Source organism: Diceros bicornis, chromosome 19 (assembly GCF_020826845.1).
Source record: "Diceros bicornis minor isolate mBicDic1 chromosome 19, mDicBic1.mat.cur, whole genome shotgun sequence".
Classification (NCBI taxonomy): Eukaryota; Metazoa; Chordata; class Mammalia; order Perissodactyla; family Rhinocerotidae; genus Diceros; species Diceros bicornis.
The window spans coordinates 26,679,964-26,748,886 of NC_080758.1; the positions used below are offsets into that span (position 1 = coordinate 26,679,964).

At 55.7% G+C, this 68,923-nt stretch overlaps 4 protein-coding genes across 4 annotated transcripts in view; 1 reads left to right on the forward strand and 3 right to left on the reverse strand.

Moving 5' to 3' along the window:
- Window positions 1-1,000: 1,000 nt before the first annotated feature.
- On the reverse strand, window positions 1,001-19,221 carry BPIFB3 (BPI fold containing family B member 3). Its single transcript, XM_058562136.1, has 15 exons — window positions 19,110-19,221; window positions 18,228-18,384; window positions 15,993-16,097; window positions 15,349-15,489; window positions 13,830-13,893; window positions 10,513-10,573; window positions 9,647-9,738; window positions 9,330-9,509; window positions 7,534-7,587; window positions 5,397-5,567; window positions 4,519-4,586; window positions 3,268-3,310; window positions 2,454-2,517; window positions 1,842-1,918; window positions 1,001-1,030 (listed from the first exon to the last, which is right to left on the reverse strand). The coding sequence occupies exons 1-15, from the start codon at window positions 19,219-19,221 to the stop codon at window positions 1,001-1,003; spliced, it is 1,419 nt and encodes a 472-aa protein (XP_058418119.1).
- A 7,686-nt stretch (window positions 19,222-26,907) lies between these two features.
- On the reverse strand, window positions 26,908-39,088 carry BPIFB6 (BPI fold containing family B member 6). The gene is made up of 15 exons (XM_058562933.1): window positions 38,992-39,088; window positions 37,576-37,675; window positions 36,401-36,505; window positions 35,790-35,939; window positions 35,568-35,631; window positions 35,053-35,113; window positions 34,192-34,283; window positions 33,180-33,356; window positions 32,011-32,064; window positions 31,458-31,631; window positions 30,610-30,677; window positions 29,097-29,142; window positions 28,253-28,316; window positions 27,763-27,839; window positions 26,908-27,106 (listed from the first exon to the last, which is right to left on the reverse strand). Exons 1-15 carry the CDS (start codon window positions 39,086-39,088, stop codon window positions 27,074-27,076), a joined length of 1,362 nt encoding a protein of 453 aa, XP_058418916.1. The 3' UTR covers window positions 26,908-27,073.
- Window positions 39,089-45,619: 6,531 nt separating this feature from the next.
- BPIFB2 (BPI fold containing family B member 2) lies at window positions 45,620-62,899 on the reverse strand. Its single transcript, XM_058562934.1, has 15 exons — window positions 62,791-62,899; window positions 60,423-60,516; window positions 58,620-58,724; window positions 57,585-57,731; window positions 56,115-56,175; window positions 54,717-54,777; window positions 50,508-50,599; window positions 50,058-50,243; window positions 49,774-49,827; window positions 49,038-49,208; window positions 48,697-48,764; window positions 48,500-48,545; window positions 47,703-47,766; window positions 47,263-47,339; window positions 45,620-45,661 (listed from the first exon to the last, which is right to left on the reverse strand). Exons 1-15 carry the CDS (start codon window positions 62,897-62,899, stop codon window positions 45,620-45,622), a joined length of 1,377 nt encoding a protein of 458 aa, XP_058418917.1.
- A 3,854-nt stretch (window positions 62,900-66,753) lies between these two features.
- Window positions 66,754-68,923, forward strand: part of SUN5 (Sad1 and UNC84 domain containing 5) — a 16,896-nt gene continuing 14,726 nt past the window's right edge. The window contains exons 1-3 of the mRNA XM_058562939.1: window positions 66,754-66,839; window positions 68,197-68,255; window positions 68,465-68,539. Coding sequence (XP_058418922.1) covers window positions 66,754-66,839; window positions 68,197-68,255; window positions 68,465-68,539 — 220 coding nt within the window. The remainder of the gene's footprint in view (window positions 66,840-68,196; window positions 68,256-68,464; window positions 68,540-68,923) is intronic.

The window sequence follows — 68,923 nt, forward strand, 5'->3', positions numbered from 1 at the left end:
TCCTCTGAGCCGGTTCTCAAAACTTTGTTGGCACCTCTTCACTCAGGTCCACACATAAGTGCCAACTTGGGGCCTTTCCCCAGAACCAAGGAGGCCCATCCTGAGCAGCGGGGAGGAACTCAGGGCTAAGAGGCAGGACCCTCGGCTTCCCATCCCAACTCTGCCCCCGTGTGGCCTTGGACCAGCCAGGTCCCTCTCTGGCTCCAGCTTCTGCATTGGCACTACTATCGATCGGCGATCGGCGTAGCTTTGTTCTGAGGCCCATCCTGAGGTGTGTCCGTGGCTGACCAGCAGCCAGCAGGGACTCCTCCAGGGCAGGGCGGGGTCTCACTCATCCTTGCTTCCCTGGCTCCTTCTCTCCCTGGAAAACTCCTATTCACCCTTCACAATTCAGCCCGGACATCACTTCTGAGAAGATCCAAAGTCAGAGAGACAGAGACAGCCACAGACTCAGAGAGACAGAGTGAAAGATAGAAGCATTTAGAAAAATAGAGAGAGAAGAGGGGAGGGAGGGGGACCCAGGGACCTCGAGGCAGAGACGGAGGAAGGCAGGACAGGACAGGACACAGAGGCTGCCCAGGCCAACCAGGTAAGTTTGGGATGCAGAGCTACAATGACTAGGGCCCAAGTCCCTTCACCTCCCAGAAGCCCCTGCCTGGAGCTGGGGAGGGCACCGGGGGCAGAGGTCAAGGCAGCGCCTGTGACTGGGAAGCAAACGAGCTGGGAGGTGCTGAGATAGACAGTGGTTTATTGAAAGCGCAGGACTTGCACTGAGGCCCGGAGCGCTCTCCGAAGCAGAGGCCTGTGGCTGGCCCTGCAGTCCCCACCCCAGACAGGGGCAGAGCTGCAGGGCCGGAGCACCTGAGTGGGCCTGGGGGGATAAGGGACCCTTATACTGTCACTGATACAGGCTAGAGACCGGGAGGGAAATTGAGGCAGCGTGGGCAGGCGGGCAGGACGCTGGCAGTCGACAGGGAGGGAGGGCGGCCACCTCTCAGCCTCAGGATGGCACGGTCAGCACAACGGCATTCTGCAAGGAGCAACGGCTCTCGGTTACGCCCTCTGAGTCCTGTGCCCGACGCCCCTGGCACGCCCCCATCCCCGCAGCCCTCTCTGTCCCCCTGTGCCCTGGAGCCAGCACTGTACCCAGAATGCAGCAGGCACTCAGTAACTGAATGAACAAGCAAATGAATGAGTGATGAATAAATGACATCCAGTGTGGGACAGGTCACTGACTTTGGGACTCAAGAGACCCAAGTCAAGGGCCATTTCTGCTGCTAATTTACTGTGTGACCTTGGGCCAGAAATCGGACCTCCTTCAGCCTCGGTCCTCATCTGAGAAATGGGTCCAGAACTGCCTGCTCTGCCCACCTCCCAGAGCTCTTCCAAGACTCAGAGTTGTGCTGGATTGAAAAGGACTGTGAAGCCATGTTGATCTTTAGCCAGAAAAAGTGTCACGATCTATTAGCCAGGCCTGCCACAGGCACAGGATGAGGAGAGACCCCACATGTGTTTGCCACCCCTGACCAGGGGAACTGTGATTCTGTGAGTGAATCTGAGATTCCATCCTCTAGGCCAGACATGTGTCTGGATTTAATAGGAAAGAACTCTGTGATTGATTGGCAATGTCTGTCACAGGCAGCTAAGCAAGGAGTGGTAGCACACATGTCATGTATTTGCCATTCCTGAGTTAAGCAACTTGTAATTCTCTGAGCAATTTAGAATACGGTGTAGGGACAGACCAGATGATGAGGCAGAGTGTTCCCCTCATCAGTTTCAAGCAGGGCTCTCCAGAGATAAGCTTAAGGCCCACCTAGGCCACACCAGCATGGGACACTCACCTCTATGATCTCCAGGGCCGCATTGGCAAAACTGACATTGAGAACTTTAGGTAGGGGAATTCCAACATCCAGGTCCACTGTGAAGAGGGAACGGTTGAAAGCAAAGATATGTGGGGGGCCAAGGTGGGACCTGCTGACCCTATGTCACCACTTTCCTTGAGCCAGCAATTTCTCTTCTTGTGGACTCACTTTCCCTTATTGGAAGACTCCTACTCATCCTACTAAACCCAAATGAAAATGCCCCTTTTCTGTGTTGTCATAAGTGGCTCTCCTCAGGTTCTGTCTGTGCGAGGTTGTGTCAGTCCCTTGCACACTCTGGGCCACCTATATCCTAATCACTTGTTTATATGACTATTTCCCTCCGGATTGTGAGCTTGAGGACAGGATCCAGGTCAGATAGCTCTTGGGGCCCAGAGTCTGGCGTGATGTAGGTGCTAATGAACATTGTTTGAATGGAAACATTGGTGCCTTGGTTTCCGCATCTTAGAAATGGGAATCAACCCCTCTCCAGTCTCAGCGTCTCTAACAGAACAATGGAGAGAGGCAACAGATTCGACAATCCCAAGTTCAGACACTCCACGAGTCCAAGAAGACAGCACAGGCTGCCCATACCGTTGAGCTTCGGCACATACGCCAACCGGACCACATGGCTGAGCCATTCTTCTAAATGGGATGCCTGCAACAGAGCACAGGAGGGCAGGAGGTGTGGCTTCGCAGGGGGCGGCGCACCCCTTCCCAGGAGGAAATTCAGGGGGCCAGCTGTCCCAGCCTCCCCCAAGCCTGAGGACACAGCTCCTGGTGGGCACAGGGGCCTCTGGGGTGGCTGTCCCCAGTGACCCCAAATGGGACTCTGTGATTCATGCCGGCTTCACCCTGGGCCCCATGAGCTTGGAAGAGCTGCCTTCCCAGAGGAAGGATCTGTGGGGTCTGGAGGGAGGCAGTGCCTGAGCAAGAGGGAGAAAAATGTGCCCAGCTCCAGTAGAACTCCATGTGGTCTGAGCTTAGATTCCTATCAGTTTAGAAACTCTTAGAATGTTCTAGAATGTTCTAGAACCTAAGACCATCATGAGATCCCAGAACCTCAGAACTCTGTGAGAAGCAGGAAACTAAAGGCTCTGTGGGGCTCTGAAATGTTAGAAGTTTCTGAGTTCAGGAAACTTATTACTTGTGTGAGGTTCTGGAATTTTGACCCCTTGTGAGAGTCTAGACGTTTACAACTTTGTGAGGTTCCAAGACTTTGGAAGATCATGAGATTCACATTCCTAAGGTGATGACTATTTTACACACACACACACACACCCACCCCTGCCCTGATTTTGCCCACTCTGGCTTGTTGGGGCAGAGCCATGACTCATCCCGCCCCCTTTCCACCCTCCACCTGAAGACCCTCACCACTGCCAAGCTGCTCACCCTCCCAGGAACTTACGTCAAAGGCGTGGGCAAAGGACGAGGCCAACTTGACACTGAAGCTGGCAGAGAGAAGACACATGTTGAGGGGCCCCAGCTCCCACCACACCACCTGCTGAGCGGTGCTCTGCCCGACCCCCAGCTCTCCAGGATCAGTAAAGGGTTACAGGCTCAACCCCGCCTCTATCCTCAATCAGAGACTCAGTTTTCCCACCTATAAAATGGACCTGGAGGGATCTAACCTCCTTCTGAGATACGACCACCACCTCTGACTCCCTGGCCCTGGAGCCTCGGTCTGCCTCCCAGCTGTTGGACTCCAGGCACCTGGCTGAACCTCTCTAAGAAGTGGCCCTCCATAGACTGAGCACTGGACACAGGGTGCCCTGCATCCAGCAGGTGCTTGTTAAAGGCAGCAACGCTCCGATGGATCACAGCTGGCCCCAATGCACGTGCAGGGCCAGCACCTGGACACATATCTCTGTCTCCCGAAGGGCTGAGGCGTGAACTGCCGCCAGGAAGGGGAGACGGACCCAGGCGCTGGGCGAGGCCTTTTGTCAAGGACAGAAAGGGGTAGAGCCTTGCAGGGGACAGTGGTAGCCTGAGGGGCCTGAGGGGGCACTAAAATGGGGTCAGGTGAGCACTGGGTGCCCACGGCTCAGGACAGGCAGATCCCAGAGGCTCTTGGGAAAGCCCCCGCATCCAGGGCAGGGTCACACAGGCCCCAGGCCACGGTGAGAGCACTGGGCCCAGAGAGCGGAGGCCCAGACTGCAGACCTGCTTCCAGAGACAACCCACTGTTCGAGCCTGGGCTTTGCAAACTGCTAAGTGCCATGCATGCGCAAGGAAGGACTGTCATCAACATCACCACCTCGGTTACTACGACTATCATGAGGCCTCATCACCACAGGGATGGAGAAGCTAGAGAAATAACCAGTCCACATGAATACACGGCATTTTACAACACTCAGGGACAGTTGTCTGCGGGGCTGATAACTCAGGAGTGTGGACTCCATCTCCGGCGTACGGATTCGTCTGCAGAGCCAGGCTCTGAGCAGGCGCAGTGGAAGAGGCCCGCTCTGGAGCCTGCTTCTCTGAGCCCCAGTTGCCTCATCTGTAAAATGGACCAACACCCTCCCCTCTGCGCAGGTCCTGGAGGCCAGGAAGATGTTGGTAAAACACCTGCCACTTAGTGGATGCTCGGTAAATGGGAGGTGGTTCCAGCCGGTCCCTGACTCTGGTTCCTAAAGACAGGCCCGAGACCCCACGTTACCGTTCCAGCGACAGGGAGAGGTGCAGCTTGGTAGCCGAGGGAGCCAGCTGGGCATTTAAAGTCATCACCTGCGTGGGAAAAGCAGACGGAGGAGGCGCCTGAACTCGCAGAAGGAGCTGGAGAACAGGTCTGCCTGGGCTGACAGGTGAACTGCCCCCATTGTGCCCCCCACTAACCCACTGCGGCCCTGCCCGGTGTCAGCATCCAGGCTGGGCTCTGAGGAGGTGACTTGAAGGTTCTGGTGTTCAAGAACCAGAATATTGAGGGCGATCAGTGTTGTATGAGAGGAAGCTCGGGGGCGGAGGGAGCTTGGAGAGACCCTCAGTCCTGCCTGCACTGGGGCGAGGAAAGGCGTCCCCGAGAGGTGACACCTGAGCCAAATCCTGAGTGAGGAGGAGTTAGCCATGGGAAGGGGAGAACCACATTCCAGGGGGTGGACCGTGCACAGGCAAAGGAGGGCAGGCGGGGCTGGTCGGCCGCAGGGACTGAGGCTCAGGGCGCAAGGACGGGACAGGCGGAGGATGGGCAGAGGGCACTGCACGGAGCTTGGTCCTGGGGAGCCAGGCAGAGAGGGAGCAGGGGAGGGCCTCCGCCCAGACGTGGGTTTGGGAAAACTAGTAGAGGTGGGGTGGGGGGAGCAGACTGAGGTGGGGGACCAGGAGGAAGCTGGAGGGTCACCCAGGAGATATGGGAGCAACTCCCGAGATGCTGAGGAGGCGGAGTGCACAGGGTCTAAGCCTGCACTTGGGTCTCAGCTCAGGTGGTGACAATGGGGGACGGGACTTCCTGTGCTGGGCCACGTGGGGCCTCCCACTCACAACCCCCCAGTCAGCCCCACTCAGAACCCCAGTGCCAGGCTCCCACCATCGGCCACTCACCCCGTTCAGCTCGAAGAGGGCTTCAGGGGCCCGTTTAGGGGGGTAGGACAGCACGTGGATGTTGGCCGCGATGGAGACTGTGGCCTTCTTTTTCTGGAGCGTGACTGTGGGTGCTTCTTTCACTCGCAGCGAGAGTAGGAGCGGCTGGCCTGCGGGCAACCTCCCCAGGGCCTGAGAGAGGCAGGGGCAGAGCAGGGGGCACGAGGGCAGCTTAGATGCCCCACTAACAAGATCAGGCAGTCAGTCAACAAACACTCACTGAGCACCTAACGTGCACCAGGCACCAAGCTGGGCGCTGAGGTTACAGGTCACAACCAGACAGACCTGGTCTAGGCCCCCATGCGGCTGACATTCAGGTGGGGAGACACCAATCCATGGAACAACCTAACCAGACTCTTGTCTCCCTCAGAGTCAAAGTGCCCCCGAGGACACACTTTATTACACAATATAACAAAACAAAAAATCCACAGGCTCTGTGCGATCCATCCTTTGCCCTCCTCTCCACCTCATCTCCCACCACTGGCCCCTCATTCTCTCCTCCCCAGACTCACTGGACACTTCGCTGTTCCTCCAACCTGCCAGGCATACCCCCACCTCAGGGCCTTTGCACTTGCTGTTCCCTCTGCCTGGAAATGTCTCCCCAGGTGCCTGCATGGTTCCCTCCCTCCCCTCCTTCAGCCGTCTGCTCAGACATCACCTCCTCGGCGAGGCCTTTGCAGAGCACCCTGTTTAAGGCACGCCCCTGTGCTCCTATCCGCCTTCACCACACCATTCTCTTCCACCTTCCGACACTGTTCATATCCTACTTATTTATTTGTTCCATGTCTGTCACTTCCACCAGAATGGCGGCTCCTTGAACACAGAGACTGCTGTCTACTCGTCACCTTCTGCCTTTCCTGCACACCCAGCACCCAGCACAGGGCCTGGTACGCAGTAGAGGCTCAGTAGATATTAGTTGACTGACTGAATGAATCACACAGCCAGGAAACTGAGTCTCATACTCATGACGTCAGGGAATTACAGAAGTGCTGGAAACCACGGAGTTATGGAAGCTCAGAATTGCCTGAATGCTGGATTTGGGGGCCAATTCCCCAAGCCTAGCCTCCCAGAGCTGCAGGATAACAAAGACAGGGAACCATCAGATCCCACCCTCACATGTCCACAGATTCTGAAACCACGGAACAGCCTCGGAACTGAGGCCACTGGGCTCTGACGCTGCGAGAACAAAGGCTTCGGGCTCCAGAGACGAGACACACCCAACCTCCCGGAGATGGAGGGACACGGCCCAGCTTGCCGCATCCGTGGCCCCTGCTCGGCCACTTCTGCCTCCCCCAAGTCTCTCTCCCCCATCTTACAACTCCTCAGAAGAAGGAGGTTCTTCTGAACATCTAGCTCCAATCTCACCCCTTGCCTGAGACTCCTGTTCCTTTAGCCCAGGACTCCAAGCAGCAGAGGTCCCAACCAGGGCCCCTAAAGTGGCACTGAGTCACCACCTTCAAGGACTCACAGACTTTGTGCCCCCAACCCAGCTGCGCTTTCCATCCCCTCTGGTGGAAACCCAGACTCTGGGCTTCTTCCCAACCTCCGTCACAATCTGCTACTCCACAAGGACCTTGTTGTGGTCATTTCAACTTCTGTATGAATTCGGATTCTCATAGCTGGAAAGCAGCTGGTCCAGCCCCAGTTGAACGGATGGGACAGCTGAGGCCAGGCCCTGCGGTCACATGCTGATTGATGCCCACTAGTCAAACCCTCCTGAATCTTTTCCCTTCTCTTCCCTCCCCAAGGCCACTGCCCTGAGTCTTCTCTCTGGGGACAGAGAAGTCCAAGACCAGGATGAAGTAAGGCAGTTGGAGGGAGGGGGCTCAGTGACCCAGAAGGAAACTCCTGTGGTTTTCAGCCATAGGATCAAATGCTGCGCTGACTTCTGGGGCGGTTAATCCCTGGTCCTTCCCTCTCTAAGCAAAATCTGCTACCAGGAAAGGAGAGCGTGTTAGTCATTCACACTTCAGTGTGAATTTGGACTCAACATTCAGTCACAGCTGTCTGGAGGGCTGGATTGAGAAAGATTCTGGGATCTATTCAGGCTCATTGGGAAAGAACTACAGTGATCAAAGTCCAGGAGAGGGTCACTCACCTCAGGGACCAAAGCTGCCAGGTCTGTAGTTGTCAATGAGACGTTTCTGGGAACCTGGAATCAAGACCAAATGGATCGGGGCGTGGGGAGTGAACACAGAGACAGGACAGGGATCCCTCAGCCCACACAACGCAGTTTTGTCCACACCCCTCCCCCCACATACACACATCTCTACAGACATTCATGTTCCTTCCACTGGCCAACAATTACTGAGCGCTTACTACCTGCCAGGCACACACTAAGGGCTCTGCCTGCCTTCACTCATTTCACCCTTACAAGAGCTCAGAGGTGGGTGCTATGATTACCCCCATTTCACAGATGGAGAACCTGAGGCCCTGCCTGGGGTCATAAGCTGGTAAGTGGTGCCCCCAGGATTTGACCCGGGCAGGCTAACTCCAGGACTTTTAAACCTTTCTGCCAGAGCTCACAATCTGAAGGCCCAGCGATCTGACCCCAGACATTTTGGTCTTTCACTCAAACAGTATTTTCAAAAACTATAAATGTGTTTCCAGTATTTATCCATCAGGAAATTTCATATAAATTTGCCAGTTTGGGGCTAAAATACTGGAAAATCGGGTCACACTGGGCCTGTACCCGCCCCCTTTGGAGAAGTTGAGTGGCTGGCCTGAGAAACGGGGCACAGGCTTCCCAGTTCGCCACAGTCCCTCCAGGCCTGCTTCTCTCATTCTGCTCGTCAATAGCAGCCCAGCCCCGCAAGGGGGCCGTGAGGCTCTGATGCTCCAAGGCCAGCAAATGGAGAAGACAGGCTTCAGCCACCGGAGGAGCACGGCCTCCCCGAGCTCGTGTTTGAGACCCCTGAACCGCGCACATCCACTTCTCCGAACAGGCCTGCGCACGCTGCAGAAACACACGGACACTCTCTCCTGGTCAGAAGGATCCCCACACACCCACCCAGCACACAGCTATCGCCCCATGCGGGTGGACAGCACAGGACGGGGCACCCTCTCTCCACTATACTCACACACACACACACACACACACACACACACACACACACGTCCACAAGCTGCTGAGACACACACATTCCCACACTCAGAGCCTCTGCCTGGCTATGACGCCCCCAGCTACAAGACACCTCCTCCCAGCTCAGAGCCCTGCTCCAACCTCCCAGAGGCCTTCAGAGTGCTCTCTGGGCCACCTACAGGAAGACAGTGACCAAGCCCTGCTCCCTTGGGCCTGAGCTGCAGGTGGGGAGCCCAGGTGGCTCAGACCTCACTGCCTTTGGAGAGGGCTAAGACCAAGGAAATGCCTCTGGGTGAGGCTGTTGGGGGTTGGGCCTTCCAGACATCTGTGAGGGTGAGAGAGGGACCAGAATGGAAACAGAGGTCTCAGAAGCTTCAGAACAAATGTCCAAGCGACCTTTGGTATAGTCCAACTCTAGTTTTCTTCTCTCCAACTCAAATCTGCTCTTGAGAAAGCAGTAGAAAAGTTAGCCATTCATACTTTAGTGTAAAACTGGGCACTGACTCTAGAAAGGCTCATCTAGTGCAGGAATGGAAAGTTGCCTCCATTTCATACACCATTTCTGACCAGTTAAAAGTAGCTTCCTGGAGTGTCATGTTAAGAGGGATTCAGAAGCCCCTTTAGAGTTTGGCCAAGTAGAGGGTCATTATCGGTTAGCAATGTCCACCACAGGACAGGAGTGCACACGTACATGCTGTAAACCTGCCCAGCTCTCTCCGATTATACAGAAGAGGGCTCATCAAGGCTGATCAGTGATGATGTGACTAGGTCACCAGCATTGCCAAGGCCCAGCAGGGCAGGTCCACACTCACCAGCACAGAGGTGATGTCCATGTCGAGGGCACCATTGGTCTGCAGGAGCCCAAATATGGTGTTGAAGAGGTACAGAGGCACGGTCACCTGGGATGTGTGGTCCTCCTTGGGGGGCACTTTGATGGGGTGGCGGGGCTTGGGGAAGTCAATGATGTCACCAGCTACGCTCTTCACAATGGGCTGCAGGGGCAGGAGACAGGGTGTGGCAGGGTCTCGGGGCTGCTCACCCAACTGGCTCAGACCCAGCGTCTCCTACTTGGCCCCCAGTGGTACCCTACCCCACCCTTGCTGTGGGCAGGGCCTCGGTGGGCACTCACGTTGATGTCCAGCTCTATGTACTGGTTAGAGATGAGAGGCAGCGTGGCCAGAGAGAATTCCACAGACCCAAGAGCCCCAAGGGGCACCAGGCCTGCATGGGGAGGGAAGGAGGGAGCAAGACCCCATGAGGCCAGGCCCCTGTAACAAGAGCCCCTACTTCCATTTATAGATAGCCTGCTGAATGCCTAGCGCTGTACTAAGTATTCACTCGGGCACTACTGCCATCCCCATTTTACAGATAAGAAAACTGAGGTTCAGACAGAGGAGGTCACCAGCCTAAGGCCACACAAGCTACAGAGTGGCAGAGCCAGGATTCCTGTTTCCCATAGCTGGTGCCACTAACCGTGTTGTGGTCCTGCCTCCCTCACATGATGCCACACGTAGAGACGTTTCTGCCCCAAGGTTTCTATTCTATCCTTATCCTGCTTATGCCTTTTTACACTTTTCAAAGCCCTTTTTTGGACATAAAAGGCATCCATGTCTCCATAAGACTCAGAGAGACTGGGGGCTGCTGCGGCCGTGGTGTCTTGGGTTCCTTATCTAAGCTCCGGGCCTCAGTCATCTTGTCTGTCCAGAAAATAATAATATCTGACAGTGCCGGACACACCACAGGTGTTCACTAAATGGCCGAAAGCCCCCAGCAGATGGAAACCTAGATGCTCTGAGTCTCCACGTCCTGCTGAACTGGCCTCAGCCCAGGACTCCACCGTTAGGCCTCCTCAGAGTGGCGGCCTTGTCAGTCCGAGGAAGAAGTGAATGGTCCCAGGATTCTGCCCCGCCTTCTCCCCTTGGTAGCCCACCTGCTGGGGTAATGGGAGGGAGGGGCAGGAGAAGGGGCACGCGGCGGGGTTGGGCCCCCACTTACCCAGCACAGTGCCCAGGAGCTCATTCACCACGCCCAGCGCAGTGTCCACCACGGGGCACAGCTGTGTCGGAGGAGACGGGTGTTACAGGAGGAAAGGGCAGCCTCAGCCTGGCACGGGGAACGGCTGCATTTTCTTCAAATGATTTGCTGCGTGGTCTCGGGAACTGAAGCAAGGCAGACTATGGAGACGGACGGGGGCACACGGTGACAGGTAGGGGAGGGACTGGAGCCTGAAGTGTCAGAGGGGTAGCGGGGGGGGGACGGAGGGCCAGTTTCTGAGCCCCCTCAGAAAATCTCGAAGGATGCTGGGAGAATGGGCGAGACACATTTCAGAGGCCAGTCGGGGCGTGGGGACAAGGCCCTCCCCCCGAGGAGACAAAGGCAGCTGTCCCTCCGAGGTCTCAGGCCCCTCCTGCCATCCAGATGGGCACTGGGAGACCTAGAATCCAGACCCTGAAGAGGGGCGCCTCCTCCCCGCCACCCAGACAGTCAGGCCTGGGCCCGGGGCGTCCACTACCCACCCCACTGTGTGTTTACTGAGAACCGTGTGCTGCGGGAACAGGGAGCAAGTGGTTCGGCTTCCAGAACTCCGAGTCTGGGAATCACAGACTCTGAGCCCACCAGAGGAACCTCAGAGGTGACCCAGTGCAGCCCCTTCATTCTACAGTGGCTGGAGAAGAAAGGTGACCTGCCCAAGGTCCCAGCTGTTCTCAGAGAGACAAGAGAGGGCTGCCTTTTCTTTCTTTCTTTTTTTTTTTGTGAGGAAGATCAGCCCTGAGCTAACATCTATTGCCAATCCTCCTCCTTTTTTTTTTCTCCCCCAAAGCCCCAGTAGATAGTTGTGTGTCATAGTTGCACACCCTTCTAGTTGCTGTATGTGGGACGCGGCCTCAGCATGGCCGGAGAAGCGGTGCGTTGGTGTGTGCCCGGGATCCGAACCCTGGCCGCCAGTAGCAGAGCGTGTGCACTTAACCGCCAAGCCACCGGGGCCGGCCCCTGAGGGCTGCCTTTTCATTTCAACTTCAGGGCCCAAACTCCAGGGCTTCTGGGGTCAGGCATGTCACAGAAGTGAGAGGAGACCAGAGGGGCTGTGATGGGAGGGAGCAGCCCCCTCGGAGCCGGCCATGTAGGACCTGCTGGAAGGAGATACCGGGCGGCTGGGGTGGCTGATTGCACAAGAGAAGCCAGAAATTGGATTGTTAGGGGAAATCTCCGATCTCTAAATGCCAGTAATTCACTCTTTTTTTTTTTTTTTGGTGAGGAAGATCAGCCCTGAGCTAACGTCCCTTGCCAATCCTCCTCTTTTTGCTGAGGAAGGTTGGCCCTGGGCTAACATCTGTGCCCATCTTCCTCTACTTTACATGGGACCCCGCCACAGCATGGCTTGACAAGCGGTGCGTCGGTCTGCTCCTGGGGTCTGAACCCACGACCCCGGGGCCGCCGAAGCGGAGTGCGCGCACTTAACCGCTTGCGCCATTCACTCTTATTTTTAAAACCTCTTTGAGTTACACATCCTGTCTTGCAGCCAAGTGTGCCCGAGACCCCACTTAGGGTCCGGGATTCAAATGCACCTACACCCCCTTGTTGAAATCCGCCTGAGATGGGCAGGGTGGGGTTCTTGCTGCTGGGAGCTTCCCTTCTCCCCAGAGCTTCTCTTCTGATTGGCTTCTTCAAGCCCAGGGCAGTTTTGCCAACCTCAGGCTCCGGGCCCTGGCTACGTCCACAGGTGTCCTCCACAAGGACCCACCAGAGGTCCTGCCAGGACTGCGGGTCAGGAGGCCGACTGCCCTTTACTGGCTGTGTGACCCCAGTGAGCCCCTCCCGTCTCCGGCCTCGATGAAATGGGGCTTTGGTGAGACCAGCTTTTCTCAAGTATGGTTCATGTCCCCTGGTGGAAGCCAGGACAGCTGGGGTGGGCTGTGGACAGGCTCCTGGATGTGTTTAACTTATGATGTACTAATACACACGTACGTGCTTTTCTGGACGTGTCTGCCAAGCACAGGGCTCAGTTTAAAATCCCCAAGGGACCCGACTTTAATTCAAAGCTAGTTTGAAGCAAAGCTTTGTTTAAAAAAAAGCTTTGTTCAAAGCTAGTTTAAAGAAAAGTCAACAATCTCAACAACAAAAAAACTACCAACCCAATTAAAAAATGGGCAAAAGACCTGAACAGACATTTCTCCAAAGAAGATATACAGATGGCCAACAGACACATGAAAAGATGTTCAAAATCACTAACTATCAGGGAAATGCAAATCAAAACTACAATGAGATATCACCTCACGCCCATCAGAATGGCTATTTAAATTAACAAGACAGGAAACAACATGTGTTGGAGAGGATGTGGAGAGAAGGGAACTCTCATACACTGCTGGTGGGAGTGCAAACTGGTGCAGCCACTATGAAAAACAGTATGGAGATTCCTCAAAAAATCAAGGATAGAACTACCATATGATCCAGCCATCCCACTGCTGGGTATTTATCCAAAGAACTTGAAAACACCAATTTGCAAAGGTACATGCACCCCTGTGTTCATTGCAGCGTTATGCACAATAGCCAAGACTTGGAAGCAACCTAAGTGCCCATCAAGGGACGAATGGATAAAGAAGCTGTGGTATATATACACAATGGAATACTACTCAGCCATAAGAAACGATGAAATCCAGCCATTTGTGACAACATGGATGGACATTGAGGGTATAATGCAAAGTGAAATAAGTCAGAGGGAGAAAGTCAAATACCGTATGATTTCCTTCATTAAGTAGTAGATAATAACAACAATAAACAAACACATAGGGACAGAGAGTGGATTGGTGGTTACCAGAGGGGAAGGGGGGAGGGAGGAGGGTGAAAGGGATAATTCGGCACATGTGTGTGGTGATGGGTTGTAATTAGTATTTTGGTGGTGAACATGATGTAGTCCATGCAGAAACAGAAGTACAATGATGTACACCTGAAATTTTTACAATGTTATAAACCAATGTTACTGCAATAAACAAAAAATTAAAAAAAAAAAAGAAAAGTCAACAGCAATCCAGTTGGCAAAGACAGAGCAGGGGTAAGAAAGGGACCAGATTTGGGAGTGGGGACTCAGGTCACCAGAAGCTGCAGATTTAGGAGCCAGAGGTCTGGGGACAGATTGTGCCACCTACAGACTCGCAGGGGCACCCGGAGGCCCGGGGGCCGGCGGGGAGGGATTACCGGGTGGGCGTGGACGGAAGCACAGCCTAATCCTGCCTGGCGCCCAGACCGACTCACAGCTGGGGGAGGAGAGGCCCAGCCCAGGGCAGGGGTGCCTGGCCCGCGGCCCCCACACTCACCAATGCCGGCAGCACCTTGAAGAGTGTCTGTTCCACGACCCCAAAGAGTGGTGCGGGTAGAAGCCTGGGCGGAGGGAGAAGCGGGAGGGTGTGGCCCCCACACGGGGACAGCACCAACCCAGATGAGGGGCAGGGCCGGCACCGGGGCTCTGATAGCTCCTGTCTCCTCTCTTGACAGGTGGGGCTTGCTGGGCTTTGGAGACCTGAGTTTAAATCTTGGCTCTGCCTCTCCAGGAGACCTGGGGGGATTTCAGGTCCCCCCTCTGTACAGTGCCTGCCTTATGGAGTTGTTGCCATTGAAATTAAATGGGAATGTATACATGTCTGGTATACAGTCTGCGCTCAATAAATGTCTGTTCCCTTCATCTCCTCCAACATTTGTGGACAAGTGACATTTGGGCCTAGAACACCACCTGGCGTAAAGTGAGGGTTCAATAAATATTTGTTGAATGAATGAATGTTTGTTCGATGAATGAATGAATCAGAGGGTGGTCTGAGGATGCGAGTGCATGTAGGTGGGCTTAGGTCTGTTTGGAGACTCTGCGGGTCCAGAAGGAGGGGTGACGGCAACAGAACCATGGGACACCAACACCATCCTGGGCTCCACTCCCTCCAAGGCACCCTCTAGCCCAGAGGAGCAGGGTGGAGCCACTGGGATTTAAGGAGCCCAAAGATCCCACCTGGAAACCTCTTTTTAAGGCCTTTCTGGAGACAGGAGCAACCCTGGTTCACCCTGTTTCTGGAGCTAAGCCGGAGCTGTCTGACCACCCATCACTGCTCAGGGCCGCCCAACAAAGATGGGGTGTGGGTGTGTGATCCCGCCCGGGATGTAGAAGCTAATGGGGGTTGACACAAAGTGTGGGGTGGGGAGGGGCAGGCGCCGCTGGGAGTGGGTGCAGAACGCTGAGGAAAAGCCTTGGACCTGCCCATCTCCATCCTTGCCTCAGTCCCTTGCCCTCTCTGGGCCTCAGCTGTCACATGGGAGTGAAGATTCAACACAAGTGCAGGGACGGCCACCGTGTCCCAACAGTTGGGGGAAGAGAGGGATATAAAAGCCATAGAGCCTTCCATATCATCAAATTTAGGTTCTCATTATACAGATGGGGACACCGAGGCCCAGATGAGAGGGGGTTCCCCTGGGGTCCCGCAGCAAGTCAGGGGCGGGGCTGAGTCTCTGATGTGCTGAGAACAGGAACTGAGACGCCGGCAGATCGAGGGACCAGACAGAGAAGGCCCCTGATCTATCTGGGAGAAGGGCGGCAGGGAGAAGGGGGACGCTCAGGAGTGGGTGGTGCGCGCTGCGGCCTGCGCCGGAGTGCCTGTCCGTGGTGGGTCTCAGTCTGCAGGTCTGTGGCTCGGGTTGATCCGGCGGACCGGCGGGCGGCGGGGTGACTTCAGGCCCCGCCCAGCCGGCCGCTCCCCGAGACCCACGAGAGGCTCTGTGCGCGCGCGTGCGATGAGCCCGAGCAGGTTGGGGCGCGGGGGGCCGCCCAGCGCGGGCTCGAGCCGGCGGACTCACCCCGAGTGCAAGCTGACGTGACCCAGGAGCGTGCTGCAGCGCTTCATGATGAGGATGGGCGTGCCTCGCGCGCTCACGCCCAGCGCCACCCGCGACGACACGTTCACCTCGGCCCCTAGCTGCAGGAAGCCCCCAAGGGGGCTGCGAGACCCGGCGCTGGGGGCGTGGCCCACCTGCCAGGCCCCACCCACCAGGGCCCGCCTTAGCCACGCCCACCCAAGGGCAGCCTGGGCCTGATGAGAGGCGAGTTGGGTGGCCCTTTGAGTGGCGTAGTCCTCACGCCCTCCTCTTACCCTCTGCCTCCCTGCACGTCCCCCATTTTGCACGTCCCCCATTTTGCACGTCCCCGCGCCCTCTTCCCCCACCCCCTCCAGTGAGCTCCGGGCAATGGGGTAGGGGTCCCCAGGGAGAGTGAGATGGAAGTCCCTGGGGGTCAATGGGATGGAGATCCCTGGGGAGAGGTGAGGGGTGGGATCCAGGGAGGGAATAGTAGGTGGGAGTCCCCTGGGGAGGAAGTAGGGTGGGAGGAAATAGGGGGGCGGTGGGGTGGGGGTGCAGGGACAATAGGGTAGGGGCCCCCAATGGGGCAGTGGGGTGGGGTGGGTGCGGAGCAGCAGGGTGGAGGTTCCGAGGGGCGCACTCACCCAGAGCAGTGCAGGCCCACCTTGGTGTGCAGGCTCAGCTGCACCCCAAACCCCGGGAGCAGCTTCAGCGACAGCTTTGGCAGTGTGAGTTCCTCAATCTTCAGCCTGGGAGCCGAAGAGAGGGCTGCTCACTACCAGACACCCCCCAGCGCCAGTCCCTTAGTGCCTGGACCACCCAGAGCAGGCGGCACCTAGAGCCTCTCTTGAGTGTGTCCCCCATCCCAGCCCTAACCCATAAAACCAGCTGTGGGCCCTTGGGCCAGTTACTTAACCTCTCTGGGCCTCAGTTTCTTCATCTTTAAAGTGGGGCAATACAAGTACCCACTTTATACGGTTGTTGCAAAGACAAGTGAGATAGTGTAGGTGCAGAAGCTGGTACAGCATATGCTCAATAAATGTCATAGCATCACCCTTCTAGGAGGCTCAATGAATTAAAGTGTTCTCCTCAGCCCTGGGTCAGTCTCTGGCCTGGATCATTGTCTCCTACTTCCACCCCCTAGGCTCACACACACGAAACCCAGCTAGATTCTCAAACACAGCTCCCCACGGGTTGTTGTTTTCTCTGTCCTCTGGGCCTTTGCCCAGGCTGTTCCCTCTGTCTGGAACACCCTTCCCTTGACTCTCCTTCCACTCTGCATCCACCTTCAGCTAGCTGACTCCTCCCAGCTCTCCTGATTTCAGCTAGGGTGTCCCCTCCTCCAAGAAGCCCTCCTTCCTACTTCTGCAACCCAGGCAAATGCGCTCCTCTGAGCAACTTGAACATCCTGCCTAGGCTGCCTCCGTCACTGCCCTGAGCTCACAGGATCAGCACTGTGGGGCTCTGCCTCATGTTGGGGACTCCTTGAAGCAAGGACAATGTCTAGCTCAGGTCGGAGGCTCCAGCTGCACCCAGCAGGAGGATTCCACAGTGGGAGGGGGACTGGATCTATTAACAATAGTTGTTCATATTTATTGAGCATTTACTGCACGCCAGGCTCTATTTTAGCTGCTTCACACAGATTCACTGTCCTGGCAACGAGTAGCTGCTCGTAGTGCAGCCAGTAAAAGCCAGACAGTTCAAATCCCATCTCTACCGCTGACTGACTGCGTGACCTTGGGCAAATCGCACCGCTGCTCCAGGCCTCCGTTTCCCCATTGGTAAAATAGGGGTATTGACAGTATCTACCACAGAGCGACACGACACAGTGACCCTTGAGCAACACCAGCCCTGACCAGCGCCCTTTCCAGACGTCTGTTTGCAGGTCCATCCGTCCCCCCTTTGCCTCCTTTCCTCCTGTACACTGTCCTTTCTGACACCCCGGCTCCCGGCCTTCAGCCTTCCCTGGGGCCTGTAGTTTGACTTCCCCTGATCCACCACCGGCCGTGGACTGGCTCCTGCCCACCAGGGCAGGCAGTATGGCCTGCGATGAAACTCCCAGACCCTCCCACCCATGACCATTCTCCGGCTGGGTGAGCTGGGGCAGGTCCCTTTGCTGCCCGGGGCTTTGATCTCCTCGCCTTTTAGATGCTATTGATAACGAGACCTACCTCTGGATTCCATGGGATAGTCACTTACAATGCCCAATACAGTGCCAGGCACACAGAAAACTCTAGCGAGGTGGTCATTCAGTTATAAGTATTAGCTGTCGTGTGACTTCATTCATTGCTTCAAAAATATTTTTCAAGCATCTATTAAATGTCAAGCACTGTTTATGATACTGAGGACACAGCAGAGAACAAGCCAGACAAAGTCCTCGCCCTCCAGGTTTATCATCTAGCAAGGCAGACGAGAAACAAACCAGTGAAATATATGGAGTGAGGGGAGGGATTCATCCCCTGGAGAACCTGAGGGCAGGGGAGGGGACAAGGAGCAGCCGGTCAGGGCGGGTTCTTTGGAGCAGACACTCGAAGAAGAGGAGGAAGAAGAGGAGGGAGGGAGCCACGCAGGTACCTGGATTAGTCCAGAGAGACTAAGCAACTTGCCCCAGGTCACACAGTGAGTAACTGGAACCAAGCCCAGAGCTGGAGCCCTGGGATGTGTTGCCGCTCCTGTCTGGCCTAGCATACAGTAGACTCCTTATTTGCTGACTTCTGTCCTGGGTCTCCCTATCCGGTGTTCACCACGCCACTCCCACTGCCTGCCCACAAATTAAAAAGAGTCCATCTCTCTTCTACTCCCTGAGCAAAGAAAAGACCAGCCTTCCTGTAGGGCACGTGGTATGTGGGCAGGCAAGAGGCCACACCATGGGGACTCACCCGGAAAGCTCCTCGACGACGCCAAAAACCCCTCCGTAGCCCAGCAAGCCACCTCCTCCGAGCAGCCCCTGGGAGCCCAGGAGGCCCTGGTTCACGCCTGTGACCGTCCCCAGCACGTTCTGCAGAATAGGTCCCCCCACCAGCGACTTCTGGATGGCTGCAGAGAGCGTAGGGGAGGAAGGTTCCTTTTACAGACAGGGAAACTAGGGCCCAGAGAGGGGCAGAGACTTGCCCAAAATCGCACAGCAAATTGGGTTTGGGGCCAATAGTGTGACTGGGGCTCCTGACCCTGGGCCTCCCTGGAGCACTGAAAGGGAGGGCAGAAGCAGAGGAGGGAGCACACAGCCGCCAGGGCTTGACCAAGATGGAGGAGGCGACCTCTGCTCCTCCTGGGCACCCCTGGCCTGACTCTGAATTGTGAGAAGGGCGAGATGGAAGGGACCGCCTCGTGGAGGTTGGGGCAGACCGGGGTGGTGCTCCTGAAGCATTCGCTGTTCGCGACTGTTATACGGTCTCCTTGAGACTGTCACTCTGGGCTTTGGGCCCTGGAGGACCACGTGTCTAGAAGAGTTCCCCCCCTGGGAAATGTGGGGCAGAGACACTGCCCAGCCAGCAGCCTCCCCTGGCCCTCCCCAACTCCACCGCCCCATCCCTGAGGCAGACACAGCCCCCCACGGCCCCAGCCCCCATCGGCCAGTCCAGCTCTCAGCAGTGAACTGGGCAGCCCGGCAGAGCCTGCAAGCAGACCTACAACCCCCAGCTCTCTAAGCTGTTGAGACTCGCAGCCTCTCCTCCTCTGTCCCTTAGAGCAGATGCTCTGAGCAACCACGGGGTTGTTCACCCTGCGGCTGGACCCCTCACAGACTGCCCACCTTGGCTCACCTTTGCCCAGCTCATCCTTGTCGATCCGAGCGAGCGTGCCCACCGTCTCAAGCAGCCCCCGGCACGGAGTCGCCAGACCCCAGAGCAAAAGCAGGGCCCACGGGCCGGACATCGTCGGAGGCGCACCTGTCAGGGGCGGAAGCAGGACCTCTGAGGGGCTCCTGGTGCCCAAGCCTTTCCCTCCCTGCGCCCATCACCCACCTGGGGCCCTCCTGCCCGCCTGGCACAGCCCGAGTCCAGCTGCACTCCTGGGAAAGCACTCTCCATCCAAACGCAAGCAGCAGCTAACACATCGGACTTAAAAGTCCTAGTCCTCTGCGGCCCTCGTGAACCTGGACCTGTCTCTGAGGGAGAGCGACAGAGGCGCCTTCCCTTCCAGGGAAGCAGGATGGCAGCTCTGTTCCCTGGACCTGCTTTCCCACTGGCTCGTGAGGCCACTTCAGAAGGTGTGGCTGGTTGGAGACATACAACGTTTAGACTTGACATGTCCGGTTTCTCTCCTCCCCCACCGCAATCCTGAATGATGTCGAAAGGGATGGGATGGGAGGTGAGAGCATGGCTAACTTACAGTTCCACAGAATGGGATTTTTCTTTATGGAGTTCCATATCTGCCAACCCAATCCCATACCCATCTATCCCCTCATGTCTCCTCTACTTAAACCCCTCAGAGGCTCCCCACTGCCCTTGGGATAGAACCCAGGCTCCTTACTGTTACTCACCAGGTCCCTACCTGCCTCTTGGCCCTCCTCAGTCTTAAACATGACAAGCCCCTTCCCACCTCAGGGACTTTGCACATGCTGTTCCTTCTGATAGGAAGGCTCTTCCCTTGGTTCTTTGCATGACTGTCTCCTTATCTTTCAGGTTCTGAATAAATGTCATCTGCTTGGAAATGTCACCTCCTTTACCTTGTCTAAAGAAGCCCAGCTGTCATTAATATCACTCAGAATATTTATTTTAGGGCACTTATCACAATCTGCAATTATGCATCCTGTGTTTGCGTCCTTGTTTGCCATCTCTGTCATCTCCACCAGGCAGTGACAGTGTCTAAGACTTCTCTGCATGATTGTGTGCTGCAGGGGGGGGCATCTGCTGAGGGCGTGAAAGGGGATGGAAGTTCAGCCCCACATCATTCGCCAGCCATTTGCCCTGGCACAGCCTGTGTCCGCCAGGAGAAGGCACCTCTTCCTCCTTTGCACGATGGTACACGTGGGCACCCTATGAACCAGCAACAGTCTTGGCAAGTCTGTCTTTTTTCCCTAAGACGTGTCCCAGAGCAGCTCCCTGTAACCTCTGGGTCTCTCCCAGCAGGAAATAGTCCCACATGGGAAGCCATTGGGTTTCTGTGGCTTAGAGGAAAATGGACCCCCCTCTGGGCCTCTTCATAGAACGATTCTGTCCTCAGCCCACCCATCACTGCGCTTGCGCCTCTCTGGGCCCCAGTTTTCCCATCTGTAAAATGGGGTTTTTTTCTTCCATCATCCTCGGGGTATCCGCAGTGCCCTCCTAGGGTGAATTCCTTCTGTGCCCGTTATTCGGATGGGACAGCAGGATGGTCGCAGGTCAATGGCTGGGGACCTGGAGCTGCCTTACCCGCTCCTGCAGCTGCACAAGGGGCAGGTGGGGGTTCCTGGCCTCCTGTCGGCTCCTCCACCCGCTGGGGCCTGGGCGCAGCCCTTATATGCCCATAACGGCTCTGGGGACACAAAGGGGGCACAGCCGCCAGAAATCCGTCAACGTGTCACGCCAGAAGTAAATTGCGGTTTTCCCCGCGGGGCCTGGGCTAAGCCTTCCTTCTGGGGGAGAGTGAAGGGGGAGTAAGGGGGCTGGGGTTGGTGCCTCGGGGCAGCAATGAAGGCGTGGGGGCTGCAGAGGCAGCCACCTCCCTCAGAGCTGGGGGCGGGGGTGGGGATTCAGCCCACCTTGGGGGTCTCCCTCCAGGGTTCCCCAAGGGCCACTCCAATGGCACAGAATCCGCTGTGCCCCCCCCGTACCCCCAAGGCCCAAGGAGGAAGGAAGGAGCTTAAGGCTGCTGGATCCTCTGACCCTCTGCCACCCCCCACTCAGGCCTGGTGTGGATCAGCCATGGGGCCTGCAGAGAGGAACTCCGGGCGGCCTTGGGGAAGGGACACCATCCACCTCCCCTCCCCCTCCCACAGCCCAGTGTCCCCGGCGTGCCGGAGCAGGCTGCTTTGTCCCCTTCTTGAGGCTGGTGCGGATGACAGTGGAGAGAAATTCATTCATTCATCCATTCATTCATTCATTCTTCAGCAGGAGTGCCTACTGTTTGCTAGGTGCTGGAGAGACAGCGTAAACAAAAGAGACCAGTCCGCCGTCCTGAGGGAGGTGACCAGTGGAAATACAACACAATTTAAAATTTTTTTAGTAGCCACATTTTTTTAAAAGAAACAAGGGAAATTAATTTTTGTGTGTGTGTGTGTGAGGAAGATGAGCCCTGAGCTAACATCCGATGCCAATCCTCCTCTTTTTGCTGAGGAAGATCAGCCCTGGGCTAACATCTGTGCCCATCCTCCTCTACTTTATATGGGACACTGCCACAGCATGGCCTGATAAGTGGTGCGTTGGTGCGCGCCCGGGATCTGAACCTGCAAACCCCGGGCTGCCAAAGCGGAGCACGCGCACTTAACCGCTAGTTTAACCCAATATATCCAAAATATTATCATTTAACATTTAATCAATATAAAATTATTAGTGAGATACTCTAGATTCTTTTTCTCGTGCTAAGTCTTGGAAACCAACTGATGGGTCACCAGATTTGGCCTCGCCACATTTCAGGTGCTCAGTTACCCCGTGTGGCTATTGGCCATTGTACTGGACAGCACAGCCCTGGAGGGAACAGATGAGCACGTGATACAGTCGGAGGCTGATGGCAGAAATCAAACAGGGAAGGGGCTCAGGAGAGTGGGGAGGGCGCAGTTCTCAATATGGTAGTCAGGGGAGGCCCCCTCTGGGAGTAGGGGTGTCTTTCGACCCACAGGAGGAGAGGGAGTGGCCAGGGGGATATCTGGGGAAGAGCCGGCCAGGCAGAGGGAAGGGCAAGTACAAAGGCCCTGAGGCAATGTACAGCAAGAAGACAGGAGGCCTGCGCGGTTGGAGGGGAGGGAAGACGTGGGCCGAGTAGGTGATGGGGCCCTTCAGGTTACTGTATGGATGTACAGACTTTGGTTTTCATTTGCAATTCTTCTGCAGGTACTGGCTCAGGCCTTGCCTCCTCTGGGAAGCCTTCCTGAACCCCAAACTGGGTGGGGCACCCCTTCTGGGCCCCTGGGACTTCCTCTCTCAGAGACTGTGACATGCGGGCTGTAACCATGTCTCTGAGTGTCTGTGGTCCATCTCCGATATGCGGTCCTGAGCCCCCGCCCAGTGAGATGGGGAGGAGGGATGGTATTGCCTCGTTCACCTCACAACCTCTGAACCCCTGACCAGGCAACCCTCACCCTGACGACTTTAGACACTGAGCCAGGTTACTCAACCACGCCACTTTTTAAAAAAATAAACTTTTTATTGAAATATAAAGCACATACAGAGAAGGGCCCAGATCGTAATTTTCACAGACTGAGTACTCCAGAAGCCCCCTCGTGTCCCCTCGAAGTCTCTGCCCCCCAAGGGTGACCCCTGTCCTGACCTCTGACACAACGCCCAGGACGCGCCCAGGATGCTCTTGAGGCTCACGGGAACGGAAGGCACACGTGTAGGCTCGTGTGTGCGGCTTCCCCCACGCTCTGAGTCTGCAATTCACTCACGTGTGAGGCAATGCTTTGTCCTTTGCTGTATACCTCTCCGTCACGTGCACACGCAGTTTACCCATTCTCCTGTCCAGAGCACCTGGGCTTGCCAGTTGTTGGCTGTTGTGAATAAGGCTACTGTGCACACTCTTGTCAGGTCTTTTTGGGGACGTATGTTTTCATTTCTCATTTCTCTGGGGTGACGAGCCAGCACGGCGGTGCACGCACACGTTCAGCTTTTCTAGATACAGCTGGGGCTCTCCACAGTGGCTCGGCCACGGGGCACTCCCACCCTCGGTCGGGGAGAGTCACTGCGTCCTCGCCAGCACTGGGCACCGCCATTTCTTTGCAGGAGGAGGAGGGAAAGCGAGAACTTAGCGTTTATTGAGCACTCACTGTTTGCAAGGCACTGATGTGTATGAATCTGTATAGTCACCACAGCGACAGTGAGATCAGCGCAATCGTCATCGCCCCTTCTTAAACTCGAGGACAAGGCTCTCCAGGGGAAACTGCTGGCTCAAGGTCACAGGAGTCCAGCCGGGCCGTCTGACTCTAACACTCGCCACTGCCCGGCCGGCCCTGTGGAAGGGAGAAGAAGAATACCTAGTTTCTGATCTGCCTTATCTTCCCTGATGCCTTCCAGACCCCACCGCAGAGGAGACTCCAACCCCACCAGCTCCCCAGGCACCTGGAAGCCCCCTCATGCAGCCAAGCCAAGTCAGGGGTGCCCATGGGAAGGGATTAACTCAAATACATGTCTCGAGGCCCCACCTTGCAACCCTGACTCAACAGGCCAGGGGCAGAGGGCCCGGGAACCGGCATGTTAACAAGCCTCGGGGGGCAATCTGGTGTGCAGCCCTGTTGAGAGCCCTGGTGCGGGTGATGGGGAGCCAAGGAGGGGATTAGAGCAGGGAGGGACTTGAGGAGGAGAGATGCCCCTGGGCATTAGCCTCTAGAGTGCCGGCTCTGGAGCCAGAATGCCTGGGCTCAAATCCTGACTCTGTTACTCACTGTCAAGTGACACCTCGCAGAGCTACAGTTTCCCCGTCTGCAAAATGGGCTGATATTAAAGGTGCCCCCCCTCACCTGCCTGGTCTGGCTGTGAGGACAGGCATCCTGGAAATGGAGTTTAGGGCATCAAGGAAGGGGTGCCAAGGGTGCCAGAGAAATGCAGACGATGGCGAGACCCCTGGGAGGCCTTCCCGGAGGTACCTGAGCTGAGAGTGGGCTGGGAAGGGAGAAGGCGGGGGGCGGGGTGGGCGGTGACTGGTGTGACACAGATGCGGGAGTGTTGAGGGGTCTTCATCTTCCCGGGAGTGGGCTGCCTGGCGTCAGTAGCTGTGAACCCAGGATCAAAGACCTGGCTCTGCTCTATTCTTGCTCCATGACCTTGAGCCAGTCACACACCCTCTCTGGACCTCGGTCTCCTTAAAGGAGGATGATGCATCCCGCTGCTGAGTGTGGTGAGAAGGAGCAAGGAGGAGACGTGGACTCAGGCAGCCAGGGTTCAAGTCCCGTCTCCACACACACGTGTGCCCTTCATCTCTCAGAGCCTCCACCTCCTCATCTAAGGTTGGGAGTCTCGGAAGGTGAGCAGAGCCCATGGGCACAGATCCTCCATCACTGCCTCCCCTGGGGGTGGGGTCACGGCGCAGGGCTCTCCTTGCCGGCCCAGCCCCCAGGGTGAATCTGGGGTAACTGACCCCCCAAGAATGTTGAAATCAGATTAGAGGTCAGAGCATCCAATCCCTCTCCCATTTCCCAGATGGGAAAACTGGGTCGAGAAAGGAGCTGTGGCTTGTCCAAGGCCACACAGTGTGCCCCTGGTTGCACCAAGGCGAGAACCCAGGCCTCCTGACTGTCACAGCTTTGTGCCTTGGTTTCCCCCATCTGGGCACTGGGCTGAGGAGGGTGGCACTGAGGCTTTGCATGGCCATGTGAACATCCAAAGGCGGGATTGGAGGAGTGGAGGGGCGTCTCTGGCATGCCTAGGGTTGGGCGTCAGCCACCCACGGATCACCCAGGAGTCTGTATCTGCCAGGCCTGTCTCAAGGCTGCCATTGTCCCAGAGCCAAGGAAATGATAGGTGATAGGATTAGGGCCAACGGTGAGGGACAAGGGGATGGCCCTGGCATCCGGGCCAAGGCGAGGGAGGGTCCTCCCTCCCTCCCCTGCAGCGTGGACGTGGGCCAGGCTGCAACAGGGCCGACCTGTTGGGGCCCCATAGGCTCCAGGAGCACTGGCCTCCGGAGCAGGCCTCCGAACACCCCACACCACCCACAGACACTTGTGTGCCCAGACACGGACTCCCCACCCTCACAGACCCACCCAGACCCCCCGCATACAAAGACTCACCCCCACAGAGACAAAGACATCTGACAGACGCACACACCAATACACGGACACACAGACACGGCCATCACCCCAACAGTTTCCAGGGCTGGTGCACCAACTGATCGTAGGAGGACCTGATGTACATTTTTTTTTCAAAGTTATAAATTTTTTTTTTTACATTCTAGCAAATGACAATGATTTTCAGGGTCCACTTAGAATACATTTATTTTAAAACGTATTTCTAACTTTACTATGTATAAACATACATTTACTTTTGTTTATTTTTAATTGAAATAGATTTGATGTATAACCTTGTGTAAATTTAAGGTATACAACGTTTACTTTTTTTTTTTTTTTTTTGCTGAGGAGGATTAGCTCTGAGCTAACATCTGTGCCAATCTTCCTCCACTTTATATGTGGGTCGCCACCACAGCGTGGCTGACGAGTGGTGTAGGTCCACACCCAGGATCCGAACCCGCGAACCTGGGTCGGTCAAAGCGGAATGTGCTGAACTCAACCACTGTGTGCCACGGGGCCAGCCCCAACATTTACTTTCAAAAGGAGTCGATTTAAAGAATCGTGTCAGCATCAATCCCAGGAGAGGTGACGGGGCAGGTATGACAAGCATCAGGAGCCGGTCCTCACATGAATTCGTCTGTGAGACTTGGAAACACCCTCGGCACAGACGACGTAGGAGTGAACATGGGGACACAGACACCACAGGTCTCTCCACACACGGCCCTCCACAACCGGACACACCGGCTGCAGACGCCCAGGCTGCCCTGACCCACAGGCTGTGCGTACGCTGACACGTGCTCGAGGACACACACACTGGCACGTGGTCTCGCACAATTAGCACCCTCCCCCCTGACTCCTACGCAGACACGCCTGTTCGCGTCTCTCAGCCTCAGAGACTCCCCCGTGGCTGACATTTACTGAGCACTTCCTGGGGGCCCGGCGCTGTGCCAAGCACTTTCTGTGATTTGATTCATTCAATCCTCACAACAACACTGCCGAGGTTGGTACTGCCATCACTCCCATTTTACAGGTGAGCAAACAGGCTCAGAGAGGTGAAGTGACTTGTCCAGGGCACACAGCAGTGAGGAGGCAGAGCCAGGATTTGAACCCAGGCAGAGTGGCTCCAGAGCCCAAATTCCGATCCCAGCTCTGTTCCCTGACTTGCCAGGTGGCCTGGGGCCAGTTGTTCCACTTCTCTGAGCCTCACTTTCCTCATCTGTGAAATGGGGACAGTCCACACCTCCCTCAACTTTGTGAGGATTGAAGGGGGTGACTCGGGCGGAACTCCTGGGAGCACCCCAGGCTTCTAAAGGCTCACTCAAGATGCCAAGATTTGGGGCAGGCAGCTAAGATGGGGGTGGGGGAGGAGGAGAGCTTTGACACTTGCTAAACTGTGTGACCTTGGGCAAAAGAGTTGACCTCCCTGCCTCAGTTTCCTCATCTGTAAAGTGGGGACGGCAACGATTGCCCTCCCACCATGGGGTTATTGTGTGGATGAAATGAGATGATGCAAGTAAAGCCCCGAGCAGGGCATTCAGCAGGTGCTCAGTATGTGCTCAAGCCTGCCCCCAAGGCTGTGACCAGCCTCCGTCAGACCCCAAGCCGGTCTTAGACCTAAAACCCACCAAAGGGGAAGAAAAGCCACCCATCGATTTGCTCCAAATAAAGAGCTGGAAGCACCAGATGTTTGTAAGGGCCTTTCTCCCGTTTATTGCCCAGGCCCCAGCCAGGCCTGCCCGCTCACGCCTCGTCAGAGGCAGCGGCCACGGGTGGGACGGGCCAGGCCAGCCGGCGCCAGTCGGAGGCTCCTCCACAGGGTGCAGCCGGTCGGCAGCGTGTGCAGGCAGCTGGCGGGTGAATCCGGCCGAGTCAGTCCAGCTTCAGGTCCAGCAGCAGGGCGTTCTGGCAGGAGGCAAGGGGCCAGGTGGCAGTGCCGGGAGCAATGACGGGGGCCACCCAGGTGCAGGATGGGATGGAACGCGCCGTGGCCGGGAAATGGAAACCAGCGTGGTGTTTAAGAGCAAAGGCTGAACTAGACTCGCCTGGTGACCCTTCACCTCTCTGAGCCTCAGTCTTCTCAATGGTCAAGTGGGGACAAGCACCCTGCTTCCCAGAGGGGAGAGATCGAATGAGAAAAATGCACGTTTCATGCTCCAAGCACAATGCTTGGCATGCAATGTAAAGCTAATGCTTATTGAGCACTTACTGTATGCTTTTAGGTGAATTATCTCAGTGAACCATCACAACAGCTCTCCGAGGTGGATACACATATTATCTCCTCATTTTAAGCAACAGAAAGTAGAGGCATAAAGAAAGGTGAAGTAATTTGCCCACGGTGGCAGGGGCGGAGAGAAGCAGAACTGGTTTCCTCCTAGGGAGCCCCTGGCCAAGGGGGGCCCAGGTTCTCAGGGGCAGTCGCTCTTGCTCAAGCGACTGGCAGGACTGTACTGACGGCCACTGCCCTTCTCAGCCCTGCTCCCTCCAGGATGAGAGAGGCAGGCTTTTGCTCATCACTCACTGGCTGAAAGTGTTGACCCACGAGGCCTTCCCTTCCTCACCTCCACTATGTCCACCTCGGCCAGGTTGTAATTCATGTCCAGAAAGCCCGGGAGTGGGAGCCCGACTTGGAGCACATCTGAGAAACAGAGTCATTTCAGCCTGACTGCTCTGCAATTGATTAAGGAGTGGCTGCCTGGAGCCCAGTAGTGGGGAATAGTGCAGTGATTGACTCGTGATGTCTGCCAGCTGCACAGGCATAGAAAGCATAAGCAGATCACCATGTGTTTACATCCCAGGTCTGGGTCAAGATCTGACTCATGGTGTGGGGTCAGGGGTCAAGCGTCCCAGATTATGGGACAGGCCTTTAGTACCCAGGGAGGTGACATTAAGACTTCATCACCCTCAAAGATTCAGCAATGACCATCCACTCCCTTTTAGCCTCCCCCATCTGGTGTCAGTGGAGGGGCTTTGAGACCACCCAGGTGGCATCCCTTCCCACTTAGAGTGCTTCTTGGCAGCAGCACAATCAAGGCCTGTTGGAGCCCTCACCGTTGATGACCGGGATGTAGGCTTCTTGGAGATAACCCTTGATGAAGCCAGTCAATTCCTTCACCTGGGGGAAAGAGAGAAAATACCCACATCCCATCACTCACTTCAGTTCAACAGAATTGTTCGCTCCAACTGGGTCCGGGGACCACAGGAGTGAATATGAGAGACATTGTATAGTTTGTCCCCCTAGCATCAGAACGAGGCCTGACCCTGTCTGACCGTAGGCTGATGCCCTTCACCTCTGCTTAGTCCCTGTGCAGGTGACATGTGGGCCTTGGCTCGTGTGCAGGCACAGAGGAATTCAGGACACACTGAGGGGACTGGGGACCCCATTCCTGCTCCTACTGAAAACTCAGTAGCTTCGATCAGTCATTCATTCACGACCTCTCTGTACCTCAGTTTCCCCATCTGTGAACGTGGAATGTAATAGCACCTACTCACAGGGATTCCATGAGTTTGAGTAAAGCACATAGTGGAGTAAGTGCTATTGTTGTTATTATTATTAGCACCAGCTGGGTCAGCTTCTGGGTTGGACCCTGAGGCTACAGAGACTAATGAAAACGACAGCTGGGCCAACCAAGCCAGCTCAGACTGCTGCTACACATGACAGTGTTTTAAAAATCAGTCCAGGGAGATGTCCAGATTCTATCCAGACAAAGAAACAGACCCAGAGAAGCTAAGTGACTTTCCCAGGGTCACACAGCAAGTCAGAAACCCCAGGCCCCACAATGACCTGCTCTATTCACTCTGCCTCCGTGGCAGGGCCTTTCCCTGCAGTCTCAAAGGAGAATAGACCCAGTCTTGCCCTCAAGCCAGACCAGGCAGAAGCACTTGGGACACTTACATTGAAGGTGCCAACAGATGAGGATGCCCGGGACAGGCTCAGCAATCTGCAAGGGAAAAGGAAAGAAGCAGTGAGGAAGGCAGTCAGAGCCACCGCCCCGGCCCTGGAGAAAGGGGATCTCACACCCCCCCAACCCCTCCCTGATGCAGAACTCTCCTCTACAGCCTTCAGAGCCTGTGCTCATAAACCTCGGCTTGCATGCTGCCTATGAGGGGGCACTCACCACCTTTCATCACAGCCCATTTTGCTTCCCACAGCTCAAACCACCGCCTCCTCTCATTGGTCCTGACTCTTCCCTCTGGGACCCCTGGCCATGTCTATTGCTCCCACCCGAGGCCCAGTATGCAGAGGTTTGTGGCTCAAGTAGTCATTCCCAGATCCTTGCAGGACACAGAACTGGGGCCCCTCGCCCGGCCCCCTCCCCTGCACAGCCTCCACTGGGCACTAATACATGTTGGCACCAGAACTGGCCGTGTGATGGTCATCTGGTGGCTCTATCTTCCCAACAGCTCTTCTCTATTCCAGTAACAGACCCTCCATTTTCCACTCTCATTCCAAGGCATTCAGGTGGGGCTGAGCCCAGAGCCCCTGGGTGAGCACATGACCCAGGCCTGACCAATCAGAGCATTCCATCTCTTGAGTGACAGTGATTAGCTTAGGGTAGTCATGTGATCAATGTTAGACCAATGAGAATCAGCCTTGGTAACTTTGTTAGAACTATTGGACAAGGGGCCTCTCTTGTTGTTGGGGTCACTTTGCCACCACCTGGGGAGAGGCTGCCTGGGAATTTAGCCAACAAAGTAGACAGCAAAGGCCAAGGAAGGAGAGAGACAGATTTTTGAGGACTTTGCACACCTAGATCCAGCCATGCCTGAAAGCAGTATACCCCTAGAGTTTCAATCATATGAGCCAAAGGATCCCCTTTTGGGCTTAAGCCAGTTAAAGTTGGAACTGTCTCTTGCAACTGAAAGCATTCTGGCCTAATACGAGTCAGAGCAAAGACGAAGGCCAATAAAAAAATTAATGAGCAACTGAATATAAACTAGGATGTTGAAGTGGGATGATGATTATAATGTGTATAACAAGTGCCTCACACACAGACAGAGCTCTATGAATGTTAGCTGTTGTTAGTATAAGGAAAGGCTTCCTGAAGGAGGTGGCATTTGAGGCAGGCACTGACTGGCAGGTGGCATTTGGATGGCATGGACAAAAGCCTATGAGTGGAAAAGGGGACATGGGCCCGTGATCAGACTCACTGTGCAAGGGCCTAGTGGAACGGTGGGAGCAGCGATGGGAGAATTTCAGAAGGGCCTTGAGGGCCAGGATTTGAGAAAAGATCATGCAGACAATGGGGAGCCATTGAGAGTTCTAGAATGGGGATAGTGAGCAGAGCAGCCTGACAGCGTGGGCCATGCTGGATGGATCAAAGGGAGACCCAGGAGCAGGAAGCCAAGTGGTGTTGGTAATGCCCAGGCAGGGGGACAGGGATGCCGCGTGGGCAGCAGACTCCTACCTGTCCAGAGAGGTGGCCATCTGCAGCCTGTCCTCGCGGACTGAGTACTGGATTCTCAGGTTGAAGTGCTGGCGTGGGGGGAAGCATGGAGAAGGCAGTGGGTCCCCCATCAGGGCTCATAAAATCACGGGTTTTACCACCTTCCAAGCACCACCACCACCGCCTAGACAAAGCAGGGTCTTCTTCTCTGCCCATCCCACCTTCAGGAACTGAACCCAGCAGTATCCCCATGCCGCTAGCCCAGGCTCCTCCTCTTCCCTGTATCTGGCCCAGGACAGCACTCTCAGAAATACCTGGCGTGCTTGTGGTCCCTGTACACACTGTGTTATTGCCTCAGGCCTTTGTACATCCTATGACCTCTGCTTGGAGTGCCCTCCATCACCAGCCTTCCCAACATCAACCCTTTCCCTGGCCAGCTCCTGCTCAACCTTCAAAACATAGCTCAGGCATCACCTCCTCTGGGAAGTCCTCTATGATTTCCTCGCACTAGATTTGGGATCTCTCTAGGCTCCCACAGTCCCCAGAGTGAGCCCTTCACTGCCCTTATAGATGGTAATAAATGTTGGAGGGAGGAGGAAAGAAGAGAGAGAAGGAGAAAGAAAGGGAGGGAGGAGAGAGAAAGGAAGGACTAATCTACTGACCCTCCTTTTGTTGATCTTTCTAGCTATTCAAAGGTTCAATGGCAGAGCCAGGATCAGACATCAGGAGAAGTGCCCCGGAGGTTAGGCTCACACAACTGAGATTAACTGAGAACCCTTCACTCCATTACTTGGCTATCAACTGAAATCCCCAGCTCCAGCCTTGAAGATCCACGAGGTTGGGCCTAAAGGGGAACAGACTCCACTCACAATTTCCAGGAGAAAGAGGGACACGGGAGCCCTGCCCCGCCGCCGGGCAGCGAACATCTGCAGGGTGCCGTGGAGGTGCAGCAGACTCTTGCCTGTCTTCGCGGTGACTGTGGGGGGCTTGTTTATCCTGATCTGGGCCACTAAGGGCTTCGGCTTGGGATAGGCCTCAGCCACCTACAGAAACCAGGGAACTCCCCTCAGGGCCAACCCTCAGACTGTGGCTTCAGCTGAAACCAGGACTCCCTCAGGAAATAGGTGATTTCTACCTTGGACACAGGAAGCACGACATGCAAAGGCTGGGATGTGTCTATCAGGAAATAAAAGAAACAAAACAGACAATCTGGCTCTTTCTCCGTTGGACATAGAAAGCACGAAGCATAAAAGCTGAGCTGTTTCTGTGCTGGGCCAAGAGGGTACTTTATGGAGAAGTTGGACGATTCCACACTGGCCAAGGGAGACGTGGCACTGAAAAGCTGCCTCCCAAAGCCCTGTCCCTTCGCTGGCGACCGTGGCAGGGCAGGGCACAGTGATCGCGGGTAGTCAGGGCACTCACTTCAGGGATGAAGCCAGCCAGCGTCTCGGTGGTTTGTGAGGGCAGCTTGCCAATCTACAAAATAAAAGCTGAGGTTAGGATTACTGAGGCCTTCCTGACCCATCATAACAAACACCTCTGACTTAATAAGGTGTGCCCTCTGAGCTTCCCTTCATCAAAACACTTATCGCTCTGTGATTAGGTAGATAACATGCTCCTGGGTAGCCCAGACTGTGGCTTTCACATTCCAATGCCCACAGATCTGAGCAGAAGGTCAAATGCTGAGAAAATGCTGTTGGATGAAAAAGTGGGCAGATAGATGGGAGAATGCGTGGATGCGATGGAGGAGAGAGGGGTGAGTGGATGGATTTGTGGATGGATGGATGGATGAGGATGGGTAAACTGATGAGTGGGTGAATGGATGGGTGGATGGATGGATGAGTGTTTGTGTAGGAGAAGGAACAACAGATAGATGGGCAAGTGGATGGGTGGGTGGAGGGATGAAAGGAATGATGGATGGAAGGACGGGTGGATGGGAAGATGGTGGAATGGTCTGATAAACGAATGGGAGAATGGATGATAAATGGATTGATGAGTGGGAGGATCAATGGGAAGGTACGTGGATGGATGGTGGGTGCATAGATGGAGGGATGAATGGGATCAGTGGGGATGGATGGATGGATGGATGAGTGGATGAGTAGTAGGATGGATAATGGAGAATTTGGTGGGTAGATGGGTGGGGAGATGAATGTTTGGGTGGTAAATGACAGATGCATAGATTCATTCATTCAGTAGTGTCAGGCCCTGTTCTAGATGTGGATGATATGAAGGGAGGAATGGATGCTAGCTGGAAGGATAGAGTCTAGGGCATGAATACATGGTAGCGAGAGAGATAGGTGGGCTGATCATGACTAGATAAAAAGAAGGTGGTTGAACGGCCAATGCATGAGAGTTGTAGGTTGGTGAACCAATACCTGGTTGTATGGAACTGGATGGATGGATGAGTAGATGGTGGTTACAGGGACAGAGAGATGGGTGAACTGATGATAGAAACCCAAATCAGTCCTGGCATCTCCCAGTCCTAGTGTTGCCCACAACCACAGGATAATTCTCAGAATGGACACACCAGGCAGGGGCTGTCATTACAGGGGGCAGATGCAGACTGCGGACAGGGGGCCTGGGCAGCTCACCACCATATCCTGGAAGTTCACATCAAAGGACTTCTGCAGAAGGGCAAGCTCTGCTGTGAGGAAGGCGGCCGAGAGCAGCAGCCGTGAGGAGCCTTTAGCATAGTCCTCGGGGAACTCGAGGGGCTCCCCGGCATCGGCAGGCTCGATGGTGTTGCCCTCTTGCTGCTGCACCACAGGCTGTGGGACAGCCGGGAGAGAGACACTCAGCCTTGGCCATGAAGGGCGGTGGCCGGAGTGAGTCTCAGTCCTCCAAACTAGCAGCGCTCAAACCAGCCCAAGGCAGCAAGTGAATAGCTGTTAGAGCCAGAGCCCTCAGGCTTCAATGGCTCAACTCTCCCCATGTGCAGATGGGTAGACTGAGGCCCGAGAGGATGAGGGAGTCCACTGGCGGTTCCTCCCGGGACTGCTCAAGTAATCTCCGTTGATCTGACTCGACTGGTGGGGCCCTCATGTAGGCAGAGTGTGTTTTCTGTTTATTCTCAGGAGAAAGAGTAAGTGGAAAATAGTGTGGGGCCTGTAAGAACCACGCCAAAGGAGGACTTTACAGGGAGACGACTTCTTGGGATTTGTCTTCCCATTCCTGGAAGATGCATCTTACCTAGTCACCTGGGGCTCTGGAGACCTGGGTGAGGACCCAACTCTGTCACCAACTCACGGTGGGACCCTAGCCAAGCGCTGCCTCCCTGCTGGGCCTCAGTGTTCCCCTCTGTGCAATGGTGGGGTACAGCTGGGTGAGCCCCTCATTGGGAGGAGCAGACAGCCTTGGGAGAAGGGAGGAGTGTGGAGGTGGCAGTCCTGGAAATCAGCTCAGGATTCAGGGTTCATGTTAGAGCAGAAAGGAGAGGGCCCCGCTGTCAGGGAACACTCTCATGGTGGGCCTGGTCTCCCAGGGCCCGAGGGGCCCTCCCACCCCCACAGCCCCAGTCCAACCACCTGCCTTGGCTGGAGTGGCCCCCACCACTCAGGTTGGTGAGCTGAGACTCCAGCCCCCTGGTGGCCCCCTGGTGCTTACATTGAGGTCCACTTGGATGTAGCTGGCTGTGGTGGTCGGGATGGATGTCAGGACGTATTTGACGGTGCCCACCTGGCCCACGGGCATGGGGGCTGTGCAAAGAGAAGTTTCCACTCAGGCGCCAACTCGGGTGCATCCCAGAGAAGTCAGCATCAGCCAGATGCTGAGCCTCACCTGGGCCCCAGGAACCCCGGCGCTCTGTGTGACCCAAGGCAAGTTGCTTAGCATCTCTGGGCCTCAGTAGTTTCATCTGTAGAATGGAGGCATGGTGCCTGACCTGGAAAATCACATCCCCTCACATCACTCTGCAGGCACAAGCCTTGAGTTCACCAAAGGTATCACAGCTTGGTCCTCACAACAGCCTGGCAGGGTCAGGATTATCGGCTCTATTTTACAGATGAGCAGACTGAGGCTTGGAGGATGAAGTGACTTGTCCCAGCCCACACTGCTGGGGATGTGAACCAGTTTTCTTCAGTCCCAGCCATTGGGCTTTCCTCTCCCCCACACTGGGGAGCCCTGTGGACCCCTAGATGATGGAGGCAGCAGATCCCCCTGGCAAAGGAAGGAGCCGGGTATCACCACCGTCGAGAATACTACTCTGGTTGTGCAAGTAACCAGAATGGCTGGGGGTGATGGATAGAATATTGAAGGAGGGCTGAGAGGCGAGGACCCCACAGTCCCTCAGGGCCTCAGGCTTCCTAACTGGACAACAGGGGGATGGCCAGACACATGACATCAGACCCCCTCTAGTCCCAAGGCCGGGCTGGGAGCAGTCACTTGAGTGGGAAGTGGAGCATCAAAGTCCGGCTGCCCTCGTGTCCCCGTGTGGGACCAAGGCATGGCCAGGGCTACTACACTCACCACTCAGGTTGGCCCACTTCCTGTTCACATACACCAGGACCGCATCGATGGCTGGACACATCTGCAAGCAGAGAGGGCGCTGGGCTGAGGGGCCCCCTGCATGGAGGGCCTCACTCCTCACAGCTGAATGCTACTCTACCGGGAGTCCCAGGAGCCCTGGCGGGACAGGGACTGGATGGGAAACCGAGGCCACAAGTCACAGGGAAAGTCAATAGGAGCCTGGACTAGAATCCAGATCTCCCGACCACAGCCAGCAAAATTGGTGAGGACTCATTCCCCAGGGACTGGTGATCTAGGCAGGGTCGGCAAGTGGTGACACACAGCCCGCCATTTCCTCCTCCGTGCTGTGGCAGACATCACTAGCTGATCACAGCACTTTCTCCCACTGAACCAGCACAGCCTCAGCATCCCGTCAGCCGCTCTCGGTCAATCAGGGCCAGCACGGAGATACAGTACACCTGCCGGGCCTGGCGTAAGCGCACGGCTGGGGGTGGAGGCTGGCTCCAGGCACTCACCAGGCCGAGGAGGACCTTGTGTAGGGTGCTGTACAGGAACTTGTTGACCACCTTAGGCAGCATGCTAGACACAGAGGACGGGGACGGGGCACAGATGGCAGGAAGTTAGGTACAGGATGTGCAGGGACACGGCTAAGGAAGTGCAGTGGCCCAGGAAGTGGAGTGCTGGCCCGGAGTGGCAATGCAGACCCAGCCGTCCTCCCCAGCCCCCGAGCCCCTTACTTGCTAGGCAGGTTGGTCTTCACGCTGACCAGGATGACCTCACAGCCCTCACTCTTGAACGTGGGGAGGCCTGTCTCCTCGTCCTGCAGAAGCCGGTTGGTGGCTGTGATGTTCAGGACCACGATGATCTCCATGTTCCCTCCCATGAAGCTGGAGGAGGGGGCAGACAGGTGTCATGGGCATCTCTGTCTCCTCTTTACCCACAGTCTCAGCAGCTCTGAGAGAGGGAAAGATGGGGGACCACCCCACAGGACAGAAAGGGGGATGGGATCTGTCCAAGGTCACACAACCAGCCTTTCCTCTCCCCTCTTGCTTTGGTGGACTCCTATGCATCCTTCAAAACCCTGCTCTGTCATCATCTCATCATCATCAAAGCCTTTTCTGATCCTACCCCCTAACACCCCACCAATGCTTCTTCTGTCCCAGGCCAATCCCTCAGTCTATGATCGTCTGTGCTCAGGTCTTGTTCCCATCAAAGGTAGGAACCAAGTTTGCATCATCTCAGAGCACAGCACCCAGGTGGTACACAGTAGGTGCTCAATAAATGTGCACGTAAGGGTGAGACAAGGAGGCCATTCTCCTTCCCTCCTCCCCTCCCCCGCCATGCTCACCTCTTGCCCGTGATGGTCATGCCCGTGGACACACACTGGAAGATGCCCACCCCAGGTACGAAGCTTAACGTGATGACAGGCAGCTGCACGTCCTTCACTTTCAGGCTGGGCCAGGAGAGATATCCACAGCAATGAGCACCAGGCGACGAGACCCAGGCCCTCAGCCTATTCCTCCACCTCCTTGCTGGGAGGCCTTGGGTAAATTCCTCAACCCGTGCCACAGGGATAAGCCTGCCTCATGGGGCCATTGTGAGACACAAACAGAAGGCTGGACATGACCCAATTTGTACGCAGAAAGCACTCTTGTGTGAGTCAGGACACTTATCTTAATGTGTGGCCTTGGGCCGGTCCCTTCCCTTCCACAGGCCTCAGTTTCCCCGTTGGCAGAATGGGGAGGTTTGCTTAGATCCAAGTTTCTCAACAGTGGCACTATTGACATTTTGGGCAGGATAATTCTTTGCTGTGGGAGGCTGTCCTGTGCGTTATGGGATGTTTAGTAGCATCCCTGGCCCCTACCCCCTAGAGGCACTAGATGCATCTCCCCTCCCCTCCCTGGCAAGTCGTGACAACCAAAAATGTCTCCAGACATTGTTAAACGTCCCTTGGAGGCAAACTCACCCCTGATTGAGAACCACCAGTCAAGATCCAGGATAACAAAGATGTGGCACCTCTACCTCCAGCTGCCCATCCTGAGCTCTCGGCAGACATTGCTAATCGATCACAGTCCTATTTCCTGCTCAGTTGAGCGAGTGCCCTAGGACCCTCCTCAGTTCTTCATTCCAGGCAGACTCTACCAATCAGTCCCATATGACACTTGCCGTGGAACCAGTTTGCCCTGTCATTAGATGATTATAGATACCTTGCCAGCTCTGCCATTTGAGGATTTCTCGTTCAATGTCACACACATTCAGTGAGTTCCTGCTGCAGGCAGGAAGTTGGATTTTGGCTTATCAACCTCACTGCCTCCTCTGCATGACCCTACTCACAACAGGACAGGAATTGTCCCCAGTGGGTGACTGAGAAGACAGAGGCCCTGGCAGGTGGAGTCACCTGCCCCAGGTCACACAGTGAGCCAGCAGTAAGGCAGAAGAGGTCCCCACCCTGCTCCAGCTCCCCTCCTGCCTCCTCAGGTCCCAGCCTGCACTCCCCACCACCCTCCACCCTCCCCTGCTCACTTGGTGATGCCCTTGATGGGTTTCACCCCTGGCCGTTTCTTGCCCGCCTCAGCTGCCATCTTCTCCAGGATGTGACTCTCATCCATGGCACTCTGGACCTCTGGAAAGGGGGAGGGGTCCGGAGAGACCCTCAGCTGGGCTCCCCACTCCTTCCCTGCCCTGTGCTACTCTCTCAGGCATCTCAGGCCCATGCCACTTACAAGTGGCACCACTACATGCCCCAGTCGCTGTGCCCCACCCTGGCCTGGGTGATCTGGGGACCCAGAGATGAGTCGCGCCCAGTCCCTGCCCTCCTCCAGCCTCATGAAGGAAACAGAATCACCAGCAATGACAAAAACAAGTGACAAGAGCCATAACAAGTGCAGGTAGCTGGAGGAACCACATGAGGGGTTTGGGCCAGGAAAGGAAGAGCTGGGAAGGCTTCTAGAAGGAGGTGACATATCAGTTGGTGCTTGAGGGAGGAATAGGAATTTTCACCAGGAAGCAAATGGATAAAGGGGCCACTCTGGGCAGAGGGCACAGCAAGTGCAAGGGTGGGGAAGGGGGAAGAGGGCAGCACGGTGAGGGAAGAGAGAGGAATACAGCACGGCTGGAGGGCAGGGAGACACAACAGAGAAACTGGAGCAGTTCTCAGGGGGCACATCGTGGAGGCCTGAACCCCAAGCCAGAGTCGACTTTCCCTGTGGCCCAGCCTCTCTCAAACCTGGGTGACTAGGGAACTCATCCAGGAGCCTGTTAAAGTGCTCATTCTGTACCTGCAGCAGAGACCTTCTGATGCCCCGGGCCTGGAGGCCCCAACCCCCATGACGCCGCGCCAGAGACACCTCCATCACAGTCCCAGGCTAACTCCCAGAGAAGGGGCAGACACTGAGCTGTTAGAACTGTCATTAGCCCTTGCCCTGGAGGTGACTTCATTTCTCTAGAAGTCCTGGAGCTTAGAGGTGGAAAATAAATGTTACTGAAGTCCCCTCAGGGAATTTTAATCTCACATTTCATGGGATCTTGCCAAGAAAGGACTGGTCACCCTATTTTACATTTCTTTACATTTTACATTTACAGATGAGCAAACAGCAACACGGAGAGGGTAAATGACTTGCCTGAAGTCTCACAGCAAATTGTTGGCTGAGTGGGATTTGGCTCATGTTTGTCACCCCCACAGCTCACTTGTGGCCACCAACTCCTGCCATCAGGGCCAAGGAGAGGCTCCAAGGAAGCAGGATTTCCAGCTCTGCCTCCAACTTGTGGGAGGACCTTGGGCAAGTCATCGCATTTTCTCAGGAATAATAATAATGTATTGCTTATAAGTTTACTTTGAGGATCATAGGATGCTCAAGGCCATGCAAACATGAGCTGTGACTACCTACCACCCACCCCCTGTCCCGCCCCGGCCCCACACCCCACCCACCAGCTCACCGCGGTTCATGATGTCCATGCCCAGCCGCAGCAGTGCCCCAGGGTCCGCCCGTGTGCGGGTCAGCAGGCCGCAGAGTGCCAGACACAGGATCCGCAGCATGGCTCCACCTGTGCCACGGGGCCGGAAATGGGTGCAGTCCACCAGGCCTGATTCCCCTGGCACCTCCCATGCCAGAGCAGACTGGGCCCCCTGTATGATCTCAGCTCAGTGAACCTCACTACTGCCTTCTCCAGAGGAGTCTCAAAGAGTGTCCAGATGAAACACAGGGCCTCTGGAGTCACTCTCTCTAAGGCACATCCCTCCCCCTCCAAGCCTCAGTTTCCTCATCTGTGGGCACGATGCCTTCCGACCAGTCTGCATTCTGGGTTTGCTGGGAGGTTCAGTTGCAGTTTTTCATGAGTTCAAGTGTGGCTCAGGGCCGGGCAATGCTGGGACCATGGAGGGGATTCCAGCCTGGTCCAGGTTCAGGGAACACCCAGGGCAGTGTGGGAATGGGGGACCCTCTGCACCCCCTACCCTGACACTCCAGCCAACGGCACCCTGCACCTCCTCCAGTGCGGTCTCACTTCCGGAAATCTCAACTCACAGCCCCATAAGGCCCCTTGAGACACCGCCTCACCAGTAGGGAAACTGAGGCACACACCCAGGGTCTCCGGCCAGTGAGTGAATAGAGAACTGAATAAGGACCTCCCACCCCAGACCCTTCAAGGTTCCCAGGAAAGCCCCCTCCCACCCCTAGGTCCCCAGAAATCCCTCCCTCCTACTTACCAAGACCAACCAGAGGCCAAGCGTTTACTTCCTGTTTGAGCTGTGGCTGAGGAATCAAGGAGGGGCCACGGCCTGGCCTGTGCCGCAGGAGAGGGGAGTTCCAGCTGGGCTCCTGCCACCAGCAGGCTCGACCACAGAGGGCTCCACTGATCCACAAACAGAGGTAGGACCTACTGGGGGCCCGCCTCCCCAGTCTGAGCCCACACCTGCACGCATGCACGCATTCATTCATTCATTCAACTCGCATTCACTGAGTGCCTGCTATGTGCCAGGCAGACTGGGCTACAAGTTCATATGACAGAGATAGTACTGCTCCTCTTGAATCTTAAAGCCATCAAACGGGATACAGTGTGTGTGCGAGGAGGGGGAGGGGTGTCAGGGAAGCAGGTATTTAGGCTGAGACCTAAAGGACGGGAAGGAGTCAGCGTATAAAAAGCCAGGGGAGGCCACTCAAGCCTACCATCAGTATTTGCTAAATGGAAGTGTGATCCATTTCTCTCTTATCCCATTCCGTTTTTAAATGTCTATCTGGGCTTGAAAATAACCCATCTTGGTGTTTCCTCAATCGCTATGAACACACACACATGTGCCATGGGTGTGTGCCTGGCACAGGCAGGCCCAGAGGGACTGTGGAAGTCAGCGCCAGGGCCACAGCGCTGGAAGGGGCTTGGGAAAGGTCTCTCCGGCCCCAGCCCCATCTCTCATTGGGAAGCCTGAGCCCCAAGACCAAGCACCACCCTAGCCCCCCAATTCCAAGGCCAGAACTGATGCCAGGTGTTAAGGCCACATGGGTTGGATTTCTTGCCCTCTTAGAATAATGAATGGCTCGGGGTAACATGGTCATGCGGGTGTTTCTGGGACAAACGGTTCGTGCCAGGGTTTTGTTCTGACCGTGCTTATGCTGTTGCCTGAGCTGTCCCTCCCTCCACCCATCCATAACCTGTTCATCCCTCAAGTCCTAATTTCAGCCCTTGCCTCCTCCACCAGGAAGCCCTCCTTCAACCCGCAAGGCCCCCAGCTTCAACCTCCAGTGCCCACAGTTTGAACCTGACTGTCAACCTAATCCATCCCACCCAGGACGAGTGTTTCCTGCCACCCCTGCCCCCATCCTTTACTCACACATTTTCCTCCATCTGGAAATTCCTTCCATCTTCCCTCCTCTCTCTGCCTGGCAAATGCTCCTGGATGCCCCCATCACCCCATTGTCCCAGCTCAGCTTTGAGCTCCTGCAAATCAGGGCCTCCCTGGTCTTCCCTTGGCCCCAGATGGAGCCCTGGGAGGCTTCTCAGATCTGCCGTCTCCTTGATCTTGCCTAAGTCCTAGAGCAGCTGAAGATTGCCATGCCCAGTGGCCTCCCATCAAGTGGGGAGAACTGGGCGGGGGTCAGACACAGATCCAAGCCCTGGCCCTGCCACCCGGTTGCTGTGTGACCTCAGGCAAGTCCCTTCCCCTCTCTGGGCCTCAACGTTCTCATCTGTAAAGTGGCAGGACTGGGTAAGACGCTCTCTGGGGAGAGTTCCACAGGTGGGGCCTGTCCTTACCTTGTGGAGACTGGGGACAGCCTGCAGACAACTGACCCCTGCCTCCCAACCCTGGGACAAGGAAGCCCTTATATTCAGGAACCTGATTAGCTGCTTGGATAATTAAGGGTTTGATAAGGCCCAGATGGTTATCTAGAGACCCGAAGAACAAGAGTCCTGATGCTCACGTGACCCTTCAGTCTGTTCCAATGTAAATAGTGTGGAGGACAGAGCACGGGGGTGGCTAGGGAGCCTGGGTGGCTGCACAGGGCGGGCACTGGGGAGGGGATGTGGTCGCCAGAGCTGGCATCAGGGCTCGCACTGCCCCCTCGCCTAGACCCAGGGCCTCCCACAAGGCTGGGCACACAGTTGGCACTCATCCATTCCTTCCACAAACATTTATTGAGCACTTACTGTGTGCCAGACCTGTGCAGGGTGCTGGGGATGCCACAGCAAACAAGCCAGTTGGGGTTCTCGTCCTGAGAGGGCTCCTGGAGCCTTCAGGGGAAGACGGGCGGTCCACAAGTCAACAACCACAGCACCAGATCATTCCTGGGGCAATATAGGAAGTGGCAACCACTGAACCAGAGGGACAGGGTAAGGAGGGAAGAATAGGTTTTTTGTCAGAGCTGAAGACCCCTGAAGCAGGGGACATTGGAGCTGACGCCTGAGAGGTGAGCAGAGCCAGCTCTGCAAGGCAGGGAAAGGTGTTCCAGGTGGGGGCCGGCAGGTGCGAAGGCCTGGGAGACGCTGGCTGGACCATCTGAACTTGGGTCCTTTGAGACTCACAGCGGGCAGGAGGGGCTAACGGTCCAGCAAGGGATCCTCAGAGGGACCCTCCTGGAGGAGATACTGCGAGGTGGTAAGTGTAACGACGCAGGGGGGCTTTCTCTCCAGGTCCAACCTTGGAGGACAAAGAAGGCAGGGTGACCCCAGATCACACAGCGAGCCAGCCACAGAGCTGGGGCTGGAACCCAGGCCTCAGGTGGCCAGCCTCTGCTCTGCTCTCCAGAAGGCCCTCAGGGAGACTCGGCTGGGGCCCCTGGAGGGCCTTTGTGCTTGATGAACAGTCCCGGGGTCGCGGCTGGAGGACTGGGATTTTCCTCATCCACCCCACAGGGAGCCCATGGGTCTGGAAGATCCATGAAGCTACTGTGCCCATTGTACACACAGGGCCACTAAGGCCAGAGGGGGGCAAGTGCCGGCCTGAGGTCAGCAGGGCTGAAGCCAGGCTGGGACAGGGTGAGAGCAGGACCCAGGTCAGCCCAGCCAGTCTCCCTCCTGATCTGGAGGAGCCAGTCTACAGATAGCATCATTTTATCCCTGTGGATCCACCCACCTCAGAGAGAGAGGGACAGGCAGGCCTCGCCTCCTTGCGCACGCAAATCCACCCCAGTGTGCTTCCAGCCACCTGGCCCTCCCTGCCTCCCCCAGGGCCATCCTGGGTATTGGGGGGAGGGGGAGGCAGGAAGGTCATGCAGTGGGGGAAGCTGGAGGAACCCCCTTGCGTGGGTTCAGGGATCTGGGGCCCAGTCCCGGTCACTGCCCTCACAAGCTGTGTGGCCTTGGGCGGCTCCCTCAGCCTCCCTGGGCTGCTGTTTTATCCTCTTTACGATGAGGGGGCAGAATAATAATAGTAATTCTGGGAGGAATAAGGGCAGTCACCCCATCCCCTGTTCCCTAAGTTCAAAGTAAAGTGGTCCCAACCAAGTTCCAAAGGCCAGATAGGTGGCAAGCTCCCTAAAAATAAAATTATTTTAAGGAAACAGAGAGTCTTTCCTGGGGTACATGGTCCCTCTGCAACCTGGCAGCCTCAGCCTGGGCTCAGGCTTTCCTGCAGCCCTTTCCTAACAGAGACCCGAGGCCTTACCACACCCCCCGCAGCTCTGGCCTCTCCACCTGAAGGCCTCTTGGCCATGCTGGTGCCCGGACTCGCTCTGTAAGTGCCCTGCACAGCCACACACGGAGCAGCTTCTACATCTGCCAGCCGGAGCCCCACCTCTCCCCAGAGCTCCCCCTCCCCCTTCCTCCCCCCTCCCCTCTCCCCCTCCCCCATGCTGCTTGCGCGTGGGCTCTGAAGGTCTCAGCTGCCTATGGTTTGCCCAGCAACTCCAGGCCAGCTGCCACCTGGCCAGACCAGCAAACTTCTCTGCTCTCCAGTAGGCTGAACAGCACCCTCTCCAGTGAGGCCCGAGCCCTCTCAAGTTTTTCCGTCCTTAGGTCCTCTCCCCCAGCCCTAGAATACCATAAAGAGTTTCCTTCTAGCTTATAGTTACTCTTTCACCATAGTTAACAATTCTGCATATTAAACTTTCCCTGTTTGAGCTACTATGTGTTTCTGTCTTCTGACTGGACGCAGACTGCTACACTCATCTGTCCCTCTCAGCAGCCAGCAGGCTCCTAACTGAATGGCTGAGTGGTGTCCCTTAGGGATTGGGATTCTGGCAGAACATGGCTTCCTTCTGGGTAGGAAGTTGACTTAGGCGTTTTGTCCCCCTCCTCTTAAAAGAACATATATCATAGAACCGGGTGTATCATGGGTACAAACAAACACCTAGCTGGTTGGAAAAAGTGATTGGATAAATGAGTGGATGTGTGGATGACAGGATGGATGGACAGATGGATGGATGGATGGATGGACAGATGGATGGATGAATGGACAAATGGATAGGTGGTGTATGGATTGATAGGTGGGTACATGAATAGATGGATGGATAAATGGAAGGGTGGATGGGTGGGTGGAAGGAAGGAAGGAAGGGTGGTTGGATCGCTGGACTGACTGCTTAGTGGACGGGCCCTACGCACTGAGCTCGTGCTCTTTCTCTAGATTATTAGTTTCCTTTATGGGCTGAGGCTATGTCTTAAAACTTTTGTCTCCCATATTCCAAACCACCTAGCCTTGGGCTGAGCCTATATTAAGTCCCAATAAAAGTAGGATTAATGAATTAATTAAAAGCCATGCCGTCCTGAGCTAAATCACGGGGTTGGATTTTATGGTCTTCTTCTTGCTGCTCTCTCAGCACCACCCCCACCTCCTCCCCACCACCAAGGCTCTGGGCTTATTTCAGGCCCCTGCGCCTGTCACACTGCGACTTCAGGGATGAGCCCATAACCCTTGTAGGGGGGAGGCTAGTGTCACACTGTACCGAAGGCTTTGCTTACTGACGGTGGAGAGTCGGGCACCTTCTACTCCCCGAGAAAACGTGAACAGAACCTGAATCCTGTGTATCTGGGCAGGAAGGAATACTGTGTCCGGCTAAGACATTAGCTTCTCGGGGAAGAAAAGCTCCTGGCTTCAGCTAGCCAGAGTTTGCATCACTCGGTCTCCCCGGGCCATCTTGTATGTGACCCGCGGGTTTGGGGAGCTTTCAGAGGGAAAAGGAATTAGACATGTTCCGTGAGGCCCAGGAGGAGATCCCGCTTCCCTCAAGCAAGAAACTTGCTCGTGACCCGAGTGAACCAAAGGTGAGAAACTGCTGGAGAAGGCAGTGAGCGCCCTGTCACCTGAGGCTCGTGACCCAAGGACAAACTGCAGGTGAGAATGGAAGAGGGAAGTGGGCACCTTCTGTCTGGATGCTAGGAAGGTCGCAGTCCTGGGGATCTGCCACCATCCAGCTCTGAGACTCTGGGCGCAGCCATCTCCTCGCTGGGCCTCAGTCCTCGCATCTGTGAAATGGAACTCCACACCCTGCCTGCCTGCCTCGCAGGGCTATCATGAGGCCCAGGAATAAGATGGGATGTGACACTGAGGAGAAGAAATGCCACCAGGTGAGGGCACGGTGCCTAAAGTGCCACCATGGCATTTGTGACTCTCAACTTGTCTGTATTGCGCTCCAGGGTCCTCTTTCAAAATATGAGTCCCCTGGGCAAGGAGGTGATGGACTCGACAGATATGGTCAACAGAGATGTGGCCACATCTTGTCCGAGGAGGCTTTGGTGGCTCCAGGGACAGACAGGACCCACGGACTGCATGCAGGCCACTGGCCTCAGGTATGCAAAGAGTTCACAGGGCCTGGCTGGAAGTTGCAGCTGAAGACAAGATGTTTAATGCAAGAGGGAACAGGTCTGCACAGTCTGGAGGAGCGATCTGCTCCCCACAGGAAGGGGATGGAGGAGGGAAGGGGGAGGAGAGGGAACGGTGGGAGAGGAAGGGGAAGAGAAGGGATGGGAAGTGAGGGAGGGGAACCCAGGCTCTCAGTGAAGATTAAACAGCTTGGCTGGGCCGTCCGGCTTGCTAGTGATGACTAAGTATGGCTTTGCCTCAGTTTCCCAAGTGGCTTGAGACAAGAAGTTCCCCAGAGCAGCAAGCTGGCCCACTCTTAGCCCTCCCAGTGGTCCCGCCTCAGCGCTGGTAGAAGAGTCCGCTGGATATCACGACGTAGCCCTGAAGGGCAAAAGAAACCATGGGCCAGGTGAGAGGCCACACGAGGACCAGTAGGACCCCCAGCCACCCCATTAGCCTGGCTCTGAGTTCATCCTCTGCCACTCTTGCTGTGTGTCCTGAGGACAGTCCTTTGCCTCTCTGGGCCTCAGTTTCCTGCTCCGTCACTTGTGGTTGGTAACAGCACCCACCTCTCAAGGCTGCTATGAGGATGCAGGAAGACCACGTAGGCAGAGCACTCAGCGTGGGCCTGGCCTTTGATGCATGCTCCGTACACAGTTGGTACCATTGCTGTTTTATGACTGGGAGTCCAGAACCATCGAGTATTTTCTCCAAGTCCAAGTCTCCCCAGCAGAGTCAGGCACCGCCCCCCCCCTACACTGCACTGCAGAAAAGTCCCGGGGGCCTGCTGATCTTTCATTCATTCATTCATTTATTCAACAAATCTTCACTGAGCCTCTACCATGAGCCAAGGCCTGTGCCAGATGCTGGAGACCTAGCAGAGAAGAAGCCAGACCCAGTTCCTGCCTGTGTGCAGCTCATACGTGGTCCAATACAGTAGCCATTAGCCACATGCAGCTAATCACATTTAAATTAATTACAATTAAATAAAATTTAGAATTCAGCTCATCAGTTGCAGTGGACACATTTCAAGTGCCTAATAGCCACATATGCCCAGTGGCTGATAGTGGCTACTGCGTTGGATAGTGCAGATTTCCATCCTTTCAGAAAGTTCTATCAGACAGCGCTGGTCTAGGGACCTTTGACTCCGGATCCAGTTGGCAGGATTTGTGAGTGCCAATGTGGGTCAGCCCTGACCGCACCTGTTTGGGGAGGGTCTTGGGGAAATTCATGGTAACAGCCCTGGCTCTGACATGTGCCAGTTGTTCCTTCTTGCGGGGGTGGGTCACCCAGTTGCCGTAGGACCACAGTTCTTAAGCAACCAGGACATCCTCCCTGGAAAGACACCAGCGAGTCCCACTGGGGGTGTGACTAACACGCAGACGATGGGCTCGAGGGATCTTGATTAAGCTTCTGTCCTATGTATGTCTAGCTGCATGAATTAGGAAGAATGTTATGCTTTTATATCCCAGGTGAAACAAGGAAGTTTAGGATCTCACCCGGGGCAGTGGTGACTGAATTTCACCCTGCGCCCACAGCTTCTGCTCCAGGGAAAGCGATTTTAGTAGGGCCAGGAACCCCTCCCTCCCTCCAGCCTGCAGGGGTTTGTGTACAAAGCTGGAAGGAGCCCCTCGGCCATCCTCCCCCGACACCAAAGGGCCGTGCCTCTCCCAGCGCACAGATCATGGGACACTGGAAGGCCTGAATCCCCTGAGTGTGGCCTCGTGTGACATTGGATGAGGACTAAAGGGTGAGTGAACCCCTCGCACCAATGTCTCTTGACATCCCGAATTTTCCATCTCGTTGCAGCTAAGGATTCATGGTGTGGTCTTGGCAGGAGCAGGGGGAGCCCCAGGCCTGGCTGACCTGAGACACTGCTGCCTGCACTAGGGAGGGAAGGAGAGAGGGCCCCCTGCCTCACTGAGTCCAGCCTCCTTCCAAGGGTGGGGGAGACCCCTCTGATCACACCCAAAGGCTCTCACCTCGTAGACAAAGACCTCAGGAGTGATGTAGTGGAGGTTGACCACATTGGGGAGGGCAATCCCCATGCCCAAGAGAGCTGCAGGTGGAAAGGAGAAGTCAAGTTTAGCCGGGAGGCGGTCACGGAGCACCACCTGGAGCCAGCCCTGTGCTGATGTCCTCATGTGCATTGTGGCACTGAGTTCCACAGACACCCAGGAGGTGGGAGCCAATGTTATTATACCCACTTTACAGAAGGGAAAGCTGAGGCTCAGGGAGAGAAAGGAACTTAACTAAGATCGTACAGCTGCTAAACAGACACACACACAGGCAGCTGGACTCCAGAGGCCACCCCCTTAGCCTCCGAGCCTGGGAGGTGGGAAGGGGACTGGGATCAAGCCTGGAACAGGTGCAGGGCAGGAGGGGGCCAAGGGTCCACACTGGGGTGGAAGGCAGAGCTCACCATTGAGGTGGTCCAGCAGAGGCTTCTCGAACACAGTGCCCATGAGTGTGTGCAATTGATCCGTCTACAGCCGTGGAGACAGGGAGATGGGGGACCATAGGCCCACCCCAGGGAGGCCGGGAGAGAGGGACAGGCGGCCACACATGAGCACACAGACACACAGATGGCAGAGGCACAGGGGAGGGGGAGGGCAGGTCACCCCTGTCCTGGCTTCAAGCAAAGCCCAGCTCCCCCGGGCTGGGGCAGCCTTCTGAGCACCAGGCACCCAGGAGCCACGAGCCTGAGGGGAGGCTGAGACCAGCACCTGAGTGACTGACACTTGCTGTGCAACCAACAGGTGACTGGCTGCCCTCTTGGCGCTGACCATCGGACAGATGGACTGACCGTGGATAGAGCGATGGGACATACTGACTGATGGGCCAACCGACAGACGGATGTGTGGCGGCTGGTGGCCCAGCCACGTCATGTGACTGAAGGAGCAGCTGACCCTGCCGGACGCTGCATGTCCAATTGACCAGGGGACTCAGCGACTCTTGGGCTAATGAGTCATCGACCACAGGCAGAGTGATGGGCAGACCGACTGAGTGACCCCACTGAGGAACTGAGGCTACTGACCGGCTGACCAGCAGCCAGTCAGCCTGGGAAAGACAGACTGTCCCCGCTGACTGACCGCTGTCCCTGAGCACCCGGGAGGAAGCCTGGTTAGGGTGGCACATACAGCACACGCGCCCCTCCCCGGGCTCAAGGCCTGCCCCACCCAGTGAGGGCGGCTCTGGAGACCCCAGCTCCATACTCACGTCAATGAAGCCCACGTTGGAGGAGGCCACGCTGAGCTGGATGGCCCTGAGAGAGAAGCAGGAGGGTTAGGGAAGGGCCTAGTGCCCCCACCTCTGCTGCATCCCAGGCTCCTCTGACTGATGCTATGATGGATGGTCCTGGGCCCATTGCACAGAGGAACACACTGAGGCTGCTGGGTCCAGCAGGCCTTGCTCACCCCAGCACAGACGTGGTCCCCTGAAGCTTCACCTTGGACACGGAGAGCTGGAGGCTCAGGTTCACTACCTGGGTGTGTACGGAAAGCAGGGTCAAAGGGCACAGAGCCACACGGGAGCCTTCAACTGGTCACCAGCTACCCTTGCCTCCCACCCATGCACCCACTCACTCAGGTGTTTGTGGAGCAGCCGGGGGAACACTGGGAACACAGTGTGAATAAGACAGACCAGGACCCTGCCCTTGGGGACCCCCCACAAGCCAGTAAAGGCGAGTGTGGGGGGAAGTGAGGTGTTGAGAGTCACCCACACTCCTGGCCACCCCCACCCAGCCCACCTCACTCACCACATCGAGGGAGAAGAGCGACTGGAAAGCCGAGTTGGAGGTTGGAGCTAGGACCTCCACGACAGGCTGTAGCTGCAGTGTGGCGTTGTTGGCACGGAGTGTGGCCACGGGCTTGGCACCCAGCCGCACCTTGAGCACCACAGGCATAGGCTGTGGGAACTGGCGTGCCACCTGGTGAAGCAGAAGGGGAGAGAGAGGAGGGCACCTGGGGGCAAAGGCTGGGTGGGCTCTCCTCTCCCCATTCCTCAGACGCCGAGCAAGCCACCGTTTGCACATGACTGGGCACAGGGGTGGATCCCCCCAGGCCTCTGCCCTCGGGGATGCCCAGTCCGAAGGGTGGTAGGTGTGGAGACAGGCACAGCCTGCACCATCTGTGCTGGGAGGGAGGGAAGTTCAGGGGCCATGGGAGCTCAAGGAGGCCCCTGGACCAGAACACAGGTTTGGCCCTCCCGCAGGAGGTGATCTCCGAGCTTGGTCTTGAAGATGGTTAAGGGAAAGGAAGCAGAAAAGGCCCTCCAGGCAGAGGGCACTGCTTAGGCAAAGGCCTAGCGAGGAGACGATGGTGTAATGTCTGGGCGGAAGGAGGGGCCATCCTGAGATGGAGGAGACACAGACATAAGGGCAGGGGCCGAACCCCACGCGGGACAGATAGGAGACAGCAGAGATCCCACAGCCCAGAGAGCCTCCCACCCCGCTCCTGGTCTCAGCCCCTGGAATGGCCAGAAATGTCACCAACCTCGGGGATGAGCCGGCCCAGCACGGAGGTGTTCAGCGGGTTGTCATCCGAATTCTGAAATCAGCCCCCCACACCATGATGGGTTTTAGGGCAGCCGCTCCCCAAGCTACACAACCTCTTGCCTCCCCACGACCCCCATCTAACCTTTCCTGTGTCAGCCACCCTGTGGCCCCAAAGCTCCAGCTCTCCCACCCACCCACGATTTGGCTTCTGTGGGGTCTCCCCAGGCTGGGCCACAGGGTGCGCCCACCCCACGTGCCCTGGGCAGCAGGTCCAGCCCTCACCAGCTGCCCTGTGATGTCCAGGTTGAGGGCACCAGCCTTCTGCAGCAGCAGGAGGGCAGAGTCAAACAGGTCCTGGGAGAGGCCCACGGTTGCCATGGCACCGTCGATGCCCACATGCTGTGGCAGTGTGAAGGGGGTGACATCCACGGGCAGGACGATGGGCTTGCCCAGCAGGAAGAGAACAGCCTGGGGGGAGGGGGGAGAGGGAGAAAAGCAGCAGGGTCTCAATAGAGGGTGACTTGTCACAGAACCTGGGCTCTGACATGCTGCCCACCCCAAGATGCCACACGTTGTCCAGCGTCAAACCTTTGCCTGTGTGCCATGCTCCCCCCAGAATGCCATTACAGCTCCTCTCCCCTCAGTTCCCCTGCTCCTTTAGGAATCTTCCAGGACACCAAGGACCCCAGAGGCAACAAGACCCCAGCTCTGGGCTGACAAGGTGGCACTTACGTTGAGACCCAAGGAGATGTAGTCGTCAGTGATGCTGGGCACACTGACCATGGAGTAGCGAATCTGCGACTCGGGACCCACAGGGGTGAGGCCTAAATGAGCCCAGAATGAAGAGGAAAAGTCGGCATGCTTGGCATTATCTGCCAATGCCTCATCTATCCCGAAAACTCAGTTATCTGACTGCCGTGGTGAACCAGGCCAGGCCAAGAAATGAAAGGGAGGAAAAGGCCTCTGAGCCAGCAAATTTGAGTTGCAAAGTGCACGCACCCAAGGTTCAACCACTCACAGCCTATCGACTCTTAGTTTAGACACAATTCTAACAGTGGGTTTCTGCTTTCCCAATCAGTGGAAGACTAGAGACCCCAAACTAGAAGGAAAGATAAGTGTCACTCTAGGCACAAACACCCCAGACAAAAGGAAGAAGGAACCACAGAAAAAGCACAGAGCTCACGTTTCTCGAGGTCCAGACATGTGACTTACACTGTCTCGTTCCATCCTCACCACAGCCCTGTGAGGTTAAGAGCCCACTTTACACACACACACACACACACATACACACTCACACACACACCCAGTTTAGTGAGCTCAGCTGTGCCCAGGATCGTATACCTGGTCCCCCTGACTCCAAAGCTACGCTCCCTCCACCGAATCACTCTGCCTCCTACGGGAACTCAAAAGGCACACGCCCCTGGGGCCATTCACTGCGGAGAGGGCAGTCCGGCTCCCCCACGGACTCTTAGGGCCCTCTCAGGGAGGCGCAGCTGAGAGCCTGGTTCCTCTAAGGTGGGTTCCTTCAAGGCTCAGAAGATTCTGAGTGGGGTGGTGGGAAAGGGTGAGTCACTTGTGGGAACCACACCCCTGGACACAGCTAGATGGCGTGGCAGATGAGGAAACCCCACCGTCAGGAAAACCCAGTGCTTAGCAACAGCTCCTCCCCCCAAGGCTCTGGATAACCAAGGTTCCAGTGTGTGTGTCTGTGTGTGTCTGTGTGTGTGTTTGTGTGTGTGTGTCTGAGTGTGTCTGGGTGTGTGTGTGTGTGTCTGTGTGTGTCTGTATATGTGTGTCTGTGTGTGTCTCTGTGTGTGTGCGTCTGTGTGTATGTATGTGTCTGTGTGTGTGTCTGTGTGGTGTCTGTGTCTGTGTCCATTCAGGTTTCTGTCTGATTTTCTTTCTCTTCTGTATTTAATTTTATTTTCCCTAATATTTTAGAAACTTCTTATGATTGTAAAAGCAATAGAGTATGATTTCATTTCTACAGATCAGTGGTTGTTTAAGATTGGGGTGGGTAAAGGGGGCAGCTCAAAGGGATTTTAGGGGCTGGTGGGATGTTCTGTATCCTGAGTGTGGTGGTGGTTACACAACCGCATGCATTTGTCAAAACTCACAGAACTGGACACTAAAAAGGGTGAATCACTGTGTGTTTTAAAAATGAATAAAAACATTAAGAATTTTAAAATAATAGTACATAGTCATTGTGGAAGTATAGAAAAATTTTAAAAGATGGAAAAATATAACCCAGAATCTCAAATTTCTTTCTTTTTCAGTATTTTCTTATGCAGAGATAAACTTCTCTTTCTCTCTCTCTCAGTACAGCTGGAGTGGAGCTCTACAGAGCTTTCTGTCCTTCTCTTTTTCTTTACAGAGTGGCCTCATAGCTTAGTTAGGAGCACAGCTCTCAAGGAAGACTGCCTCAGTTTCTTCATCTGTAAAATGGGGCTAATAACACTACGGTAAATATTCGCTTTTATTCTACTGTATTTTGCCAGGCGTGTTGCTAGGTGATTAAATGCTCCTGGAAACCAGGCTTTTTGGCGGCTCCTGTCGCCCCATGCTCTAGGTGTACATGGCTCCTGCAAACAGTCCCCTGGGGCTGGACACTTAGCTTTCCTTTACTAGACTTCTTTAATTCCTCAAAGACAAGAGCAAAAGCTGGTCTTTGGTATGAAGGCAATCTCAAGGCATCTTGATGGAGAAAACCTCACTGAGGAAGAAGGGAGGGACGTACATTGAGCCTGTTGTACGCCAGGCACTTAACCTGCACTGTCTTGTAGCAACACACAGGAGAAATAGGAATTTTGATCCCTATTTTTTGAATGGTTAGGCTCAGAGAGATGGAGTGACTTCCTTAAGGTCACACAGCAGGTGAGCAAGAGGGCCAGAATTCAAACTCATGTTCTTGGATACCAAGTCCAGTTTCCTTGGCTACTCAGGGCCTCCTGTTAAGGTAGCAGGGGGGTTAGGGCAGTGAGGGGAGTGGGGGAAATCAAGGAATGTTCCCCAGACGAGGTGACTTTGAGCTGGGCTGTGAAGTGTAGGCAGAGCATTGAGTGGACGTGTGAATCGGAGAAAACCAGGGTGTCAGATCATGGCAGGCTGTGAGCACCATGCTGAGGATTTTAGACTTGGAGCCTCTGACTTCCTGTCTATAAATTGGGGATAAGGATGCCACCTCACAGGACTGTTGTTAAAAGTTTGTACAAGAAAGCCAAAGCTACCCTGATATGAAAATATCACTAAGGAACCCACCAGGGATAAACGTGGACCCTGCCAGACATCCCTCCTGGCCTAACACCAGCGTGCTGCCACGCCTCCTGCCCCCACCCTCACACACCCGTCCCACGCTGTGTGAGAGGAAGATGTAAACTCTGACTCAAGTGCAAAGCCAACCGATTGCAAAGTCCAGCTGTCACAGTCCACAGCTCTGGCCTCCACAGTCAGGGACGGCGGCATGGGAGAAACCCCAGAACCCCAGGCCATGCCGTCGGATAGGAAAAGTGTGCTTCAACCAGGAGCAGCTTCGGAACAGGCTTGTGAAAAAACAGAGGAAGCCCCGGATTACGCTCAGGGCTCACCAAGAAAATATCATCCCTCAAATCAACAGAGGATGCATTTTTTGATCATCCTGGGAATGGGTGGGTCATTGCCAGTGTAGTTCTTAAATATTGATAAATGCTGCTAAAAAGAAGATGAGGTCAGCCTACTTTCATAGCTTTTAGTTTTGTGTTGTAAGATGAAGTCCTGATCGAGCCTTGTTCAGGAGGCCACTGTGGCCACAGTTCTAAGTGGGCTATGCCGAGCAGCTGCAAGTACCTGGGATCCGTCTGCGTGATGGAGGAAGGTGTGCAGGGCGGTGGGGAGGTGGCCAACGGCTGAGGGGAGTTGGCGGATAGAGACCCCAGCTCCTGCCCTGCCCTGGGTGGGGTGCTAGGCGTGTCCTATTCAGTCTCCAAGAGCTCCCTAATGGGAGGGAGCCCCAGTTCCCACAATAGTGCCTGCTCGTTAACACACATTCCTCGCCGGCCTCACTGCTCCCCTCCCCAACCAGCGCCCCCAGGACCACCTCCCATTTGAACCACTTACTAAAACCCTCGTCTCAGGGTCTGCTTCTAAGGGTATTAGCCTAGGACTGTGGCCTTCTCCTAGGTTACTCCTAGGACTCCTTGGATAATGAGGACCCCCGGAAAAATCAGAGGTGGAAAGAGCCCGATGGGAGATGGAGAGGAGGGGGAGCCTCAACCCTGGGCCCCTGCGGGATGGTGGGTGACCCCTGGAAGGGAAACAGGAGCAGGGGCACCCGGGAGCAGAAGAGCTTGAGTTCTGTCAAGGACATGCTGAGTCAGAGGAGCCCGCGGGACCTCCAGGAGGAGGTATCCAGGAGGAAATGGAATATAAGGGCCTGAGCCCTGAAAGTGTGGGGCGAGGGGGGGCGGGGGGGTAGGGAGTCAGGCAAAAAATGTGGGAGATATGGGAACAAAACCAGGGGAAAATGGGATGTCTGAATCTCCAGGTGGGGGAGGAGGCAACAGCAAACTGAGCGTAGTCCCCCTACACACACACACAAACATACGCACGTGCACTAAACATTTAAGACTTTTTTTTTTTTCTCTTCCCCAAAGCCCCAGTAGATAGCTGTATGTCATAGCTGCACATCCTTCTAGTTGCTGTATGTGGGACGCGGCCTCAGCATGGTCGGAGAAGCGGTGCGTTGATGCGTGCCCGGGATCTGAACCCGGGCCGCCAGCAGCAGAGCGCACGCACTTAACCGCTAAGCCACCGGGCCGGCCCTAAACATTTAAGACTTGATTCTAGAATTTGGATTGACCTCCCACAGGTGGACCCTGATGCAGAGATGTGGGTCTTTGAAGGGTCTTGGGGGCCCAGAGGGTGTCCGAGGCCCCAGCCCCCTCCCCCTGGGCCCCCAGGTCTCACCAATTAACGTGCCCAGGTGGACGTTGAGGCCCTGCACCAGGCTGGAGACGCTCAGGCAGAGCTGCGGTGACACAGAGGAGACTGGGTTAGGACGGCCCTCGAGGTGGGGGGATCTAGGGTCCCGGTCTGGAAGCCTCTCCCAACCCGCACCCCAAGGCCTGCAATCTCTTCCTTCCTCCAGCACCCAGTGGGCATCTCCTGGCACCCCCTCCGGGCACTGGGGATTCAGAGGGGCAGCTGAGGTCCATGAGCATCGAGGAAAGAACAGGGGCGGTGGGACGCAGCAGAGGTGGCCACAGCTGGGCCTGGGCAGTGGAGGCAGGGGGTCTGCTGCTTCAGGGCCCGGAGGGCCAGCTGGCGGAAGGGCGCTACCCGCGGTGGAGGCGGGCAGTGAGCAGCAAGCCAGGCCGGGGAGCCTGGAGTTCTCCTGGGCACAGTGGGCAGCCAGAGAAGCACATTAGGCTGGGTCAGTGTGATAGGAGGTGGGGCAGAGGAGGAGAGACTGCAGGGCCGGGACGGTCACAGCCTTGTCCAGTCAAGAGCTGGGGAGGCTGGGCCCGGCGAGGCTGTTCTGCCTTCAGCCCTCGGGCCTCAGGTTTCTCATCTGCAGGATGGAATGCTGAAGCCCTCCGGGGGGCATGGGATGGCACACAGTGGGTCGATTTGGTCTCTGCTACTGCGCCTTAAAGGAGGTGGGGTCGGGTGGGAGGGGCAGAGATGGAGAAATGGCTCCCCTCGGCAGTGGGACCCCAGCCTCTGGGCACCATCTCTCACCAGATCAGCCACAGGTGGCTAGTGACAAGAGCAAAAGTAGCAATGGTAATAGCAGTGCTCCCTCTGCCACCGCTGTCCTAAACGTCTCGTGGATGTTAGTGCCCTCGACCCCCGGAATCAGCCCACAGGGGACGTTTACTCTCTCTGCGTTACAGATGTGGACTTGGGGGCAGAGGGGAGTTGGGTGCCTTTTTCAAGGTTCACAGCTGGGAAGGAGGGGAACCAGGATTCAAACCCAGGCCACCTCTGGCTCTGGTGCCCATGCCCTTGTCCTCTCTCGTTTTGTCTCCTTTTCATAAGTCATGTGGCCCCTGAAAGCACTGCCCTCACCCCACCTTCCAGCAGGGAATTGGGGCTGGCCCGAGAGGACGAGCCTCCCTCCTCTGTGACCCCCCAACCCACCCTCGTTTGTGCCTCCCCATCACCGCCCTGGACCATCACCCAGCCTCTTCCCCGGCCCTCGTGGGAAAATTGGAGGAGCCCCGTGAAGGGCCTTCTACTAAAAAAAAAAAAAAGAAGAGCAATACAAATCCCAGGCTCCCTGTGCCTGCAACGCCTCGTCTGTTCACCCCGCCTGCTGAGCTCCGGACGCGCTCTTCCTGAGGGTCCGCAGGAGGGTCTCACCTTGTTGCGCAGGACGGCGTTGATGTGCTGCTGCAGTGGGACCAGCAGTGCGGGGGTCGAGCTGAGGAAGAGACACAGAAAGGTCCTGGGCACTGGGTCCACACGTTCCAGCCACTTGGCAAAGCCACAAGTCGGGGAGAGAAGTCCCTCCCTCAGCTGGGGACCAGTGACGCCCACTCCACACCTGCCACGGGCTGGACACAGTGCGGCACAAGTGTCCCCCCAGACGAGAAACTGAGCCTCAGTGCAGAGGTCATTGGTCTCAAGGTTTGGAAGTGATAACAGGGCCAGGCCTGGGGGAGACAGAGAGGGCCCTGCAAAAGCCCAGCTCAGCCACGTCCTTGACCTGTGGCATTGTAGCCACTCTGAGCCCAGTGAGGCAATGGTGCTTCCTGCTTGGACTCCAGTTCTCTGTGGCATGCCTAGTCCCATTCCTGGCTCTGGGCGTCAGTGTGCCCTCTGCACGATGAGAGATGATCTAAGTTGGTGTTTCTCAACCGGGATCCTAGGAAACTACGGGCCCTTGGTTTGCTAAAACGTTGATCCAAGCCACAGCGCACACTCACTGAATCGCCTCCTGGGCGGGGCCGGGGGGGATGGCATCCGTGGTTTTAATGCCATCAACCTTAGGGCTTCCGTTTCGGGAGCAGCCCCTGCCTGTGAGGACTGTGAGGGGTCGTGAGTTACACAGGGTGGTCGTGGGACACAGATATGAATGGATTTACACCCAGCCCTTCTCTGGGGTAACAGTCTGGTCCAAAATGCTCAACCGCCTCGCAATGAGCCCCGCCCACATGGGGGAAGGTGTAGACATAATGCAGGGGATTCACAAGCAGTGGGGTTAGTCAGGCTGTGGGGGCCTGAACCTGGCTTCACCGTTTGTCAGCTGTGCGACCTTAGACAAGTCACTTAACCGCTCTGTACCTTCTTTTGTTCTCCTGTAAAATGGGGAAATACTCACACCTTCCTCCTAAGACTACCTTGAGGCAATGCTCGATGCTCAGGAAGGGCTAGAACACGCCCCATACACAGCTCTGGAGGCGGGAGCTGCTGTTAGCTGTAGATGCAGACACGAGTGGCCACCTGACTTACGGGGAGAGCTGGGCAGGTCCCTGCCCCCCTGGGGCTCAGACGCCCCATCTCTGCAGGAAGGGGCAGCCCTCTGAGGGCCTTAACAGGAGCATCAGCCCAGAATCCCTCCCCAAGTGGGATGCAAATGGCTAGTGTGCATTGTCAAGTGGTGCGGGGTGGGGGGTGGAGGGGACATGGGCTCTGGCTGCACACTCACTCTGTGACCTCGGTCAAGTCTCTGCCCCTCTCTGAGCCTCAGTGTCCTCAGCCACAAAACAGGTGTGACACTGGGGGTCTCTTAGGCCCCTTGTGATGATTGGACAAAGACTTGAGTTGGAAGCTCAAGAAACGGCCGTGGTGTCTGGGATTCCTACGGCCCAGCCCTCACCAGGCACCCACCTGTTACTGCCATCAAACGCGATGGCATTGTCGAAGAGTGAGAAGCAGGTGGAGATGCTGACCACGGGGGTCCCGATGGAGCCCTGGGCCACACGGGCGTCGGCCTGGAGTACCACAGGCAACCTCAGTTCCAGGGGCTCTGGGATCCTGCAGGGATGCCAGTCCTGAGCCCCGGGGGCACCACCCAGCAGAGCCAACCTTGACCAATGGGAGACCCGGCAACCCCCCCAGCCCTTGCCTGCCCTCCACTTGACACAGGCAGGACCCCCACTCAGCATGAGCTGGCCCCACGTCGGGCAGGCCTGGAGCCCCCGAGACTCCACTCAGGGTCACAGACGTCGCAGCGGATGGGCGGGAACTCTGGCTCCCTGCACTCTCTCACTGCGAGACCCTGGGCCGGTCATTCCCCAAGCTCAGCTTCAGTTTCCTCTTCCGTAAAATGGACATATGATGAGTGGCCCCTACCCCACAGGGCTGTGCTGAGTTTCTATGAGGTAGTCGTGTGCAAACACCCTGCTTGGAGCCTGGCTGGCAGTCAGCACTCATAAAATGGTCATGTCAGGACAGAGGAGTTGAAATAAGAGATCCCTCTGAGGGCCCAGCTCATAGTTTGACAATTAAGAGCATGTAAAGTGACTGATGCACAGAAATAATTCCAATGGCTACATGTACTGAGCACCTACTGTGTTCCTTGTGCTGTGAAAGGGGGGACGTAATTTTAATTACAACGATGAATCCATTTGCCGCCACCCTCGTAGCCGTGCTGCCAAGTTCCAGCCTATTTTACAGAGGAGGAAACTGAGGGTTGGAGAAATGAAACGACTCTGCCCAATTGCAGAGCTGTTGGGCAGGGTCTGGGTTCTCAGAAATTCTCTCCCTGTCTCACTCCTCCACTGGAGGGCAGGAAGGAGGGCATTAGACAGGGAGTCTGGAGGCCTGAGTGCAGGTCCTGGGAATTGCTAACCCCCTCCCCTCACTCTGCCCCTCAGAGCATCCCTGAAAATCCTCCTGCCCCCGAAAAGGAGAGGCACTCACCGAAAGACCTTGAAAGTAAAATTGGCTGCTGCCAACAAGTGTACCCCCAAATCAGCAATGAATTTCAGGTCGAGGCGGGACACACGGACATTCAGAATCTGGATCCTGTGGGTTGGGGGAATGGAGGTGACAGGGTGACCCCTGTGAAACCATGGAATCAGTTCTGGAGAGGGTGCTCTGAGCCACGTCCACACTGTTGGTGTTATAAAGAAGGACTTTCTGACAACTGGAACCATGGGATGAGGAATAGGTAGTGAGTTCTTCAACACAGGAGGGCATGCAAGCCGTGGTTGGACAACCAGCTAATAAGGAAAAGACTCAGAGAGGACCCCAGCATTGGGTGGGAATTGGGTGAGATGATTGCTCGGGTCTCAGAGGGATTTTAGTTTCTGACAGAGGTCTGGAAAACTGGGAAGGTGGGAAAAGAAAGACTTTGTGATCCACCAAAGGCAGAAATCCCCTCTATAGCATTCTAGTCAACAGCTTTGGCTTGTAGCCCTCCAGCAACAGGAAACTCACTCCCTTTAAAGCCGCCTGTTCTGATTGCTAAGCACTCCCAACTAACCTATGATTTCTTTCTTTCCTAAATGAAAGTCATTTTTTTCCCTGCACAGTAGTTGAGGGGGAGTAGGAATTCAGACACTACGAAATGGTGTAAATTTTAAGAGTCACATCAAAACTCCACCCTCTGGGGCCAGTCCTGTGGCGTTGTGGTTAAGTGCACACGCTCCACTCCGGCAGCCTGGGGTTCGAGAGTTCGGATCCTGGGCGCGCACTGACGCACCACTTATGAAGCCATGCTGTGGCGGTGTCCCATATCAAGAAGAGGAATATGGGCATGGATGTTAGCCCAGGGCCAATCTTCCTCGGCAAAAAAGAGAAAGATTGGCAACAGATGTTAGCTCAGGGCTAATCTTCCTCACACACACGCAAAAAAAACACTCCACCCTCAAACACTCGCACTGTTAGCACTTGGGTGACGTCTTTCTACCACTCTCCTTTGGACACAGGCCGACCTGGAACCTGCTTCTTTTCACTAGACAACCATCCTGGGTGTGTTCCCACATCTACACACAAGGACCCTCAGTGCTGATCTCAAACAGCCACGTGATGTCCGTTGGGTGGCCAGACTACAGGTCATTTAGGGATCCTCGATGTTGGGTATTATGTCATTCCCAGTTCTCCGCCATTACCAACCATGCCATGAGCAGCATTCCAGCCCCACCCGAGGGGCCTCAAACTGGGGGCCTCCAAGCCAGCTGCTTCTTTACCCACCCAGTGTTTTCAATATTTTTAATTAGTTTCCATCATTCAAAACTTGATAGATTTTAAACACATATGTATGACTTATCTTGGGAATCCAGAGATCTGGCAATAGTGAATCTGTGTCCCCACATGGATGGGGACAATTGGCCCTGAGTTCAAGATGCCACTGCCTACCTCTGCCTTTAAGTCTCTATGCATTACGGGGGGCACGGGTGGGTAGATTAGGCTCAGACTCGTGTTTAAATTCAGGGCCTAGTTTTTGGAGCAAGCTGAGGGTCTTGCCAGCCCTGGGGACTCGGGAGCCACAGTCTTGGAATCTACTAATTCAGAGGCAGCAGACCCCCATGTCCGCACCTTGGTCTCATCTCCCAAATCCTCTTGTGACCACTCACTAGTGGCTGGGAGTGTCTCACCTGGTGAGGGAAGCCCTCACCTGTAGACAGTGTACTCATCTAGAGGGCTAGAACATTTTCCCCAGTGGGTGGGAGCACTCACCTGGCGACAAAGGCACCTTATCTGGAGGGCGGGAGCACTCACCTGGTGGGCTGAAGCCCCTCTCCACTCTGGTCCAGGAAATACGGAACAGTGACCTGCAGGGCCCGCTGGAGAGGGGCTTTTCCGATTTCAGACACTGTGGGGCCAGAGCAGGGGGAGGTCAGGCTGCCCCAGGGAGCCACCGAGTGAGACCGCATCACCCACCATCCGCCCCCACATCTTGGGCCGAGAGGACTCAGAGGCTGCAAGGGGAGGGCTTGTCCATGGGCACATGGGAGGCCAGTTGGCTCCCCATGGGCTCACCTTGGGTGCACTACTCACACCAGGCCCTGCAAGGCATGCCTTTCCTCTCTCACTTCTACCTCCCCAAACCCTGCTTGTCTACCCCCTCCTCAAAAACAGTAACATCCTCTGTCCTTTTGCAAGACTCTGGGTGGACCCCACCTCCTCTGGAGCATCCCCAAGGCCCCAGGCAGAGGGAGCATTTCCCAGTAGAGTAGGGGTTGGAGGGGCCTGGGGGGCCAGAGCCTGAGGACTCTGGAGTCCCTCAGATTCTGGGTGCAAATCCCAGCTCTGTTACCCACTATCTTTGTGGCTACTCTGTGCCTCAGTTTCCCCACCTATAAATCTGCAATGATTATGATGGTACCCGTCACATAGGGTCCTCGTAAAGACTCCATGAACAACAACGTTAGCTCTTACTGGTGCTATTTGTTTTTGTGATAACAATGGTATCACTTCTACAGTGCTCCCCTTGTGCCAGACACTGTTCTGAGTGCCTTGCTGTTCCTCACAATTCTGTGACGGAGGTACTGCCCAGTTTACCGAGAGGTGAGGCCTCCTGGCAAGGGGAAGCCAGATCTGGGCCAAGGCTTCTGGCTCCTAAGCCCCTGGACTTCCTCCCTCACCTGCGCTGCTGGGCCGAGGGAGGGGCTCATTAAACAATTAAACGTAAGTGGAATTAACATGAGAGGTAATGGTGCTGGAAGGGAGCAGCAAATGAGGGCTCAAGAGGCCGGAACTCTGCTCAGACTCACTGTGGCACCCCGGAAAGTCCCTGGGCCTCAGTTTCCCCAGCCCCGGAGCCTAAGGCAGCGGTCTCTCTGCTCCCGATGCCCTCTCCAGCCTGACCATCTGTGGCTGAGCTGAGACACCCAGGCCTCTGGACTCCATCTACAGCACTCTCCTGACACGGGGCTTGAACACTGGGGTTTGCGGGATGGGACTGGAAGGACACTCTTAAGAAGCCGCCCAGCCAGCCTTGGAAAGGGGTGCGTGGGGCGAGGACGTCCCACTGGATTTCCACTGAAAACAAACACAGGCAGGTGCACCTGGGAGGGCTCTCCGGAGACAAAGGAGGCTCACGCAGGACCAGCAGGGGGTAGGTGGCCAGCGGAAGGCATGGCCCTCACATCCCTGCCTGCAGTCATCCGTTCACAGCTCTATGTGACAGTCACACTCTAACACGGGTCACTGACCCCGTTCACTGCCTGCCCATCTGCCCGGATACAAGGTCCCAGGAGGCTGTGTGTGCACCCCGGGGACCCTGCTGCTTCCCTGAGCCACTGTCTCACTGCTTCGTGACCTGGGCCACTGAAAGTCCCTTCTACTGTCTCGCCTGAGTCCCTCACACTGCAATCTGAGTTTAGTCTGGCCTTGGGGGAAACAGCTTCTGATTTCTCCCCCTGACTCAGCTTCCGTGTGATCCCAAAAGCCTCCCTGGGGGCAGCTGGTGGGGGCAGCTTTTGTCCCTCCCTGGGCCTAGGTTTCCTCATTGTGCCCTCCCCAGGGGATGCCTGGGGCAGGAAAGATGGAGCAGAGACATAGGACAGAGGCCTCACCCAAGAGGGGCCCAGAGATGGGCTGGTTCTCACTATGGGCCCAGTGGGGATCTAGGACGCTCCCTCCAGGGCTGTGCCAGACAAGCCTCTCCCCAGCACACATGTGCACACAGACCCCCCACGCACACCTGTTCACCCAGGTGTGCAGCACACCTGCACACACATCCAGGCCATGGCACATGCACACATGCCCACGGTTAGGCGCCCTCCCCGACACTCAAGTACCTACGTGGGCACATCGCAGTGAATTTCCAAACTCATGCAGACACACACAAGCAAAAGTGGCCACACAAACTGACCTACACGCACAATCACGCGTGCACACACACAGAGTGGACGTGACATACACTCCCACCCCTGCATTCATTTAATACATGTTTGTTGAGGGGCACTGCGTGGGGCACTGTCGGGGGGCGGGGTGCCAGGGACACATCCGGGTCCTCATGGGCCTTTTGAGTTCACAGATACACACGCACATTTAGGGTTGTACACACACGTACAGACACGGATCCACGTGCACCCGCTCGTGCACAGACACAGGCGGGGCAGGCCAGCGGCAGGTCTCTTACCAGAGCTCAGCACCGCCTTGTTGAGTCTGACCACGGTGCCCGGCATGGAGGCGCTGACCATGGGCAGCAGCAGCGCCAGCAGCAGGCCCAGCCCGCACGCCCGAGCCATGGCGCTCCTGGCCGCGGCCCCCAAGAGCTGTGGGCTGGTGTGAGGACAGGAATCAGGGAGCTTGTCCAGAACCACGCTCCCACTGGGTTGCTCGAACCGCACCTCAGTCCGGAGGTCACAAGCCCTGAGAGGTGATCCCAGCCCTGCCAGAGACCCCCACACATCAGTTTCTGCACCTCTGCATAGGGCTTCATCAGGAACCACGGGGGTATCTGGTCTGGAAATGGCCTCAGGGCCCAGAAAAGACATGGCCTTGCCTAAGGCTACACAGCAAACGTGGGCTGGGTGCAGAGCCTGAGCCATACCAGAGAGGGACAGTGAGACTCCCGGATGGGGAGACTGAGGGCAGCTCCCTGTCCCACAGAGAGAGCCCAGACCCACCACCCCAAGGCCCACAGCTATGTCACCTGATGCCAGGAGTCCAGCCCGGTGTGACAGCCCAGCTGGTGTCCAGCTGGTGTCCAGCTGTCCAAACCCAGCCAGGGGAGGACCCAGGGTGGCCCCTGTCCTCATCTCATCCTGTGCCAGGTAAGGAATGTCCTGAAAGCCGGCATCTCACATGAACTTCCAGTCCCTCCCAACCCAGCCAAGTGGGCAGACCTGTCTGACTCAGGGAGAGAGAGCTAGGCAGGAACAAGGGGCTACTGCTCCGGTGGGTTCGCTGAGGCCCAGCAAGGTGGCACTTGCCCAAAGTCCCACAGCAGGACCAGAGATGGACCCTTCTGCAGAAGGCAGTTGGTAGCAGTACCCCCATTGAACAGATGGAGAAGTCGAGGCTCCTCCTTGGAGGAGTGCCAGCCCCGGCCCCATTCCTACCTTGGGTGGTGGACTCAGCCCCAAGCCCTCCTCTGCCCCAGGCAGGTGTGGAAGCTGCCTTATGAGGCTCCACGGTGGGAAGACATGGGGAGGGGCAGATTTGTTTGCGGTTGTGAGTGTTTTCCCTGCAAACATGGCCTGTGCCAGTGTCTCATCTCATATGTGCAGTGGGGCTGCCACGTAGCCGTGCCCGGCTGCCAACCACTGCAAGACCCTGGGGTTGGGCAGCGTTGGGGCCTCGAAGGCCAGGAGATCTCTGGAAGGAGGGCTGCTCCCAGGAGGGTCCCCTCTTCACCCAGCCAGGCCTGATGAAGCCCAGGAGGAACGGGATGCCCAACGTCAGGGGGGTGGCTACAATAACGTCTCAGGCCTGCTGCCTCCAAGCTGTTCCAGGAACACGATCCCTTTAGGAAGGGCAGGAGGCTACCTGAGTGCCAACCCCAGTCATTGACTGAGCTATGGTCCTGGTCACATGCTGAGCCCTGACCATTGTCATAGACTGAGCCCTGATCCCCATCAGACATTGAGCCCTAACTCAAAGGGCAACAGACAAGGGTGTTTATTTTACATGACCCAGTCCTACTACTTAACACCCAGCCTCTCTCCAAATGCACACCCCACTCACAATGGAGCTAGCCCATCATCTCTTTCTGCGTTCTAAACTCTAGGCTCTGCCTTTGCTATAGGGGGCCCAAGGAACTGTGTGTGCATGTGAAGGAGTTTGTATATACTTGTGTATGAGGGTTATGTATGTGTTTATATGTGTGTGTGGTTGTGTGTGCATAGTTATGTGTACACATGTATATTAAGTCATAATTACTGGCATCAGAGGAAAGTGTGTGTCTGCGTGTGAGTGTGTGCATGAAAGGGGCATGTTGACATCTTGGTTTATGTTGTTATAAGCCTGTTGACATGAACCCACATGCATGCAGGTATGGGGAGTCTTGTGTACAGTATGTATACGTGGGCTTGTATACTGAGTGTCTGTGGGTCTGTATGTGTATGGTGTTAGGGGCGTGTGTGTGTGTGTGTATGTGTATGGTGGACTGTTTCCTGGTATTGGGGGGTACATATATGTGTTTGTGTGTGTACATACACGTGCACACCAGAGGTGATGGAGTGACTGCAGGCAAGGCCCCTCCATTTCTCTTCATGGCTCACCTGGCATACAGCCACAAGGAGAGCCCTCCCCTACTCCAGAGCCCTCCATGGCTCCCGCTGACTCCACACCAGCCCAAATGCCAAGCACAGAGCCCAGGCCCACCCTGTGCTGGGTCCCCACTCGTGCCCACTGAGCTGACAGAGTCCGCAGACACCACTGAGCTCTCCCCTGAGAGGTCACAGCTCACATGGCCAGCCCTGCCTCCCAGCCCGTGCTCGCCTGCCGTACTCTATGGCCAACTGCGCACTCCCTAACATCCTCCTGTTGGCCTCAGTGGGTCCACTGATGCCGAAGACCAACCCTCTGGCCCTCACTGTAGCTGAAGCAAACAGACTCCGTGGAGAGGGGCGCAAATATTGACCAAAGCCACTCTCAGTGTTTGCTCTCGGCGTGAACACTTCCTCTTCTCGACATTTCCAGCTCAGGAGACACTGGTGGACAGCCAGCAGACACAAAGGAGGGAGATTCTCATCAGCCCCTCCTCCCTACAGCCATGGCAAGTACGGTTCAGTGGCAACTGCTCCGTGCAAGCTGTTCTGCCAACCACCTCACCCTCATCCCCAGGGATGGGGGCTGGTTCCGCTCACCCTTGTAGCCAGTGCCTGGAACATACCAGATGCTTAATAAGTATTTGCTGAATGAGTAAATGAATGAATGTACAACTGAAAGCTCTTGTAACAATTATAGTGGCAGCATTTAAGGGCTTCCCCTTCACCAAATGTTCTTGTGGGTACTGTATATGTTTCCTATTGCTGCCATAACAAATTACCACAAACTTAGCGACTTAAAACACAAATTTATTATCTTACAGTTCTGGAGGTCATAAGTCCAAAATGGGTCTCCCTGGGCTAAAATCAAGGTATTGGCAGGGCTTTATTCCTTTCTAGAGGCTCTAGAAGAGGATCCATTTCCTTGCCTTCATTCCTTGTCTCATGGCCCTTTCCTCCATCTTCGAAGCCAACAAGTTGGACGGCGTGCTCCCCACGCTGTTCTCTCTCTCCTCTTCTGCCTCCCTCTTCCATTTATAAGGACGCTTATCATTACCTTGGGGGGGCCCACCTGGATAATCTAGGCTATTCTCAAGGTCAGCTGATTAGCAACCTTAATCCCACCTGCAAGCTTTAATTCCCCTTTGTTGTGTAACCTAACATTCACATGTTCAGGTTTCAGTCCATGGGCCTCTCTGGCCGACAGTTATTCAGCTAACCACTGGTACTTAGCCTGCAATTTAAGCAACTGCCACCAGGGGGCAAAAGTGAATTCATTTTAGTTTCACAATCTAAATAGGCTCTTCACAGGCGAGATGACAGAAAAAACATAGCCAGACGTTTCCACTCTGTTAGGCTTTTATTTTTCCCTAGTAAAAAATAAACCTTTATTAAAACAACAACACATATACATTATTTTGTGTTATGCAAAATATCTACCAATGAGAAGCTCAGCATTACAAAACACATTCACATACGACCTAGGAAGGTGGCAAGTCCGGGAAGCTTGGGCAGGAAGCAGTCTGCGAGCAAGAAAAAGCGTAGCCTGATATTGGAGCCTCAGCTCTCGCCCCTTCCCAGCCCCTGAAGCCCTGGCACAATCTTTCCTGTCTTGAGTTCTCAATTTTCCCATGTTAAAAGTGGAAAGCTGGTCAGAATGGGTTCATCCGAGGGGAAATTCCAGGGCCAAGCTGGAGACTGGGCGGACCCCTTGCCCCCCTCCCACCTGCTCTGTGAGGTCACAGTGCCCACAGCTCCACCCGACCCGGGCAGATTCCATGCACCTTCCAGGGAACGCTAGGAGGCAGCAACAGCACCAGCCACTTCTTCCTCGCCAACTCCCAGCGAGCGCCCCCCACCACCATTCCCCGTCCCAGAGAAGGAAATCAATGCCACGGTCTTCAAGGAGCCCCAGGGACCTGTGTGACCCACCTGAAGATGTGGTCCACACCTGCAGGGATGCCAGGTCCAGGAGGTGAGGACAGCAGCCCCTCCCTCTGCCCAGCCCCTTACAGTTTACAAAACACTGCCTCTCTGCCCTCTCCTTGGAGGTGAGCAGGCATGACTAACTGCACTTTCCAGAGGCAGCAACTGAGGTCAGAGGGGTTTGACAGCAGCCTCCCTCAAGTCTCCGGCCAGGAAGTGATGGAACTGTCATCCTTTCAGCATGTGTTTATTAAGCCCCGACCGTGTGCCAGGCACTGGGCAGAGTTTGGGGAGCACAGTGTTGCACCAGACAGACAGACATGCTCCTGCCCCCGTGGAGCTCACAGTCTAGAGAGGGAGACAGACATTAAACGAGGAAACACGCATCTCTGCCATCGATCTGCTGGAGGCCTCTGGTTGCAGGTGATGGAAGTTCCAGCTCAAAAAGATGCCTACCTCTGGGCCCCCAAAGCAGGGTGTATGTCCCAAGAGGGACAAAACAATCCATTGGGGTGAGGGGAGAAGTTATTAGAACTTCAGCGTATATTTTTTTTAGCTCATCCTCTTTTAACTTATATTCCTCAGGAATGTAGAGATAAATTCGTACATTTGAAAGAGTAAAGAATATGTTAGCACACTTGGATATATAGATAGGGTATTATATGTATAATTTTTTAATAAATAAACACAGCACAAATACATTGTGGGGTATAATAAAAAGTGTTTGGAGACCACTGCCTTAAGAAATAAAGAAAATTTATCTCACATACCAAGAGGTCCCAAGACGTGGCTGGCTCCAGAGTATGCTAATTCTGCGGTTCTGCAGTGTCACTTAAGACCCAGGTTCCTGCCATCTTTTTGCTCTTCCTATGGCCTCCTCTCGCAGTCACAAGATGGCTACCACAGTTCCAGGGGTCACACGGAAGCATGGCTGTAGAGGGTCCAAGGAGAGTGGGTATTGCCTCCTGCAGGTCTCATTTTAGCAATGAGAAAACCTTTCCCCTAGTCCCAGACCCCCATACCCACGCCCACCCCTCATCCCCGACCCCTCACCCCTGCGGACTTCCCCATCCTGAGGCAACACAACAAGGGGACTGGGGCACTATAACAGGCTTAGACCAATCAGGATCATCTAAAATCACATAGGGAGGCATAGACAAGGGACCAAAATCAGTCTTCTGCCAGCAAAGGGAGGGAGTGGCTTTGGGGTGACAACCACCTGTGACTGCCACAGCAAACTTAGTCTTTTCCTCAAGAGATCAGGGGTCAGCCAGACCTGGACCTGGCCCTGATTCACAGGCGCGTGGTCTGGGGCAAACTTCTCCACAGCTCAGTTTCTCAGTCTGGAATGTGACACCACATTCCTTGTCAACTGTAAAATGCGATTGTGAATCTTGTCATCCCAGGGTCATCCAACGAGGCCGGAACACCTGCAGGATGACAGAGGAGCCCCCTCCAAACACAAGTGAGCAGGGAGGGGACAGGGGAGCCCTGGGTCTTCATGGGCAGCGAGGGGCTGAGGCTCAGCGATGTCAGAGGGGTAACCCAGGGTCACCTGGCAAGGGGCAGGGCAGGGGGCAGGGATGCCTGCACCAACTCTGGGTGCCCCCAGGTGTCTGCAGGGGCCATGTCCCAGAGGCTGGCAGTGACGTGACAGCCCTGTGCTCTCTGCAGATGATGCCTTCGTGCTGCCCATCCGCGTCAACTCCCCAGCCCCAGGCCTGACTCAGTGCATGCTGGGATGTATGTGTACGTATATACTGAAGAGCCGCCTTGGCCATGAACATGGGCCTGGGGAGAGGGCTCAGCCTCAGGCCGGGCTGACCTGAGGGGGGTAAGGCTGCGCTGGGCTGCAGGGGAGGGAGGGAGCTGCAGGTAGAGCTCTGGAGGTCTTCCCATCAGAGGTGGCAGGGGCATCATTCCAGCCAGCATCTGTAATGGGTGGAGAGAGGGGGTGGGCGGAGACTTGCTGTTTGGAGGAGGAGCTAACTGCCAGTCCTCCCTTGCTCTGCCACCAGCCTGGCCCCTGGACCAGGAGGCCGTGGGTGAAGTCATGGGAACAGTTTGATGCAACTCACCTCATGTCAGGGACACGGATCTGACCACAGCCTAAAGATCGTCATTTACTTCTAT

Coding starts and splice junctions, on each gene's coding strand:
- BPIFB3 (XM_058562136.1), bottom strand. CDS start 19,221: ATGTCCGGCCCGTGGGCCCTGCTTTTGCTCTGGGGTCTGGCGACTCCG. Junction 10,574..13,829: donor TCAAGGTGCTGCCGGCATTG/GTGAGTGTGGGG, acceptor CCTCCGACACAG/CTGTGCCCCGTGGTGGACAC. Junction 9,510..9,646: donor ACATAGAGCTGGACATCAAC/GTGAGTGCCCAC, acceptor CTGCCCCTGCAG/CCCATTGTGAAGAGCGTAGC.
- BPIFB6 (XM_058562933.1), bottom strand. CDS start 39,088: ATGCTGCGGATCCTGTGTCTGGCACTCTGCGGCCTGCTGACCCGCACA. Junction 35,632..35,789: donor AAGACCAACCTGCCTAGCAA/GTAAGGGGCTCG, acceptor CTCTGTGTCTAG/CATGCTGCCTAAGGTGGTCA. Junction 27,840..28,252: donor CTACATCCCGGTCATCAACG/GTGAGGGCTCCA, acceptor TCTGTTTCTCAG/ATGTGCTCCAAGTCGGGCTC.
- BPIFB2 (XM_058562934.1), bottom strand. CDS start 62,899: ATGGCTCGGGCGTGCGGGCTGGGCCTGCTGCTGGCGCTGCTGCTGCCC. Junction 49,209..49,773: donor TGGGCCGGCTCATCCCCGAG/GTTGGTGACATT, acceptor CTGCTTCACCAG/GTGGCACGCCAGTTCCCACA. Junction 47,340..47,702: donor TCTGCTGGACCACCTCAATG/GTGAGCTCTGCC, acceptor TTCCACCTGCAG/CTCTCTTGGGCATGGGGATT.